Source organism: Homarus americanus, unplaced genomic scaffold, assembly GCF_018991925.1.
Source record: "Homarus americanus isolate GMGI-L3 unplaced genomic scaffold, GMGI_Hamer_2.0 scaffold45333, whole genome shotgun sequence".
Taxonomy (NCBI): domain Eukaryota; kingdom Metazoa; phylum Arthropoda; class Malacostraca; order Decapoda; family Nephropidae; genus Homarus; species Homarus americanus.
The window spans coordinates 151604-212551 of NW_024726972.1; the positions used below are offsets into that span (position 1 = coordinate 151604).

The 60948-nt window shown below is 37.5% G+C and overlaps 2 protein-coding genes across 4 annotated transcripts; both read left to right on the forward strand.

Annotated features, from left to right (window-relative positions):
* Positions 1-31788: 31788 nt before the first annotated feature.
* On the forward strand, positions 31789-39000 carry LOC121865742 (inactive ubiquitin carboxyl-terminal hydrolase MINDY-4B-like). The gene is made up of 8 exons (XM_042365281.1): positions 31789-32090; positions 33907-34108; positions 34268-34333; positions 34507-34577; positions 34873-35020; positions 35318-35520; positions 36090-36218; positions 36438-39000. Exons 1-8 carry the CDS (start codon positions 31789-31791, stop codon positions 36484-36486), a joined length of 1170 nt encoding a protein of 389 aa, XP_042221215.1. The 3' UTR covers positions 36487-39000.
* A 2991-nt stretch (positions 39001-41991) lies between these two features.
* On the forward strand, positions 41992-60675 carry LOC121865744. 3 transcript variants are annotated; one of them, XM_042365288.1, is made up of 11 exons: positions 41992-42114; positions 45296-45512; positions 46978-47110; positions 48179-48304; positions 50150-50323; positions 51173-51323; positions 51650-51726; positions 51985-52183; positions 52659-52890; positions 53460-53562; positions 53866-60675. In XM_042365288.1, exons 2-11 carry the CDS (start codon positions 45304-45306, stop codon positions 54073-54075), a joined length of 1614 nt encoding a protein of 537 aa, XP_042221222.1. In that variant the 5' UTR covers positions 41992-42114; positions 45296-45303; the 3' UTR covers positions 54076-60675. The 3 variants fall into 3 exon arrangements, with proteins under 3 accessions (XP_042221222.1, XP_042221223.1, XP_042221221.1); XM_042365289.1 differs by lacking the exon at positions 41992-42114 and adding an exon at positions 43104-43174 and having other exon boundaries at positions 50186-50323; XM_042365287.1 differs by lacking the exon at positions 41992-42114 and adding an exon at positions 43106-43174.
* The last annotated feature ends 273 nt before the right edge of the window (positions 60676-60948 follow it).

Sequence of the window (60948 nt, forward strand, 5' to 3'; positions counted from 1 at the left end):
CTAGTGTCATATATCTCATTCCGGTTTGGTACAGTTTCGAAATAGACTTTTGTTGGTGACATTACATACATACATACATACATACATACATACATACATTACATACATACATACATACATACATACATACATACATACATACAGTACATACATACATACATACATACATACATACATACATACATACATACATACATACATAGAGTGAAGCACTGTAGGTCAAGCTTGTATATTGCATCATGAAAGCAACAAAAGAATTGTTTGTTGGTTAATAGTTTTTTATATTGTTTGTACCAGTCATGAAACGAATGTAAATATGAAGGCACAGGAATCCCTTGTATACATATATAAAGCAGTTTTGTATATATAGAGAAATAACTTTATATATACCTGTTTATATATGTAAAAAACAGGAAATTCGTTTTTTCCGGATTATGAATATAATTTTGGTGGTCAGATCGTAAATAAAGATGTCAATAAGAACACCTTCTTCATCATTAACAACAACTATATTATAACCATTTAGAAAGAATTTTAATTATCTAACAATTTATAAATTGAAGATAAACTAAAAATATATACCAGAAATTTTACCTTTTTTCAATACAGAACTCAATGGAACTTTTTATTGTTTAGCTTTGATATAATAAAGTAGAAAGAGTGACCTAAGTTAGAGAGGTCAGAGGTCAGAGAGAGAGAGAAGAGTCTTACACCCTTGGAGCCATTTGTTATGAGACGACTAAACAAGCACGGGACAAACTTAAAAAATAAACCATCAGAAAATTCAGTTCAAATGTTATGTATCTAATATCGATATTCTTCTTCTGTTTCTATAATGGGTGAGTCAAAGGCACACACACACACACACACACACACACACACACACACACACACACACACACACACACACACACACACACACACACACACACACACACACACACACACACACACACACACACACACACACACACACACACACACACACACACACACACATTTGCTCATCACAATAGAGGGAAATAATCAATAACCTCTAAATAGTTTACAGAATATATAATATATATATATATATATATATATATATATATATATATATATATATATATATATATATATATATATATATATATATAAATATACATACATATACAGATAGTAGGTCAATAAACAATAACAATAATAAATTCAATAAACACTAAGAAGTTCTCTTTAACCTGTGTGTGTGTGTGTGTGTGTGTGTGTGTGTGTGTGTGTGTGTGTGTGCACTCAAAAATAACCCTCTTTAGCTATGACAACATGTGGGTGGCACGAGAGAGCAGAGCGTGATAAATGAGAGAGAGAGAGAGAGAATGAGAAAGGGGAGAGGGGAGAGGGGAGAGAAGGGTAATAAAAACTGGAATAGAGTCTATGATGTAGAAAGGATTAGAGGAGACAGAGAGAGAGAGAGAGAGAGAGAGTATGCGAAGGAAAGAGAGACAGAATAAGAGAAAGAGAGATAAAGAGAGTAAGAGAAAGAGAGAGAGAGGGAGATGAAGAAAGAAAGAGGGAGAGAAAAAATTAGGAAAAAAGGTAGAGTTAGACAAACAGAGACAGACAGACAGACAGATAGACGGGGGGGGGTTAAGACAGGCCAGCCTAGTGTCACCTAATCTGTCTACCCCAGGCTTAACTAGTCGGAACAAAAGCCTAGAAAATAATGAGCCTTAAAAAAAAAAGAGAGGAACTATGCTAAATTAATCACACGAATCATTAATTATAACCCGGACTGTGTGGCAGAGTAGATTACCGAATCATTAACTATATCCTTTAACTATATTCTTATCGTGGAAATTAATACAGTATTTCTATTTACTGGAATCGTCTTCTGAGCTATTATTCATAAGTTCCTTTACACATATTACAAGACTTTAACCACGTGTAAATAAAGAAAAACAAAATTTAAGTTCCTCGAGCAAAACAGAAACAATTTACTACACTTTTTCTTACGTATTTATAATTCCACACAGCGCTCTCTTGTTCCCAAAGTTGGTAAGCTCTTGTATATATGTTCAAGGGTGGAGAATAAACTCGAGTAAACTTTTCAATACGTTTATTCTGGACACGATTCTCTCCACACGGCGACCAAAAGTCACAAGTTGGACACAAATGTATTCAAGAATCACAAGTAGATTTTTATGTAGAATTTACACATTTATTCACTAGAAATATAAGAGATAAACCTTTTTTTGTTTTTCCTTGTTGATGTAATTAATTTATCAGTTACATTATGAGATAGTAAATACTTCATAGTCTTGCACTTTTACGACTACGCATGCGCACTGTACTCAAACCAGCACAAGATGATGGCTGCCTGAATGAAAATAATATCACGTCTTCCTGAAAATTTTACCCGTAAATAAATACACACAGCAGTAGTAGTAGTAGTAGTAGTAGTAAAAGTAGTAGTGGCGAAGGTGTGGTTGGCTGGGGAGGCTGGGGCCACGTAAAAAAAAAAGTAGTAGTAGTAGTAGTAGTAGTAGTAGTAGTAAAAGTAGTAGAAGTAGTAGTAGTATTTATATCATTATTAACATTATTACTATTATCTAAATTTTATTATTATCATTGTTCCTATTATTACATACCAGTGGATACCAGGAAGACTATCAGAGATGGAGAATCAGGTTAGGTTAGGTTAGGTTAGGTTAGGTTAGGTTAGGTTAGGTTAGGTTAGGTTAGGTTAGGTGAAGGCTGTAGATATCTTCCGAACCGCCAATATTCTGTTATCGATCACGTTATCTTCTGCCATACGAAGTAGATAACGGCGAGATATCTGAACCTTGTAGCAATAAGATTAATAACGGAATTTTGTCTCTAGTTATAATATTTTAACGTTTCATCATAACATTTATCAGTAAATGAACATAAATATAAAGCAAATGTTTATAAAGTTAACTGTATAATTTCATTCACTCCTTTTGTTTATAATTAAGTTCAATAAGGTAATTAAGGTCAATAAGGTAATTAAGGTCAATAAGGTAATTAAGGTCAATAAGGTAATTAAGGTCAATAAGGTAATTAAGGTCAATAAGGTAATTAAGTTCAATAAGGTAATTAATGTCAATAAGGTAATTAAGTCAATAAGGTAATTAAGGTCAATAAGGTAATTAAGGTCAATAAGGTAATTAAGGTCAATAAGGTAATTAAGGTCAATAAGGTAATTAAGTTCAATAAGGTAATTAATGTCAATAAGGTAATTAAGGTCAATAAGGTAATTAAGGTCAATAAGGTAATTAAGGTCAATAAGGTCAACACATAAACAACAGATAACTTAACAGATTATAGGACGATAATCAAGACACAAGGAACATTATAAATAGATGGGAAGCGACGATAAACACACACACACGCCTGGGAATTGATGATCCGTCAGCCGCCTCAACAGGGAAAACATATTTGGTATCAGGAATATTCAGTGAAGAGAGTGTGTGTGTGTGTGTGTGGGGGGGGGGGGCTGTAAGTGAGAGGCCCATTATAAGAGGTGGGGGTAAAGGCTGGCTGGAGGAGCTTTAGTATAGAGGGAGCACTAGGGTTGTGATGGCTTTTATCAGGGAGTGACGAACTGTGTTATGTCGACCTGAACAACGTGTTATGATAGGTAGTAGTTAGTTGAGATATCGGAGGTGTTATTTTATTCCTTAGTTTATATTACACACATTAGGTTTCTTACAGGTGATTGACGCTAATTTCTGCCGTAGTCAAATGGTTAACGTTACGAAGTTAAAATTAAAACACTTTATGCATCTTTTTCACTCGGGTACACCTGACCTCACCTCACCTGACCTACATACCTGCTTGTTATCTTGCATTATTAACTCCTGTCATATACTACACCCTCAGTTGCAACAGGTAGTGATAGTTTGCATTTTAAACCCAACAATATCATAGTTATTTTGGGGTTTTTTTATATTCAAGATCCAGATTACCAAATGTTAGAACGATGATTGATTTTCGTATCTGAAGATGGAAGAATGTGTTTAATTGGTTAGGTTAGGTTCGGTTAGGTTAGGTTAGGTTAGGTTAGGTTAGGTTAGGTTAGGTTAGGTTAGGTTAGGTTAAATAATAAAAAGGAAATAACAAACTTAAAGTCAAACAATGGCGTCAAGACTATACTGAGAATCTACCTTCGCTGGAAGTTCACTTAACATTATAGTTACGAAGGAAAATTAATGGAGAAAGTTAGTACGTTGGTATAATTTTCTTAAATTTTTGGGGGGGGTATAATATTTGTGCATTAACTTAAATAAACAAGGTAAATGCATTCAAACATCTTCAATTATAAGGAACATTCATCTTACGAGCCTTTGAGAAACCGACCAATGGTATGCAATCATCTTCAGAAATTTATGTCATCATTCAGTTCTAATCGTCAATCATAACCCCGGATGACTACCAAAGAGACAATCATTGGCTGGGAATTATGTATTAGTGTTCAAATATGGAGCCTTCTGGTCTGACATGTGTGGTCCTAGCCAATGATTGAGTCTTTGGTAGTCATCCTGGGTTATGATTGGCCAGTGCTGAGATAAACAAATTGTAGGTTTATGAGTTTTATGTAGTTCTTCAGTAGGTTTTAATTTCTCGTTAGAATGACATAAATATGTAGAGAAAACTACACAAAAACAGGTAAATACATGGACAAACATTTAAATTAGAGAGAAAATCATTCTTGTTATTCAATGAGAGAGAGAAAGAAAGTGAGAGAGAACTGGAATGATAAAAACAAAGAAAAGAAGAATATTAGAAAAATAAAAGGAAGAAAAAAAGAAAATACAAAACAGAAAGAGATACAAAAAATAAGAGGAAAGGAAAGAGGAAATAGAGAGAGACACCTAACCCCCAACCCACCCCCCCTTCCCAACCCACCCCACCCCAACCCACCCCAACCCACCCCACCACTCTACACACACACACAAACACACAGCAGGTTCGCCCACCTACACACAAGAAGCCTGAGCTATCCAATTCCATTGTCGGACCTTCTCCTTCCCCCGTCCCCCCACCCACTCTCCTTCCGTCTCTCTATCTGACCATCCCCCCCTCTCTCCCCCTCCCATCCCCCCTCCCCGCTTACCTACCATATTAATTCCAGGTTGAAGGGCAATTATCGCTCGTAGATTTTTTCAGGCTAGGTCAGGGTTTTCAGGTGTGGCTCGTGTTACCTGCCCAGAGTTACCTGTACCTGGTGGTCGGGAGGGATTATATACAACCAATTAAGGCCCTGAATCTGACGGAGACGTGTGTTTGGTTAAGTTAGGTTAACGTTTACCTGTAGAAGATATTGTTGTGTATGTGAGTTGTTTGTGTGTTTATTTTGTGTTGGAGACATGCACATACTCACTGAAATGATACATACACACACATGCACATAAATACACACACACACACACACACACACACACACACACACACACACACACACACACACACACAAGATGTTAGGTGAATTCTCATTATCACAGAGTCATGACCTCCCTAAATACCTGATAATTGACTCTGTAATGAAAGGACCATCCACCTCTACCTGTGTGTGTGTGTGTGTCTGTGTACGTGTAGTGTGTATGTATGTACCATAAACTATAGAGATAAACACTATGTTATCCCTATCTGGTCAAAACATCAGCTGCATTATATAAGCCCAGTATAATGCATCGTAAAATACAGTAGTGACATTGATATATTAATACGTCAGAATTTTATCAGATTTCACCATATATAGAACAGATTAATGCTGTCATATGTATATTAGAACACCACTGAAGATTAACTTTTTTCTCATATATACATGTAGTCACGTGTATCGCTACCCCCACACACCTGAGAGGAATTAACAGATATATTTAATTACCACATAAGATACAAAGTTCTTTCAATATGTGACAAAGGTTCAGAGGGAATTAGATGGAACATTTAATTTAGTCGTCTTGATGTTGTTTCTCCATTGAAACTAAAATATTTGGTACTTAAAAATAAATAATAATTTCCTAAAATAATACTTAAAGTTGCAAAATCCCTAAAATTTATTAATGAGTTTATAATTACTTAAAATTGATAGTTAACGTTTACATTCCCTAAAAGATTAAAGAAAATAAAATCCTGAAAATAATCTGTATTTCTCTACATAATCTGAGACTTTTAGGAGGAAACTGCACCATTAAAATGTTTATAAACTTTCTTCGGAGCAGTTGTTGTTGTTACGGGTTTACTTTGGTTATGTAGTTTGGTTTAGTTTTATAAAGTTTGTGTTAGTAAAAAATAAACACGAGGGAAACAATTCTTATGGTATATATATTTAGAGATTTAATGTTAGTACAATGCTTGCTACTTTTTGGAGCGTGTGTGTGTGTGTGTGTGTGTGTGTGTGTGTGTGTGTGTGTTCTTGGAGCCTCGTATGGCCAGTCATTGATAGGAGCAGTATTATCTATATACTTCTTACGTAACAACGATCTTCCTACTTCTACCGTATTAATCTTGTACACAATATTTTCCATAAAACAAAATATCCCGAAAAAAATATATTCTTTAGCTTTTCATTTATATAGAAACACTTGGTAGCTTCAGGGTATACGTATCTATAATTTAGCTGGTCTGGAATAGCTTCTCATTACTGTAGGGAAAAACGCAGGAGCCACAAGGAAATTGGTCTAGGTTAATCTACATATATAATACAACCATCAGTTTCCCCAGAGCCTCCAGTGCTGTAGGGGAAAGTAATCGTAGGTTTCCGATCTACTTTTAAAATATCTGAGGGAAATAGAGACTTTTTTTTTTTTTAACAACATGACTGGAGATTTTGTCTTTGATCCGCCCTAATTAGTAACATTCTCTTCAGGTATAAACATCATCAGTACCCTGCACCCACAGCACCCTACACCAGCAACACCCTCCACCCACACCACCCCACACCCACACGTTCTCTTCATCTGTTACTAATTCCTCATTTTATCTCATCTTATCCTTTCCTTTTATTATATGATTGTTACCTCTCTGGCCCTCGTTAATCAGGTGGACTCAAGGTAAAATTAACTGTGTCAGTGTACAAGAGGAAATGATCACGGATAAATGGTAGCAATTTGTCTGCGTCGTCACCCACCTGAAAGAAACCGCTAGACGTCTCCTGGAACACGTCTCAGATTTTAGGTCAAAATGTTCGTAAGTTAAGTCTGCTGGTAAAATTGATACGGTGTTATTTTATGTTTAAATTAGATCATTTGTTGATATGGTCGAGTATTTGTCTTGCCCTATGATGAATTAGTCTAGTCTATGGCTCTCTCTCTGATGGATTAGTGAAGTGATCAAGACTACCAGTTGGACTAGTCAGATGATGAAGTACCCTCGCATAACCTAACCTAACCTAACCTAACCTAACCTAACCCTCTCTGTGTGTTAAAGGCTCATCTGCCACATAACACACCATCACTGAAATGAACAATAATACCCCTCAAATGACTCGGTTTACTCAATAGACTAATACATACAGGTAACTGCTAAAACATCAATGTGGCTAAAATCCTCTTGTTTCTGGTATATTTTCATTTTATTCAAAGACCAAAAATATCTGAAGTAATGGTATTTTGTCTGAAAACTGTATATTGGTCTATTTCAAGCTTATCTTTTGGAACCCTTGGTATTTTTTTGTTATTTTACATACAACCTCTCTCACCTGAGCTGCTGTTTACAACTTTCAGACAAGCAAATTAGTCTCACGTGCACCCCCCTCCTTTCCCTCCTCCTTCCCCCCCTTCCACCATCCCCTTCCTCCCTTTCTCCCACTCCACCATCCCTCTCTCCCTTCCTTCCCATTGAGTGATATTGTATTTTCAAGACTACAAAAAACTGCCGTCACTATTTCCCTTTATTTATATACCTGAATTAAACGTATTAGAATTGGGGTGAGGAAAGTTTGTTGACGCCAAAGAATAGATGATTGAAAGTTTCTTATATCATATGCCACTAAAACTGAAGCGTTTATATTTAACTGAAACTTTATATCCCACTGAAATTACCATATTCCACTGAAACTCCAACATTCCACTGAAAACAAGTAAATTCTCACCATGGAAACGTGAATAGACTGCACCGTAAAAAAAAAAAATTAGATAAAAAAATAACAGAACCAGTAGCAACGGGATGACAACTTCACCAGGGAGGGAGATAAGAACACAAACAACGCTTCCTGAAGGTGACGTCAATGAAGGTCTTCTGGGGGTGTTGGGTGTGGGACGACGTGTCAGTGATAAAGCCAGTGTGAAGGAGGCACCGACGGAGAGAGAGAGAGAGAGAGAGAGAGAGAGAGAGAGAGAGAGAGAGAGAGAGAGAGAGAGAGAGAGAGAGAGAAAATGCCTCCAGATCATTGCAACCGCAGAGCAAAAAGAAAACCGTGAGAAAATGCCTTCTTCTTATCAACAAGGATCTTTGACATGGAGGAGCCCCGTCAACGTGTGTGTATGCGTGTATATATGTCGGTATACATGGCCCTCTTAAGTATGAGTATACAGACTTATCACTATATCATTAATTCCCAATATCGTCGCTTGTTCTTGAGTTAACCATAAAGATATTCACGGGTTATACTTTAATACCACATTATTAATCTAAGACTAAGATCCCTGTTGGAGATATAATATTTACCAGCTGCTGGCCTCTACATCCTTCAGCCGAGACTTTACATAGATATTAAACAGTAACTCTGGGTTAATATGCCGCGCAGAAGGGTGGTTGGTGGTCAAGCCTGATATAATAAACATTAATGTTGCCCAATATTACTAAGATTACTTGCTGGCCAGTCGTCCTTCCCCCGCTTCCCTCCTCCCCTCCTTCCTCCCCCTCCCTTACCCGGCCCCATCCCCCTCCCCTTCTCTCCCTCCTCTTCTATCCTCCTCTCCCTCTTCCTCCCCCTTCACCTTCCTCCTTCCTCTTCCTCCCACTTCCTTATCCGGCCCCATCCTCCCCTTCTCTCTCCCTCGTCTTCTATCCTCCTCCCCGTTCCCTTCCTCCTCCTCTCTTCCTCCCTTCCTCCCACTTCTCATCCGGGTTCCCATCCCTCCCTCCTCCCCCTCTCCACCTCCTTCCTCCTCCTGCCCCATGCCGTGCCTCCTAGATATTGCCATCATGTCGCCCTGGACTTGGTTTGGTTAGGTTTGGTTAGGTTAGGTTAGGTTTGGTTAGGTTAGGTCATATGATATTGGTTCATGTCATCTTTCACAAACAGTTTAATACCGTAGTTTCACAAGCCGACATAAAATTGATTCAGGATGACTAAATTCACCTCAAAATCATATATTCTCTATTATCCTCCACCTGTTTGTGCAATAACAGTGATTAATAATTCTTTGTAAAATTTGTAGTGAATTTTATCTAATGAATCCCCAAGAAAAATGGTAAAGTACTGGCCAATTTGAATGCAATATTTCTCTTTACAGACGAGATAAAAATAATTACATAAGGGATTAAAAGATACAGAAACTATGTAGTGTGATGAATCTATTCCAACATGTTACAGTTTTTTTATGTAAGTTGTGAATAAAATTAGAAAATATGAGTCAAACAACAACTTCTGGTAATAACAATAATTTTTACTTGAGACCAAACATAAGAGTTATTATGTCTTCCCACTATGTCTGCTATTACTTAGTTTCAATATATATTGGATTTATATTTATTTGAATGTATGTCTGTTGTATATTTATTTTATCTCTTATTTTCATGTATTTCTAAGCTTCAACGGGTAAAGTATTTCAGTACAGTACGTAACCTAAGCCATTGACACATTAAACAGCTTGTACAAAATAATAATAATACATTTTTCAACGCAGAAGATTTTATCAACTTTAAAATAATTATTTTTCTTTGTGAGTTTTTGTAACTTATAATCCGAAGTTTTTTTCATATAGCAATTTCAGCGTAAATCTGTAACGTAATTTTGGGTTTCCAGCCTTGATTTGATTAGCTTTCATCAACCTGTAGTGTAACCTTGATATTAAGATGGACTGACAACTTATTGATTCTTATGTTGAAAGTGATGTTACAGTATATGTATGTGTGCGCTTCATTAACTAAGGTCAGGTTAGGTTAGCTTAGCTTAGCTTAGCTTGGCTTCGCTTAGCTTAGCTTTCTTTCTTTATCTCATCTGCAATAATCATGTCACTAAGGGAAGCGTACGCTGCTCAGATATGAAACGTTGCCAAGACAAAATCATCGAACTTATAATACGAAATTTACTGTAAAAGTGTCCTAAAGATGTCTCTTTCCACGCATATGGAACGAAAATGTTTATGCCTTTAAAACACAAAGTTAACAAACGCTTTCGTTTAATTTAAATCTTCAGGAGTAAGTACACAGTGTAGTAGGGTTGTGTCATATCTCCCAAGACTGTTCATCTATGTCAGATTCTCGTGCATGTACTCTACCTAATCTTTACCTTTTAAACCTCAAGTGTTATTTATTAAACCTGGGATATCCTTTTAAATTTCTAGATTATTAACATTTTTATATACTGTACGTGGATAAACTGTAACTAAAATGGTAGCGTATATAGCTTAGTTATAGCTTCCATTCTCTGTCGTCAACATTATTAATATAGAAAACGTTCTAATCAGGCGGTGTAGCGGTAACTATGATATAAAAATTAATAGCGATGGCATCTGAATAAATAATTTCTGAGCTATTAGCCCTTAGAAATTTAGTGTGTCTTTGTAGTAGCTTTTATGTTTTATGGAATTATGCAGAAAAATTATGCACAACTAATAATGCCTCTTTGGAAAGCCGGTCAAAGGAAGTAATAATCTTTACCATTCTGTAATTAGAATTCCTCTTTTGGGGATTATTTTTCACTAAGCATCTAGGGGTATTTGTGTGTGTGTGTGTGTGATCTATGCCAACTAGTGTTCTCGTTTCTTCGTGGGTGTACAAAGGTTACTGTAGAAAGCGTGAACCGAATCTTCCACATTTCTTGGTGATCGAACACACACTTCGAGCTGTAATTCGGATATTTTTTCTTTATAATCTCCATTTTTGTGAATGTCTGTTCGTATGTTATTAGATAATAGCCATGGCAACTTGGGTAATAGTAAGAGCTAGTATCTTAAAGTCTTGGGATTGGTTATTAAAAGTTCACACAATGCATATTCTTCATAACTAAATAAATACTAATATACATAATTCGTTAAGTTATGCTAAAGCAATAATTAACATCCACGTTATTCTGAGGCCATTACCTTATTTACCTCTTTAGTTATTATTAGTTACGTTACATAATCTTCTCAACGTAACAGTGTACCATAAGTTTACGTTCTAATGTATTAAATGAAAACAATTAATTCAGATAAAAGATTTAGAGTAATTTCGATGTTATTTCTTATGATGTTTTAATGTTCTATTGTAAGTCAACAAGTTAGAATTGTTCTTAGGTCTTCAGTCACAAGGAGTATATACACAAGAGAGAAGGAAATGTAACTTAACTCAGAGTGTTTCCCTTGAGTGGCAGGCAGAGTTATCCAGGAGAACTTGTCACTGTCCAATAGGCTGAGAAATTTTCCCCTCACACATTTATCTACCTGAGAGTCTAAAGCCACAGAACATATTATTATTTTAGTACAGATTTTTCCCAGTGACTTTCCTTTACTTCAGAGAGAGGTTAAGTTAGGTTAGGTTAGGTTGGGTTAGATTAGGTTAGGTTGGGTTGGGTGATGTGAGGTGAGGTGACGTGACATGAGGTGATCCATCACACCTGCAGCCCACCTTGATAACCTCCTATTATCATTGCGCTAAGAGGTATAAGGTGAATCAACCTATGGCTCCTGTTCGCCCCCAAGCCTTCCGGGAAAGATCGATACAACTTCCATTACCAACACACTTCCCTCCTCCTCTGTGACCACCCCTCAACTTCCGTGTCCCGAATCATTATCTGGAGATTTTCTGAGAATTATGAAACTTTGTCTGGGGAATTATATAACCTTTGTTGTGATTGTCAAGTTTAATTGGTTGTTGGAAAGAAATTGTGTTGTTAGCTAATAGGAATATCTCTTAACTGCGAGGTGGTTACTAGGAAATAATGATGATGTAATGTATTTAAGTAATATGATATAATGATAATAATAATAATAATAATAATAATAATAATAATAATAATAATAATAATAATAATAATAATAATAATAATAATAATAATAATAATAATAATAATAATAATAATAACAATAATAACAATAACAATAACATTAATAACAATAATAACAACAATAATGACAGTAACAATGATAATGATAATAATCAAGAAAATTAGTTACTCTGTAGTTAGCTGTTGAATATATATGACCCTACATCATTAATTTGGCTACGAATTTATATTACAATTTGTGCTCAGTAGTCCCATGTGTTTGTCGCATATTTCCTACTTCCGTCTCTTACGTTATATATAAATAGTTTAAGAATTACCTCAAATTTCTGTAACTTCAGATACACTGGATAAGTTACCTTGAGACGTCCAGCTGAGGTAAATATTATATTAGTAATCATGTGACTGTGGTTATAACGAGGGATACAGAAGTAGTTTTAGCTACGTAGAGAAAAAAAACATTATTGAATTTCGAAGTTGTATAATAATGAGCATTACGATTATAAGAGCAGCGTTCATCATCATTATCATTATTATTATTATTATTACATCTAAAAAAAAATTATTTATACCTGTAGCATAATTTTAGTTAATGTTTACCAAAGAACAATTAAGTTACGTTAGTTCTTTTTATTCAGTTTTAGTTCGTGAAGCATTACTCTGATGGTCAACAAATACCTGTCATAATGTGTGTTTTATTTATTTACTTTATTTTATTATTGGCACAGAACGTTGGGAAGGGGGACTGGGCCTTGATCGAGCTTGAAGGGAGACCCGCCCGTACAACTTGACCCTCCTCACACGCCACCCCTCACACACGCACACACTCGCCCACATAACCTACATATTTATCGGGTTTTTTGACAGATCGAAGATTAAAACAGTCCCTCTCGTCAGTGAGTCTAGTGTTGACTGTGTCCCCGAGTGTATCTCTGTTATGTAACTGGGGACAAAAGTTTTTCCAGTAACGAGGTACAAGTTCTATCTAGGAATACATAGGGGAAATATTTACCTTCTTGTCTTCACACTTGCTGCAGGAATCGGTACTAATTAGAACCCAATTGTAAAGGAGTTGATCATAGAAAACGTGAGGCATTAGAGAAAACGGAAGTGAGTGTTGTGGTGGGCGGCGGCGGAGGGTTGAGGAGGAGGGTGAGTGAGGACAGACAGACAGTGGCAAGTAGTGGTCAGTCGGTGTTGGGATAGGAGCGCAGGAGCAACTCTTCACACATATCATAATACCCGTGACAGTGGCCGTACAAGAGATTACGTTTAGCTGGAGAGTCTTAGTCGCCATGAACTGTCTCACGCCGAACCGCTGACTCTCTCTCTCTCTCTCTCTCTCTCTCTCTCTCTCTCTCTCTCTCTCTCTCTCTCTCTCTCTCTCCTCATCTCTCAAGACTACAACATCATCACTACTGTTGAGGTTAGTAAGCAAACAAATCATTATACTTGCCTGTTAACTATGTTGTGAATGTGTTTAGCAGTTAATTATCATCCATGAGATAGTATTCCTTTGACTAGTTAACCATAAGGGTAAAATTGTGTCACATAATCATCCCAGGATATAAAGGTATAGATGATATGTCATTTGTATATAATTGTTATAGTATTTACATATGTACCCTTATAATGTATTATACCCTATACTTAATTCTTTCATTCAGGCTGTTCTTTCATTCAAGGCTGTTCTTTCATTCAAGGCTATTATTTCATTTTCTCATTTTGTATTATAATTTTCTTTCATTTTTGCATTTTTTCGCGTGGATTTGGCCTCAGAATACTGCCAATAACTTTCATTACACGAGCCGCTATGATTCCTTCAGGGTAAACTAGTGTAAATTGGCCTTCGTGTATCATCACATCTGAGGAAAATGGTTGATGGGAGTATAAAACTCTGTAATAACTGTTAACATATCATTCAGTAATTCTGGGAGACCTGGGAAATAGTTTTAACATCCTTTTTATGCTTCTATGTTGTGGTGTGTTGTGATGTGGTGTGGTGTTGTGATGTGGTGTGGTGTGGTGTGTTGTGTTGTGTTGTGTCGTGTGGTGTGTTGTGATGTGTCGTGTGTTGGACAATATTTATTTCCTTCTCGTGTATGATAGAGACTTGTGTTAGTGATCATTAAGCACCTTTTAGTCACCTTAATTACCATTCTGTCAGGATTATCTTATATGAAATTATATCGATCTTCACACGCTATAATTACATACAAATTCTTCTTTAATTAATCAAATTAATCACACTGAAATATTAATTATATATTGTCAGTGATTAATGATATTATAACCGAATAATTAATTACATCGTTCGTCTAAGCCAATTGACCCTGTGATCTTTGACCCATAAACAAAAGCATGATGATAAGACGAGGGTATTTTGACCTCTTCTCTTATACTGTACTATAGGTCCTTACTACATGACGAACACTAATGTGACCTATGACCTCTTGACCTCTTATACTGTACTATAGGTCCTTACTACATGACGAACACACTGTGACCTCTGACCTCTTGGCCTGTACAGAGTGTCATGACTACACTATGTTATATTGAGGCCGGCGGCTTTACAACACTTCACCCGGTTGAAATATACTCACGCATGCATACTGACACACACACACACACACACACACACACACACACACACACACACACACACACACACACACACACACACACGACCCTTGACTTGACAAAAATAACAAAGGATTTCAGAGACAATATAGAGCTATACGTGTGAGTGTTCCCACCACATGTACACACGACAGTGCGTGTGCGTCCGCGTGTGTGTGTTGTGCGTCCGCGAGTGTGTGTGCGTGTGTCCGCGAGTGTGTTTGTGTCCGCGCGTGTGTGTGTATGTGTGTGTGTGTGTGTGTGTAATGTTATTTCCTATAGATAATTACAACAGTTATGGTCCAGACACATAACCTAACCTAACCTAACCTAACCTCACCATAACATCTCAGACAAACAGAGACTCAACTTGGCTTTATACCCGAATGTATAATTATCGTCCCTTTATAATCGCTTGGCATGATAATTGGTCAGTTTCTCGTAAAAACAAAAAGTTCAAGAGGAAAGATTAAGAAGAAGACGCAAAGTTAATGAGAGTTGTACTGTACTAATACCATAATGGTCTTGAGATAGAGAAGGACATCACGATTAATCACTGGCTTCCATAAGATTAATTTTCAAAGTCTGTGTGGGTTAGTTTTTGAGAGAAATTATACGGTATTGGTTTTATTATCATATAGTCTAGCCCCGTTCTGCCCCGTTCTGTACCGTTCTGCCCCATCCTGCCCCGTCCTGCCCCATTCTGCCCCGTCCTACCCCATCCTGCCCCGTCCTGCCCCACCCATCTGAGGCTAATCACACAATCTCATTAACCCAAGAAATCGATCCCCGAGTCTCTGGGTCATGTCTCTACCCAAAACAATACTCAACGGGACACTGAAAATAAATACATAAAAGATAAAAAAATAGAATAAATATTAGTTGTTTACATTTCATTGATGGAATATAATTTTTACAAACCAAATTCTTGCGGTTATAATATTTCTGGTGGTAACTTGATTCACTGTCATGAAACCTCCAGAATTACGACACTAATTCAGGCTCTGGTCGCGTCCTTCTTACTACAATGTGTGTTTTATGAAGAACTGTTCCCCGTGTTGTCTTATTATCACACAACTCGCGAGCTTCGGGTATTCACATCAATTTCATTTCGATCCTAAAGTTATTTCTGCTATTTATATTTGATCAAGTACCCGTATGAGTCGATCAGATTCCCTGGAATGGTCGCCCTTGTTTTGGTCCGTGTAAGGAGAAAATCTCACCCCCACCCCCTCCTCGTCCTGTAAGTAAGAGAGAATAATCTACCTCGAAGGACTCTTACTCCTCCAGGATATCCTTAAAACACTGTAAGAACTAACATGGTTATCATCAGCTGTCAAGGACTTGGTGGACACAGGAGGTGGTAGTCTCAGTGGGCCAGTAGAGTAGAGATAACTCATGGAGGAGCTCGTCTCTAGGTATCCTGTAACTTCTTGTGTCTTCTGATATATAAAATTAAAAAAAAAAGTGTATTTATTCCCTGACGATATAACGCAATTTGTTGCTTTCAATTCTGGTGTCGTGGAACATTACATCATGATCGATAAAGTCAATTGATCACATGTTTATTGTGAAGTCAACCTCAGGATTATGTATAGCAGAAAGACTGGCAATCATGTTAATCGAGGTTGCAGATCTTCATGGCAGATTCTGTGTCCGTCGAGGCTGCCGACCTGTCAGTCATAAGAGGGAGAAAGGTTTACGTCTGCTGTGGACATTAGAGGGGTCAGCCAGTCGACGTAGAGCGAATTGAAGACCGTCAAAAAAAAATATCACATCGTGGAAACTGAAAGGAGAAAATGCTGATGGTTCTCTTTGGTTCTATGTATATAATTACCATGTTAATGTTCCTCCTTGACAAGCGAGTTACATTATGATCGAGGTGATGTTTTTAACGCATTCTGCAGCCCGTTAATGACAGGGAAGGTTATCTAATAATTACTACGTTTAAAGCATTTTGATTTTTTGTTACCCAGAAAGTGGTCCGTACATAGCTGACGTTGCCAATTGTTTTACTTCATCAAAAGGTCTTCATATATTACTCCATGACGACTGGAAAAAAAATACATTACTTCTCTTTTAATACTAACAAAGAGTTTCCATGAAAGATTAAATTATTTTGAGTCGATATTTTCTTATACTATGCATTACCCAATAATATTTAAGCTATATTACTCGAATATTTTAGGCTAGGACAACATAATTATTAACTCTGGCTTTCTAAATCCTTATGACCTCAAATACCAGATCTCAAAAGGCTGGCTGGTTCCTCCTCTTCGTAATAAAATATGATGTAAAGAAAAATTCACATCAATTTGTATATTCAAGAGATTTTTACGGGAAAATATTAAAATTAAACGAGAGACAGAGAGACAGACAGAGACAGAGAGACAGACAGAGACAGAGAGACAAAGAGAAAAGAGAAAAGAGAGAGTAGGCCAACGAACTCATTTCTCCTGCTTCCGTCAATAAAATCTACGACCCCCAAATCTTCCACTCGCCAGCAACAGACACAGTTCCTCGTCTCAGGCAAACATTACCTCCCTATCCTACACAACAAACTCCTAAGATCAAATCTTGAAACAAAATAATCATCTCTATCATAACTTCTATAATAATTTAACTCCAAAGATTATACCACACAAACATAATCTTGATCCATAATCTTAAAAAATCAATTGACTTAATATAATCTAAAATAATTATATAACTTAGATAATCATAATCTCAATTTTGTTTTCTCGGGAGATGAAAGAATCAGACTACATAGACCAATGGTATATGAATGTTTACCACAGAGTTATTGACTTGTTTGGGGTCACGGAAGATTTACCCCTACCAGACAGACAGACAGACAGACAGACAGGTCTTCATGTCTGCTCTTCAGAAATAAATCCTTAATCCACCCGTTTCTTGTAGTGCTGGTTAGGTTAGGTTAGGTTTGGGAAGAATGAGTTTGTTGGGAGATTATTCAGTGGATTCGTTTATTAGAATTTACGTTATGTTTTATGTTCTGGGAATTGTGGGGAACTTTAATAAGAACAACAACGACAAGGAGAAGAAGATGAACAAAAAGAACAAAAAAATACAAGAAGAACAAAATGAATAACAACAAGATAAACAAGGACAAGAACAACAGGTTGAACAAGAACATGATCAAGAATAATATAAACACGAACACGATGAACAAGAATAAAATCAACGACAAGAAGAACAAGAACAAGAACAAAAACAAGAACAAGATGGACAATAACAATATGAACAATAACAAAACAAGGACAAGAACATGAATAAGAACAAGATGAACAAGAACAACAACAGCAAGATGAACAAGAAGAAAAACAAAAACATGAAGAAAAAAATTCAAAACAAGAAAAACTTAGTATAGAAACACATTGTTTATGCACATTCCAGAAAAAACTCTTTAATCAACTCTCAAAATAACTCTTATACTTACTAATAATCTTCTACACTAATCAGTATATGACCCCCACTTAGACTACACTTCACTAGTATATGACCCCTACTTAGACTACACTCTGACAGCATACTCTTTACGTAAACTCTCAACCAATCATTATTCAACTTTATGTCTATAATACTTATGATATTATATAATTAACCTGACCTACTTGTTAGATTGTGGTATGTTAAGTATAAGTTGTTTACATTTTAACATTAACTTACAGCTGATATGAGAGATAAGGTCATTAACTTTACTGGATATTTTACAACTAATTCGTAACGTTATGGTGTGTCATAAGTGAGAGAGGGGGATGGTGGGGTGTGGAGGGGTAATTTCACATTAATATCTAAGAAAAAAAAGATAATGAATAATAACTGTTCTTTAATCCACGAGGGAAGTTAGATGATTACTGTGGGTTTTAGCTTCAGGCTCTCATGGTCATTATACAGTCGATGGTGTATAGAAATTAGTTATATGCATAATAGGATAAACAAGAAAGGAATTATGTAACGGGAATAATAGGATTTTTTTTGTTTTATCTTTTAATTAGTTTATGTATACCTGTTTATTATATAGATGGTAAGAAAATTATGGAAGTAGAAATATATTGGTAGGTGAGAGAAAGAGAGAGAGTGAGAGAGATATATATATAAAGCCAAAGACACATTAATGAAATACGTCCCTAAATCACCTGCGTTGAGCCTGCCAGTAATAATTAAGGGGTTCAGGTAAACACTCAGGTACCACCAGCACCGCGGTAACAAGGGGGAAGACCTGACTGTGCGTTATTAAACTAACGAGGAAGAACAAACAAGTGAAGTAAAAAAAAAAAGATATATTTCAGGAGCCATGTTGGAGTAAGTCGTGTTTATGGCTCCTTGTTTGGTGGTTCCAGGGAGTGATTTCAAACCTCAACATCAGTAACAAGAATTGGCTGATGTTTAGGTAACATTTTCATCTGAAAGTGTGTGTTTGTGATTATCCACTGTTATTTCTGATATCTTTAATCAAGACAACGTAAGAAGGAGAGAAAATTACAGAGTGAGTGAACAGATATTCATATAAACAGGTTGTGTTAGAGAGAGAGATGAACAACTTTACTATAATCTCTTCGCTGTTTGTTACATCAAAATTACTGAAGGTAATTTACGAACAATTGAAGTAAATTATGCAATCTTGCATGTGTGTGTGTGTGTGCGTGTGTATGTACATGTGTGTGTGTGTGTGTGTGTGTGTGTGTGTGTGTGTGTTATGACTCCTTCCGTGGGAGGTGCTCTGGTTAGTAGAATATTTAACTAAACATCAACGATTTTAAACATTATCAGATATAAATATTTAAGAGTGATAACATTCCTACCGTACTATATTGTCAGAATGTTAATAGAATGTTAATTAACGTACCATCACTCAGGTAAGAGGCTTGAAAATAGTGGATACTAACTACAGTGACACTCTGACATAACACTTGCTTTCACCGACCACATCTGACTACTGTACTACTGTTAATTAATACAATAAAAACGTAGGAATATCTGCCCACCCCCCTCCCAATCCCACCCCCCAAAAAAAAATAATTAATTCGTATCAGTTATGTCCGTATGATACAAAAGTTTACTCCCAAGTCCATCGATACATAAAGAATACAGTGGGCGGATACAGGAAATAAAATTGGCTCCTAGAATAAACTGTTTCGTGGAAGTGGCCAACATCACCACCACACAAAAAAAAAGTTTTCTACTAAGACCGTCGACGTTGGTGTTGTTTTTTCTGAATCGTGTTCGTGTGTAAAAATCAATAAATAACAACTAAAAAACCGAAAAAATACAAAAAACGGAAAAAAATACCCCAAAAAATTAATTCTTAAGGTTTTTATATAATTAGGAAACACATTGATAGCAAAAGTTATATATACAGTGTTTGTGTGTCGTGTGTCGTGTGCCCATGTTAACGCCTATATTGAGACACGGAAAATCTCGCGTTTAATACCACTGACAACACCCCACAAAAATATTATATGTGAAGGTCATCTCAGACACCATATATAATCATGATCACTTTTTATTTATTTTTCCTCAGTTAAAGGTCAACTTGAGTCTATTTCATGAGGTTGATAATTTCTCCCTTGGTGTTTTATGTCATTTGCATACGAAAATTACATCCTAATTATTTTGGTCATTAAAATAGAGGTTTTGTTTAGGGTAATTACTGGTTTTAGGGGGAGCCAGCGAGCGTCGCACTTAGGTCGCCTTTCCATTAATTACCTAGCTTGACCTAAACCAGTCTAATCTAACCTAGCTTGACCTAAACCAGTCTAATCTAAACTAGCTTGACCTAAAACAGTCTAATCAAAACTAGCTTGACCTAAACCAGTCTAATCTAACCTAGCTTGGCCTAAACCAGTTTAATCTAACCTAGCCTTATTTAATCTAACCTAGTTTGACCTAAACCTGTAATCTAACCTAGCCTGACCTAAACCAATCAAATCTAACCTAACCTAACCTAATCTAAACCAGTATTGACATTTTAGATTGTTAAATTTTTAATTACAGTCGTTAAAACTTGAAATGGCTGGCTATGGCTGTCAGATAGTTGCTCAGATTCCAAGAATATGTGTTGATAGTCATGGGTCACCGGTCATGGTCATGGGTCAAGATCAAGGGTTAAAATCATGGGTAAAGGTCATGGATCATGGTCAAGAATTGGGGTCATGGGTTAAGGTCATGGATCATGGTCATGGGTCAAGATCAAGGGTTAAAATCATGGGTAAAGGTCATGAATTAAGGTCAAGGATTGGGGTCATGGGTTAAGGTCATGGATCATGGTCATGGGTTAGGGTTATGGGTCAAGGTCATGGGTTAAGATCATTGTGTAAGTGGGAGGTTCACGGTTCACTCGTCATATTTTAGTCACTTAAATTATAGCAACTCATCACATTATCAGGAATCCAACTTTCATGTATATTTTCTTTGCGTGTGTGTGTGTGTGTGTGTGTGTGTGTGCAACATCCATAACATCCTTCACCTAACATGGCCTCCCTGTCACCTGACCTCAGATCATCCCTACACATAATTATAGACCAGGTTAGTAATCACCTGTTTTATCTACAAAATGGCTACAGAGTTTCTTATTTTACTAATCTACATAAAATGCAATATTATCCAGTGTGTCTTGTAGTGGTGGTGATCTAATGATGTGTTTGAAAGGTTAAGGAAAAATATCGAGTTTGGATGAAATTTTACATTGTGTTTTTTTTCGTTTCACACAACCAGTAAATAAATACAATAGGTGTTACATTTGGTGAGGGTTATACTGTAGATGAGATACATGTCTTTTTAGTATTTCCTTATTGTTGCTGTGGTATAAACGTGTAAGGAACCACACAGGAGTCTCCAGGACGTGTGGTGGTGCTACCTCTCTCTCACACCACCTGCAGTGTTGGGTGGTAAAACTCTACGGACTATGCTACCCACGTTTAAATATCACTGAACTCACACGCGTTATAGAAATGTTTATTATAGAATTATTTAATCTAGTTTGTTTATAGATATGTAAATTTTACTAGATATAAATGATTATGTAGATGGTATAAATATATATTAGTGTATAGTTTCATATAAAATCTAACCTAACCTACAACATGCTAGTCTGTTTATAGGGATGAACATTTACATAATTATTATTTAAACTATAAGTAATCAGTATCATTATTAACCTAACCTAACCTAGATAAACGAATAGTATTTTCGTTTTAGCTTTGATGATAAACGAATTTTCTCTTAATGGAAAAGCGTCAGACACGTTTGAAGGCTTAACCAGACAATTATCCTAATTTAGCTCATCACTACACATTTATTCAGCCTTACACGTCTCTCTCTTTCTCTTCCAGACAGCAGGAGTTACACGCCACTCAACACCTAAAAGTCTTCAGTCAATCTCCTCACGTCTCGTCTTCTCATATCCTGTTATCTTCTCTCCAATCAAGTTCTGTGAGTATTGACACAAGATCTAATAGTCTCCCAAATTCTGCAAAAAGACGATAAATGTCAACCCCATTGTCATTGTTCTTCTTCATAACAATCAACAAATTCCATCTCAGTGTTTACGTGTTTTTTTTTTCAGCGCCTGGACAAGTCATCAAGAGCTTCACTATGGCAAACTTTGGAGGATTTCAGGATTCTGTAAGGAAGGTGATGAACGCTCGGACACTGGGCACTAAGGATGGTAAGTTTTCATCTATACTGCTTGTGGTGGTGTTGTGAGTGTGAGACAGAGAGAGATAATGAGAGAGAGAGGGTTAAAGATAGTGAGATAGGGGTAAAGACAGCGAGATGGGAGTAAAGACAGCGAGATGGGGGTAAAGACATAGATGATTCACTTGATGAGAGAGATTTGGCTGGCTGGCTGGTTGACTGACTCCTGCCTAGACGGTCAGGGTTCCATAAAGTTAGGAATGAGCGCGTGACTTATTTTCCAACATATATTGAGTGAGTTTTTACACCCAGGAGACACATGTAGGTCAGAGGTAACTTATTATAACTAAAGATGGGGAAAATATGATGAGTCGGGATATGGATGAGAGAAGCGTAAAATTAGGAACTGAAAGGAAGGGAAAGTGAGAAGGAGAAAGAAATGTAGAGTAAATATTAGAAAAGAGAGATAGAAGGGAGAAGAAAAACGAATGAGTGAGAGAGTGAGAGAAAGAGAGAGAGAGAGAGAGAGATCTAAGAAACACGTGTACAAGTCACGAGTTATGTGTGTGTTGAGGGGAGGGGGGGAGGAGGAGGAGGGGTCTCGAGGTCAATGTCGCGTGTTTGGTCACTTGAAAATCTGGCTCAGGTGCTCGTGGGTCAGTTAGTATAGAGTCAGCTGATGGCTCGTGTTATTGGCGTGTCTCTTACTCACGCAAACTGTTCATATATCTTAAATCCTCTTCATCCCGTCTGTCCCATTCCTTCTTTATCGCGGTTTATTGTGTTTGTATTTATATAATTTCCTGTGTTTTTTGTTTTTTTCTCTCTCTCTCTCTCTCTCTCTCTCTCTCTCTCTCTCTCTCTCCAGGTAACAGTCACATGTTTTAGGTTACATAGTTACAGCTAATTAACACGACAGGAAGGTGATTAAGCCTCAGGTGTGTATTAAGGCAGGTATAAGTTGAAAGGCCACATGTGTATCAGAACACTTGTGGGGTGAGGGACCAGGTGTGTGGGGTGTAGGGTGAGGGTGTTCCAGGTGTGGAGTCAGGTATCTGTGGAGTGGAATTAGGTATGTGAGGTGTGGAGTCAGGTGTGGTGTCAGGTGTGTGGAGTGAGTTTCCAGATGTGTAGGTGTATGACATAGCGTGTGTAGTCTTCAGTATATAATGGTGATTGATGAGTAACATAAATCCTAAAACTCTTAGATCCTTTTACCGCTGCCTCACCTCATCCTCTTGTTTTGGTCCTACTTATTGACCTAACCTCACCTGACCTGACCTCAAAATACTAAGGTGACGTCCCTGGTTGATCTACTCTTACCTCCACCACAGTGAATGGCCTCTCCTCATCCTCAGGGAGTGGTTTTTGACCCTCATTCAGCGGTTACCTTAATAAAGTGGCCAGCTTAACTTACTGATCCAGGCCTCTTTCCCCTCCTTTCTCCTTGAATTGCCCTCCCCCGTCTTACCTCCTCGCACGAGAACTGAGTCTGATCACGAGAATACCCATGGTGAGGTGGTGCATGTGGCTCTCTCTCTAGCTAGGTGTATGATCGTCCCTATCTCTAGCTGGTCTCTTGTTCGTCCCTATCTCTAGCTGGTCTCTTGTTCGTCCCTATCTCTAGCTGGTCTCTTGTTCGTCCCTATCTCTAGCTGGTCTCTTGTTCGTCCCTATCTCTAGCTGGTCTCTTGTTCGTCCCTATCTCTAGCTGGTCTCTTGTTCGTCCCTATCTCTAGCTGGTCTCTTGTTCGTCCCTATCTCTAGCTGGTCTCTTGTTCGTCCCTATCTCTAGCTGGTCTCTTGTTCGTCCCTATCTCTAGCTGGTCTCTTGTTCGTCCCTATCTCTAGCTGGTCTCTTGTTCGTCCCTATCTCTAGCTGGTCTCTTGTTCGTCCCTATCTCTAGCTGGTCTCTTGTTCGTCCCTATCTCTAGCTGGTCTCTTGTTCGTTCCTATCTCTAGCTGGTCTCTTGTTCGTCCCTATCTCTAGCTGGTCTCTTGTTCGTTCCTATCTCTAGCTGGTCTCTTGTTCGTCCCTATCTCTAGCTGGTCTCTTGTTCGTTCCTATCTCTAGTTGGTGATATTGTCGTCTCGTCCCTATTTCTAGCTAGTCACATAATCGTCCCTATATCTTGGTCGTCACACGATGATCCGTGTCTCTGGTTTCTCATATGGTCAAGATCTAATGGACAGTTACATGATCATCTCGACGTGACTATCCGTGGCGTCTCCTTTGTAATCGCCTTGTGCTCGTTCGTGTACGATGGGGTCACGTGGCGTCCATTTCGAGGCAACATCGTGACGGTTCGTATCTCGCTGATCACGTAGAGTCTGTATTTGAAGAGATCACGTTATCACTGACTCGTGTCGGGGTGATCACGTTACATTATGGCTTATGGTCACCATCCTACCCTGTATCGTGTCTGAGTGATGACATGGCATGTAGTTGAGGCTATTTCCATGATAGCTTCGTAGTTGATGGATCCCGTGTAGTGAAAGATTCCATGTTAGACAATATGCTTTTAACATTTTAGGGAGAAGCCTGTATTTACCGAGAGGTCATCCACGTTGCAGTAGTTTCATTTCAATTGTGGATATCCCATTTCAGGCAAGGGAATGGGATTTTTACGACACACTTTTTTTTCTTCATCGTGGGATTTCTCTTTGACATGAAAGGATAAAGGATAACTATTTCTGGACCGCAGGGGTTGTATCTGATCCATGGGTATTATAACTCAAACATGGGCTATAATGTTGAGTCATGGGAGTTATATTTCGATATTGGAATCATATCTCAGCCGTGGGAATTAAATCATAACCGTGGGAACTTTATCTGATGCGTGGGAATTATAACTTAACCATGGGAATTATCTTATAACTAAGGGCACCAAATCTAACCTATGCAACCAAGAACAATAAAAAGTTAAAGAAAATGGCAATGATATTATTATTATTATTATTATTATTATTATTATTATTATTATTATTATTATTATTATTATTATTATTATTATTATTATTATTATTATTATTACAAAGGCTTACAGTATAGGAGTAAATTCTTTCAGTGAGATATTGGATCATATTCCCATGTTACATCAAGTTTTATTACTCATTGGAGCTTAGTTTACCGCCTGAGCTATGTATAATTCGCCTGAGCTATGTATGATTCGCCTGAGCTATGTATAACATATAATTCAAGGAAGAACTTCACCTCATGTGTAAGTCAATAAGGCGAACACACACGATAGATAAACACACACACATGAACACACAATACACACAGACACACATACATACATATACACACACACACGCAACTACGCACACACATATACACATACGAAAACACAGGCACACACAAACATACAGTATACTTCAAACACACACACACACACACACACACACACACACACACACACACACACACCTGATCTTTGTGCTAGACTTTCCGTATACCTTCACACGAGAGCCATGTCACGACCACATCATCACACCGTCACAGCGATGTTACGGTCGTCACAAGCGTTACACTCCGGCACACTTGTATAACACTCCTAGGATCGTTAGAGTGTAATTACCCTAAATATAGTCTGGGGTGCCTTAATCTGACACGCTCGTCCGGTAGTTTATAAATATTTCAGATTGTGGAGGTGTTGTTGAGGAGGGTATGTGACGTGTGTTGTGCTGTTGAGGAGGGTATGTGACGTGTGTTGTGTTGTTGAGGAGGGTATGTGACGTGTGTTGTGTTGTTGAGGAGGGTATGTGACGTGTGTTGTGTTGTTGAGGAGGGTATGTGACGTGTGTTGTGTGTTGAGGAGGATATGTGACGTGTGTTGTGCTGTTGAGGTATATGACGTGTGTTGTGCTGTTGAGGAGGAATGTGACGTGTGTTGTGCTTTTGAGGAGGGTATGTGACGTGTGTTGTGTTGTTGAGGAGGGAATGTGACTGTGTGTTGTGCTGTTGAGGAGGGTATGTGACGTGTGTTGTGTCGTTGAGGAGGGTATGTGACGTGTGTTGTGTTGTTGAGAAGGGTATGTGACGTTGTGTTTTGTTGTTGAGGAGGGAATGTGACGTTGTGTTTTGTTACTTATTGATCACTCTAAAATAGTCTTTGTAACACTACCTACAAATGATGGTAGAATGTACATGACTAACATTCATAGATTATAATGTGTTTACCTACCACCAATGCTTGTTTAGAATGTTCTTGAATATTTTAAAATGTTCTTACCTATCGTTCATATTATAGAATGGTCTCACTTTTCAGTATTAATTTAGAATGTCCTTACCCTGAATATTTTAGAATGTTCTCACTTACCAGTATTAATTTAGAAGGTCCTTACCTAACAATGACAATGATCATTTCTACTCAACACTAACCTTTTTTTTTTTTACCTGGGGGTTAATTAGACCCGGATCCGCTAGAGGAGGAGGAGGACCAGGTGAAGCCAGGTCGTCGCAGAAGCTTCCACAAATTGGTTAAGAAAGTCGTCCTTACTCAAGCCATCGGGAACGTCGACTATCGTACTATCTCCTACAACAGTCAGTGCATGTGCTTAACCTATGTTACACCTGTGGTACACCTATGTTACACCTGTACTACACCTATGTTACACCTGTACTACACCTGTGGTAGCTCATATACTGCACCTCTACACTTTTTCTATGTTATAATTATTCTCTCTCATTAATACACCTGTACTAATTATTTTATACACCTGTTATGCCCGTGCTCTACCTGTCTTATACATCTGTAGGAGTCATACACCTCCACTATCATACTTGTACACCTGTCTGTCTGTCTGTCTGTCTGCTGTGTGTCTGTCTGCTGTGTGTCTGTCTGCTGTCTGTCTGTCTGTCTGTCTGTCTGTCTGTCTGTCTGTCTGTCTGTCTGTCTGCTGTCTGTCTGTCTGTCTGTCTGTTATAACCTTCTTGGCCATCTTCACTATATCTCTCTAAATTTGTGGTATTTTCTCCTTAAACAAAAAAGTAATAATGAAACAAAATCAATTGAGAGATTTTGATCAAACTAATAAAGTAGGAAGATTATTGAACAAGAAATAGTTAGATTTAGGTTTTAATTAGACCTATGTTGAAGATTATTTTTTTTTAATTCATTATAATTCACCGTTAGTTTATATTATTACTATTTAATTCTCGACTTATGACACCTTCACCTCACCTGGCTGCCTAAATCCTGGACTAACGTCATCTGGTATAAACATAAATAATATTCTCAACCCTGGAGGCAGATCAAAGAGCTTCTGATGGCTGCCTTTTCAGGATATAACTCCCTCGTTTCAGTAGACTAGACGTTGCTGTGTTAATTTAGCTGCATCAACAACTATAGTTCTTTAAGATAACTATCAAAATAACAACTATAGTCTTTAAGATAACTATCAAAATAACAACTATAGTCTTTAAAATAACTATCAAAAATTTATTATATGTTTCAGGTGTTAGCTTAGGACCGGTTATTATTTCATGAGTATAGAGAAATTTCCCTCACAATATACTCGTCAGTTTAATCAACATTTCGTATAATCGAGAGATGATGTTTTTACCCTGGCCGAGAATCCCTGAGAAAATATCATGACTGTAAATAACACGAAGATATTTTTGGAATATTGTTGACAAGATTACTAACTGCATATTGTTTATTATTTTTTACCAAACAAAGTAAAACAAAAAAAATCACTCGGCCCCGCTACCACCACCCCCCCCTCCCCTCTCCTCCCTCCCCCCCCTTCTCCCTGTGCCCATTCCTTCCCTTTCTCCATCTGCCAGTCTATTTCCTTTCCTTCCTTCTCCTCCTCTTCCTTTTCCATCCTCCTCCTTCCTTCTAAACGCACCTCCTTATCAACTTTCTTTCTCACTAGCTTTCCTCCTTATCCTATCCCTCCCTCTTCCCCTATTCCATCCCTCCTCCCTCACTCCCTTCCATTACAATCTCCCTATCCTCCTTCCCCTCTGTCCTTCCCTCCCCTGCATTCTAGCATTATTGTTAATTCAGTTTTAGTAGTTGGTAACTCGAACTACCTCCTTCCTTCCCTCCTTCCTTCCCTCCTTCCTTCCCTCCTACCCTCCCCCTCCCGCCCTCCATTCTTCCCTCCCTCCTGCCCTCCCCCTCCCTCCCTTCCTTTGCAACGTTCCGCCATAATTGTCTTTATACACAGGAACATAATTGTCTTTATACACAGGAACACAAGGATCATTTTAGCGTTGTCATGTGAGCGTGAGTCCCAGTCATCTGCCATGTTGCAAAGCATCATAAACTGAGTCAATATGAATCACTGAGGGCGATTGCTAGTTGCGTTTGCATCCCCAGGCTTGAGTCAACACCAGTTGCAATTGCATCAGCAAATTTATTGTTTACCGAAGAGTAATTGCTCAGCCAGTTGTTTCTTATTTTTGTAAATTTTCCTCGTCGTAATTATTTGTCAAATTAATTTCAGCTTTGAAGTGGAGCAAAAATATTGTGCGTTTATGTGGATAATACAAGCAAGCACGAGGGTACACTGTTATTTATATACTCTCTCTCTCTCTCTCTCTCTCTCTCTCTCTCTCTCTCTCTCTCTCTCTCTCTCTCTCTCTCTCTCTCTCTCTCTCTCTCACCTTACGGCACTAACATACCTCACACAACACTAAGCCTTGGAGTGGACCTACAGTAAACCACTACGGTCGTCCAGGGTAAACCAGAGGTGCTCACTATACCCTCGGTCACTCACCACTGGGAGCTGCTCTCGGGGCCACACAAGAAGTATTATTAACGCAAGTCCGTCTGTTGTTCCCTGCCTATAGCACCGTGTTACCTATTGTTATCTGCCTATAGAATCGTGTTACATGGTGTTATCTGCCTATAGCATCGTGTTAGATGGTGTTATCTGCCTATAGCATCGTGTTAGATGGTTTTCTTTGCCTATACCATCGTATTACATGGTGTTATCTGCCTATAGCATTGCGTTACCTATTATCTGCCTTTAGTTTTGACATTTCATTGTGCACTACCTATTACTTCATTTTACCTATTGCCATCTGCCTATAGCATCATGTTACCTATTGTTACCTGCCTATAGCATCGTGTTACATGATGTTATCTGCCTATATCATCGCGTTACCTATAGTTATCTGCCTATAGTTTTAACATTTTATTGTGCTATACCTATTACTTCATGTTACCTATTGTTATCTGCCCATAGCATAGTGTTACCTTTTTTCTCTATATAAAGCTTCCAGTTATTTATTGTTATATGCCTATAGCTTCATATCACCTATTGTTCTCTGCCTATAGCTTAGTGGTTTTTATTGTTCTCTACATACTCCTTCGTGTTACCTATTGTTCTTCATCTATAGCATCGTGTTACCTATTTTTCTTCACCTATAACTTCGTGTTAACTATTGTTATCTGCCTATAGCTTCTCATAGTTAATAAAATATCTCATCTAACCCTGATTAACTTCATCTTGCCCTCTCCCATCACACCACATCCTGCCCCCACCACATCCTGCCCCCACCACATCCTGCCCACACCACACCCTACCCCAACTTAACCCAAACATTCTTTAACTTTACCCTGCTGCCACCCCTACAGAACACGTGCTGTACCCCAGTAGGAGCAGGTCTTGTATTCGGCGAGTTCCAATAGTAGGTGGAGAGCCCATCACCTCTGACACGGCCGTGGTAAGTAAGTTCTTCTGCATCGTCGCCTACTGCTTGCTTTCCCTGTTGCTGCATGTGCTTCTTCTCTTGCTGCTGCTATCGTTGCTTACATTATTACTGGGGGGTGTTGTTTATTGCTGCTGTGGCTGCTGTTCTCTCTGCTGTTGCTGCTGTTGTGTCCCTCCGTCTTTTACTGTAGGTTGGTTGGTCGGCTCAAAGGCACCTACCTGTTCCACAAAGTACATTGGAATCGATCTAATGGTTATTGTTGTAGGTGGTGGGTGTTATAGGTTGTGGGTAGGGGTTGTGGGTGCACAGGTAGGTGGTGTTGTAGGTGGTGGTGTGTTGTAGGTGGTGGGTGTTGTAGGTTGTAGTGTTGTAGGTGGTTGTTGTAGGTGGTGGGTGTTGTAGGTGGTGGGTGTTGTAGGTTGGTGGGTGTTGTAGGTGATGAGTGTTGTAGGTGGTGGGTGTTGTAGGTTGTATGTTGTAGGTGGTGCGTGTTGTAGGTGGTGGGTGTTGTAGGTGGTGCGTGTTGTAGGTTGTATGTTGTAGGTGACATCTCTGGGATCTGCCACATTATGTAAGTAGTTTATTTGGGACACTTGTCTAAACTGTAGGTGGAGTAGACCTCTTGTATCAGTGGTAGTTCATGATCCTTGTAATGTGTGGATTAGCTTTTGTGCTGTAGGTGGAGAGTCATATTACTGCATGAACTTTATATTGTTGCCTTTGTAATATTTTGGTGGAGCACCGTAGTGTACTGTTGGTGGAGCACTTTAGTGTTGGTGGAGCACTTTAGTGTACTGTTGGTGGAGCCACTTTAGTGTACTGTTTGTGGAGCACATTAGTGTATTGTTGGTGGAGCACTTTAGTGTACTGTTGGTGGAGCACTTTAGTGTATTGTTGGTGGAGCACTTTAGTGTACTGTTGGTGGAGCCACTTTAGTGTACTGTTTGTGGAGCACATTAGTGTATTGTTGGTGGAGCACTTTAGTGTACTGTTGGTGGAGCACTTTACTGTTGTAGCACTTGTTGGTGGAGCACTTTAGTGTACTGTTGGTGGAGCACTTTAGTGTACTGTGTACTGTTGGTGAGCACTTTAGTGTACTGTTGGTGAAGCACTTTAGTGTACTGTTGTGGAGCACTTTAGTGTACTGTTGGTGGAGCACTTAGTGTACTGTTGGTGAAGCACTTTAGTGTACTGTTGGTGGAGCACTTTAGTGTACTGTTGGTGGAGCACTTTAGTGTACTGTTGGTGGAGCACTTTAGTGTACTGTTGGTGGAGCACTTTAGTGTACTGTTGGTGGAGCACACTTTAGTGTACTGTTGGTGGAGCACTTTAGTGTACTGTTGGTGGAGCACTTTAGTGTACTGTTGGTGGAGCACTTTAGTGTACTGTTGGTGGCGCACTTTAGTGTATTGTTGTTGGAGCACTTTAGTGTACTGTTGGTGGAGCACTTTAGTGTACTGTTGGTGGAGCACTTTAGTGTACTGTTGGTGGAGCACTTTAGTGTACTGTTGGTGGAGCACTTTAGTGTGAACAACTTCCATATGTTGTAAGAGGATTATTTCTCCTGTAGATGGACAACTTCTGTAGTAGCGAGCGTAAAGCACTTGCCTTATAAGGGCCGTACATCTCTCGTAGAGTAGGCACAGTACTCTATATATGCTGTAGGTAGAGTGCTACTGTTGTGACATGTGGAGTACCTCTGTAGCACCTCCGGGTGGTGGAAGCACCCTGAAGGACCTACGTCACATGGTTCCTCCCCTACAGGAGCTCCGGACACAGGTCTTCGGGGCAGCGGACTTGCTCACTTTTTCGTTGACTGAGTGGCTGGGTCAGCCCTTTTCCTTCCACGAGGCAGGGACAGCCTTAGCCTACGGCCTCAAGGCCCACAACTCCAGTACGAAGGGCCTTGTCATGTGCGTCCAGGCTTACATTCTCAAACACCTTCTCTTCACCTCACACAAATCAGGAGCCGTGGGAGATGTGCTCAGGTGAGTTGGTCGCTTACCTTGATTAAGTTTATATAAAATGAAAGCTTCACTTTATTAACCCAGAAACAGCAGCAGAGGAACAGGTAAAGTGGTGCAAATGATCAAAGTCTTGAATGCATTGAAGTAAAAGTACCTATTCATTCACTCAAACCATAGAAAATCAACTGTTTATGATGAAGGATGAATCTCTGAAAAGCTGGAATCATGTTCACTCTTGTTGACTCACCAAGACTATTGATCCCATACAGCCAACGTGTTTACTTTGCTGCTGTTTTTGTTGTTACTTTATATTATTAATTCCAATTTGTGTTGCTGCTCCTACAGATTCTTTTCAAATGCCATTATAGGCAACAGGAATACGAGTATTATTTGTCACAATCTGTTTATAGATTACTTTTATATTTAATTATTTGTTAGGCATAGAAACCTTGGGTTTTAACTATTTCACCCCTTGTTCTCAATAAGCATCATGATTTACAAAATCTGTAATAATGTGACTACAGAAAGAACTGCCACCTAAGTTAGTGAAGGTGTTTGTTGACTTACATGGGTATTTAGATTTAAGCACACGTCACCCCTCTAACCAGCCACTCTAAGTGACCACACTCCCTCCCACTCTCTGCCTACATCAACAACAGTTTCACATGATAGCTGATTTTCCACAACAGCTATAGTTTTAATATTTATAAAACTGTTGTGTTTCAGGAAAATTAAACGACTTTCCAGAAAACGATATATATGTGTGTGTGTGTGTGTGTGTGTGTGTGTGTGTGTGTGTGTGTGTGTGTGTGCTATTCATCTTAAATCGATAAATCATTCACATTGCCAGTCACACCTCGACCACCTATTTTGACAGTCAAAACACCGCACCAGATCAAGGCCTCAGCCGGGCGTCGCCCACACGTCAGAATATGAATCCTAGTCTAAACATCCGGATGTTATTTCCAAAACAGTCAAAAACAAATTATTACAATATTCCTCACACATATCACCCTGTCCGTCCTCAATAAGTGGAGAACATATAGACGGATCCTGTCTCTATCGTACTCTTCAAACACAACTGTATAAACATTAATAGTCTATGACTGAAACACACTGTGAGAAAACATCCAAGGAAAACTATTCTTTATACTGTGCAAATTGAGTCAAGAAAGAGAAATACTAATTTATAGTGATTAACAACTATTATATTTACAATAAAACAAAAGTACAGACATTAACACTGCATGACCTTGTGGCCCAACTGATATAGTAATTTTCTGACAATCTCACAACATGGCTCTTCCTCCATTCACAGAAGTATCACTTAGTATTCACCCTAAATGCTGGTGAATAAAATAATAACAAATTGCAGGATATACAATGGATGAAACAAGATTACAATCACTCTCCTGATCTCACATCCACACCCTGTATTCACTCTTGGAGGAAGAGAACGTTTCCCATGTAAACAAACAATGCATCTTTTAAAATCAGAGCATTAACTCAAAACTTCTTTGTATAAGTACATAGTATCATATGACTACAAAATATTAGAAATTACATTGAACCAATATAATTCACATTAAATACAAAAATAAAATATTATCAAAGGACATACATATTTTATATCTTTCATAGAAAACCAAACCGCTTTTACATCCATGACTGATATAAAAAAAACATACAGCACACATCTTAGTATATTAACGGTGTGTAAATACATAGCCATATGTAACATATTATCATCCTCCTCTATACCAAAACCCTGAACAGACTCGCTTGGCATAAACAACCTACATGACAAATTAAAGAACCGTGGGACTCTCTTCTACAGGCTGCTACGGACGTCCAGGAGGGCTCAGATGGACTCTCTCGTGGCAGCGTTGAGCGACATCCTCTGGAAAGCCGGAGAGCGACAACACGCCGTCCTCTGCCTCACCCAGGAGGAGAACTACGTTAACGACAATCCCTCCTACATATACGACGGCTGCACTGAGAAGGTACGACTCATGCCAGCAGGTGGGCACGACCAGAGAGTGAGACCCACCCAACTGAGATGTTTTGTTTATTTTCAACATACTTCAACAGACAACTAAAGTCTCTCTCTCTCTCTCTCTCTCTCTCTCTCATCTGATGACTCAATCATCTCTTAGTAGTACTCCTGCTGTCCTCTACTGAAGGTTTTATTGTTGCAGATCGTTATCTTCGAGTTCGCGAGATATGACGAATTGAAGTTCACCATTAAGAAGCATCTTTATGAGGTGGGTCTTCAGATGATACACACACACACACACACACACACACACACACACACACACACACAAACTCTTCCCAAATGATTTTACTTTCTCAATGATATTATGAGCTGTAAAAGTTCTCATCTACCACAAAGTTACTACAGAAGGCGTGTAGCTCATAGTGTTTCTCTCTGCAGCTGGTGTCAGAGAATGGCAACGGACTTCTGCTGTTCCTGTACAGTCTTATTCTCTCTCGCACCTTCCCCAGGTAGGTCTTCCGTCATCACAAGTCGTGTTATTGGTGATTTTTTTATTCTCATGTTCTACTTTATGTTGCTGATCGTGTACTTAACAATGAAAAAGATTATCAATGGGTCACTATCATCCATGTGGTCGGGGGAGGGGATAGAGATATTTCCTATGTACTTGATAAGGACATTTCTCTAGAGTCTGAGTCAGGTACTTATCAAGGACCATGAGAGCAATTTGACCTGGCCTCACAAGGTTGATTAGGTCAGGTACTTGTCCAGGACCATTAAATTAACCAGATGATTCCTCGGCAGGGTGACTGAGGACTTAGGAGGGGAAACTGTGACATTCTTGTTCACCAACGGGGCGATCCACCCGAGTTTGGCCACTCTGATGCTGACGGGCCGCGCCACACTCTTCCTCCATAACGGCATCATCTACGAGGGCAGCGAGGATACCATGGTCAGTAAGCCACCCTCAGACCTATGAGTTTCTGGTTAATACCGAGCAGCTCTATATGGTTCTCTGTGGGTTTTCATTGTATAGGCAAAATTCTTCATCCTAAGAGATTATTTATTTTGTCTAACTATTTCCAGATGTATCACGTATAAGACATACTTTGGAAAAGGGGAATTACATAAAATAGTCTCGCTGAATAAACTTAACGACATTTATACGAGCTAATTAACATTTATTCATTTTAAGATAGACACGAGTGTTGTCTTGATGCGATCCATTCATATCATTGACTTGTTTCAGGCCAAACCTAAAACAGGCATCGTGACCCGGGCGGAGCTGGGACTCTTGGCGTGGAAGCGAGAGGAAGGTTGTGATCAGATCAAGATAGGTTCACGGATGAAGACTCCTACTCTCCCTATATGGATCTCTCGCTGTAATGACTCCTACGGTCTCCTCTTCAACCCTAATAAGGACCTCTTACGAGACTATCACGCCGAGAACAGGTGTGTGTCTGAGGGGATGTGTACTGATAGGGGCGTGTGTTGTACCGTAGGACCAACACTGAGAGAGGCTTAAGTATTGAGTCTCCCTTCTGACATTTGGGTTATTTCCTCACGTGATCTACCTCCACACAGTGAAACTTTCTTGGGTCTGAGGTCAAGGTTTTGAATTCATCCGTAAATAATAATCGTCCATAAATAATGATTCGTCCGTAGATATTGACCCCCCATAGATAGTAATCGTACTTAGACTTCGAATCATTTATGACATCATAACATCACCAACAATGTTAGAGTTTAGTGAATAAAAAGTCATAAAAAACTCCCAAACATTTTCAGTTTTCCCTTGAGAGTTAGACCAAGTGTGGCAGGAACATTCAACTGATCCCTATAAGATTTTACTATATTTACTTAATGTTAATCAATGGTTGAGATTGTTTAGACTGATTTCATTACGAAGTTATCAAAATATCTTAATATGAATAAGAAAAAAGGTTTTGTGTGTGTGTGTGTGTGTGTGTGTGTGTGTGTGTGTGTGTCCTAGTTGAAACGAGTGGTCTTGTCTTCTGCAGGTTTGATCTTTACTACTACTCCTGCAACTCCAGCCAGACAGCGGCCACCGTCCTCACTATCGACACCCGCGCCCACGCCTCCAAGGACGAACACCAGTCTCCGTCCCTTGAGAACCTCATACACACTAAGTAAGTGGCTGTCATTCCTTATTGGTGGAAATTTCATCCTCCCAGTGACTTCAACCACACAAAATAAGAGCCATTTCCTTCCTTAATTATGTCAGATAATGGTAGGAAATAATAGTACTAGTCTTACCTACACTAGTACGACCCCAGGTCTCCATAAACCTTCTTCTGCGCCAATAGTCTGTGTGTTATAAGGTAAATAACAAGTGTTGTGTGTGACAGGTGGCAAGATGCGGAAGTTAGCTGGAATGGCACCGCACCATATGTGTAGCAGACGTGTCCGGATTCTCTGGTCACCTCCGGCTAACAAGTTGGGCCTCTAACCCATCCTGTATAGTAGTCTCGCCGCCTGCGTCTACTACATACTTCTTCCAAATTCTTCTTCTTTGGTCTACTACTACACCGTCTGCGTCTCTTACTTCGTCTTAGCCGCCAAGATCTTCCTCTACCAGCTCCTGCACCGCATATCTACTAACTCTGCTGTAGTGTTTGTCTGGACTTTGACTGAGCTACATACAATCGTGCAGCATCTTCACACCACACTGTTCCGGTACACCTCAGCCGTCTTGTTACCTTCCACCACGAAACATTGTGATGGCGTATACTTTCCTCTCGCTGTAACAATCATAATGAGACGTGAAGAACAGTTTACGATAGAAAATAATCATCCCCAATGTAAAAGGAACAGTAACTTAAATCCTTGTAGGATATTTCCTTAAGGATGTCGTTTAGGATTAAGATTTAGGTGGCCGTGTAACTGTCAACCCCTCAACAGTGAAGGAGAGAGTTCAGCGGACTGGGGTAACCTGTATGGTGTTTACTGTTATTATTTCCCACAGGTGTACTCTGGGCTTTCCTCAGGTACAATTATGTATGAACTTAAACTGAGAGTACAGGAGAGCCAAAGCAAGATAACAATAAACACGTGTAATTAATAGCTCCTGGATTGATAAGACCATTAATGCAACAGTACAGAGACGTCTTATATCCTCATAACTTACTATATAGGAAGTGTCATATTACACACACACACACACACACACACACACACACACACACACACACACACACACGGCATGACTCCTAGGAATATTGACCTAACCTTCATGGTGGCTGTGATAGCATTTGTTTAGTCAAGCACACTTAAGGTATTTATTGGTGTGTGTGTGTGTGTGTGTGAGTGTATGTGTGAGTAATGAGCGCTGCAGTCATTTGGTATTTAACAAACAAACAATAAATTATAATGCACGTTTAGGTAAGATAAGAAAAGGTTTAATAGCATGCTTAATAGGATATCGCTGGCAAGGTAAGATTCCACTATTCAGGTAAATCTAATAAGGCTCGGCTATCAGGGTAGAGCTTTATAATGCTCGTTTATGGAGGCGGTGCTCGGTTAGGTTCGCCTTTTAGATTACTTCCATAATTCTTGGCTGTCAAGGTAGGATTCCATAAGGCTCGGCTATCAGGGTAGAGCGTAATAATGCTCGATCATAGTATTATAAAGCTTAGCTATCAGGGTAGAGTTTAATAAGGTTCGATTATAGTATTATAAGGCTTAGCTATCAGGATAGAGTTTAATAAGGTTCGATTGCTATGGTGGAGCATTATAAGTATCAGTTATCAAATTAATTCCATAATACTTGGTAGAAACAAAATAAAGCTTCATAATGTGTCGGCTGTCAAGGTTGATTTCTATAAGTCTTGGCTATCAGGTCATACTTTCATAAGACTTTAACTATGCTGTGTAGATATTAATCTTAAGGAGGACAACTCTCAGGGTAGAGTTTTTAAGGTTCCATCAAAGTAGAGTTATTTTATATAGAATAGTTTTAAAAAGTAGAGTTATTTTATATAGAATAGTTTTAAAAAGTAGAGTTTTCTATTTTGCAAATTTGAATAAAGAGCTTTTTTATTTTAGTTGAAAGAGCATAGTTTTCTAGAAGTCAGCTGTGTTAAGTAGAGTTATCGAAATGAATATTAGGAAATATTTACGAAGAAATATATCCAATTTAGTCACACAGAAAAAAAAATGAGAATAAAATCAATATAAATTACCTTATGATTTTCTTCAATATCAAGTAGTGGTGGATGATTTATATAATTTTAGATGATATTTAATCTAGTATATACAGGTATATTAGCAGCAAGTCACCAGGTGTATCAAAAGAGTTGTGATCTATATCAGGCATGGGCAACCTTTCCTCAGTCATGGGCCGCATTACGATTTAGGTATTTTTCAGCAGGCCAACCCACTAACATTTATATCCCACCGAACCCAAAAGTATTGCTATTATTGTATTAGCATGGACAGTGAAGCAGTTTATTCTCACGTCTACCTAAGGATATTTTCAATTTACAATCAGACTTTTTTCCCATTAATGAAACAAATCCATCATGATAATTTTTAAAGTGCTATGTTAATGTTTCTTGGCATTTAACAGAAGATAAGTGAAGCAGTCTGTGAACACGTTGATTTTTCCTACAGTTACAGTATTTGTCTTACTTATGAAACACACCCACCAGAATAATGCCAATGTTAATCTTGGCATATGAGGAACTACAATGAAACAACCTGTAGGCACGTCTCTCTCCGAAACTATGGTCCATGATTCGATTGTGGGGTAATTATTGGTCGTAATGACGCTTACTAAATTTAACTACATTATTTCAATGCTAATTACTCGCCAACTATGTGTTTCCATGGTGCGGTTTGGGTTTTTGTGTTGTTCTGGAAGTACTTAATTAGTTAACTCATACTAGTTTAAAAAAAAATTCTAGTGTTGACTGTATATACTTGTTTCTTTATTACATTTTCGTAGTTACTTACTCTTAGGTGAAGAAACAGTAACGAATTGTGTGTGAAGATTATTCTTTTAATAAATATTCTTTACTCACTATAAACTGGCTGCATCTACCTGAACCGCGGGCCACATTAGATAGAATTTCTCGGTCATTCCGCGGGCCGCACAGACACATGGTCCAGGTCACGGGTTGCCCATGTCTGGTCTATGTAACAGTTGAGTCTGATCATTTTTAACAGTTACCCAGGAGAGAAAGTTTAATGTGTCAACAGTACATTGATTTAGGTATATATTACAGGTATATTAAAGAGTAAAATTATATCTAAGGTATGAATATAATACCTATGGTCCCTTTGGTATTAATTCGTAGCTATTAGCCTAAAAAAGTATGTGTCTGTCTGTCTGTGATCAAAGTAATAGAGTGAAATTGAAAATATGATTAGTAAAGGGAATCTGAACGGCTGGGGACTAGTGAAGGGAATAAAGTCACGAGAGGGGAAGACTGAAGGAAAGTGTGGCAGAATTATTCAGTGACGGAATGTGGAGATGTGTTATACAACTAAGAGGTCAATCTCAGAATATGTTGGATCAGATTAAGATTAGAGGGGATGAGTTGTAGTGAGTGTTATGTGTAAAGAAGGAATCTGGAAAGTGAGGAGGAAAGAAAGAAGTTCTGTGGAGAGCTGAATAACTTTACGAGAGGTATTAGCGTGAGAGTGAGACTAATGGGGAACTAGAGACGTGGAAGGGTTAAGTAGTGACTGTGGATACAAGAGATTAGAGCAAATTGTAAGTAATGGAAAAACATGATAAAATTATGTAGGATAAAGATATTGTAGAGAATAATAAGTGTATAAGGAGATGTGGCAGTGAAAGAAATCTGTTTAGGCGGGGGAAGGGAGTTTACAATCTAAAATGAATGGCAGGAGAAGAAATATACCAAGAAAGGTGGTTGAAGTGGGGGATATGTAGGAAGCAGCAAGTGGGCAAATAAGAACGGTGAACATGGTGTCTGGTGAAAATTTGGGGAAAATCGTGTAGATGAAGAAACATAATACTATAAATCCAGTAATGCATAATTATATCTGTAACATGTAGATCATAAACTATAAGGTAATATATTCCCTAACAATCTCCTGTTTTTACCTGTACCTGGTGATGATGGAGCTTGATAAATACACCCTCGTGATAGAGACATCGAGGTGGGTGCTCGTGACATATTAGTGGTGAGTATCTTGGTAGTGTCACCCCTATATATATATTGCCTCCAGTACAGCCATTGTATAATAAAGACATGCGCTTCATAAGACATTCCTATCATACATAGTGTATATTTTTAGACAGATTAAATTATGTTGAATAAAGGTAATTCATCAAAGACTATTATTTCTTAACCTTAGTTGTTTTTTACCTCTGTGTGTGTTGCGTTCTTTCAAAAAAAAAATAAGATCCCATTTTATTATGCGCTCGCTGCTGGGGTAACTAACCCTACAGTAGGTGTACTCTGAGCGATGATGAATTATATTGTAATGGATACTCTCCCCTACAACTGCTGATTGTTCACTTGCCGTCCGCTTACCAGCCAACCAGCAGCGAGTTACACAAATCAGCCCTTGATCCGGCAGAATGATATAAATACCCCATGCCTCGCCGTGAAAGTCAGACAACGCCACGGCCATGGTCTTAAGCAGAGAAGACTTCCTCTAAAGAAGCTCCTCCACACACACACACACACACACACACACACACACACATCCTTGACCACCGAAGGGTCAAGACGTACCTGGCGCTCCTTTCGGAGCAGCCAGGTCAACTGTTAAGTTGGCCCATACCAACTCCCTCCCCTGAACCCTCCTCCCCACCGGAATATCAACAAGTTCACAGAAGTTACTATTTCATTTAGGAAAGGAATGGAACCAGTGTTAAACAGAGGTGAACAGTGGTGAACAGTGCTTAAGTCAGTGAGAACAACTCAACAGTAACAGTGGTACCCAAGTTGACCTTCACACAGTGAGGTCCCAGGTACCCAGTGATAACGGCCCGACCCAACAACCAGCGATGTGTTAATCCGTCTAAGATAGGAAGGCCTGGGACCACACCTCACTCATAGAACACCGTCTGTGAGGGAACTACTACACCACGTGAGGCCCCTCATAACATCATCTGTGAGGGAATTACTACACCACGTGAGACCCCTCATAACACCATCTGTGAGGGAATTACTACACCACGTGAGGCCCCTCATAACATCATCTGTGAGGGAATTACTACACCACGTGAGGCCCCTCATAACACCAACTGTGAGGGAGTTACTACACCACGTGAGACCCCTCATAACACCATCTGTGAGGGAATTACTACACCACGTGAGGCCCCTCATAACACCATCTGTGAGGGAATTACTACACCACGTGAGGCCCCTCATAACACCATCTGTGAGGGAACTACTACACCACGTGAGGTCCCTCCTAACACCACCTGGGAAGGAGTTACTACACTACGTGTTTGCTGTTCAACACCTACATTAATCTGTATGTTCACTGTATGTTCCTTCACCTTTCTCTAATGAAGGCTTTTGTTAAACCACCAATGTATGTAATAAGTCATTTATGTCCAATGTATATTTTCAGCCTTCGGGCTGCAGAACTTTTTCAATAAGCCGTTAATTATTATTATTATTATTATTATTATTACACACACACACACACACACACACACACATGCACACTATTATACTTTGAGGTACAAATAAACTTTTATTAAATCAAATTATTAGCTGGTTAGTTATGGACATCATCATTACTCTATATTTTATCCTAGGTAAAAAAAAAATATTTATACATAAACTATACAAATTTTCACTTTATATATTCACAATTAAATTAAATCATTAACTTGGGTTGGTCGCTGGTAAGTGTTCGCTGACTGAGGTGTTCGCTGACTGAGGTGTTCGCCAGGCGTGTTCGTTACCCTCACACATCAGGTCCTCGGTATACAGGAACTACACGACTACACAAGTACACATTATTAACTACTGATTTATTAACGATAGTGTGTGGTCATTAAAGGGACCACATGTTAAAAATGACGCAGATGAGGTAAGGCTGTTAACCATCTCTTATAAACTACCATAATTATTAATATAAGACTATAATTAAAATATAACCAATGGGGTGGGTACAGTTTTGGTACACTTGTGATTCATTTAAACAAAGGTAATGAAACAATATGAATATCTTAACTATTATCATTTTTTAGTTAATTATTTATTGATATTAGTTAGTGAGGGAAAATTGGGTGGTAATAGGTTAAAGGTAGCCATAACTTATTGTGTGGAGGTTAATAATAGGTAGATTTCACTTGGTCTTTATCTCAAGGGCGTAATAAACTATAGTTATTATTACATAGAAGACAAATATAGTAAGAAATAAGGAGAAAATAAGGTAAATTTTAAAAAGATGTGATAATTAGTGTGAATAATTAAAGGCTTAACTGTATCCAAAGTAAAAAGTTAGGTTAGGATGACTGAAAATTTAATCCATTTTAAACCTTTATAGTATACCGTACTTTAATATATCATAACACCACTTTAACTTAATAGTTTGTTCTGGCTCGTGATAATGTGAGGATCCACCGTATGAAGTTCATGGAAAAGATTAGGTTAAGGGGGAATTACTGTATATATAGACTTGTTTGTTTGTGTACTGCTCGTTGGAGTCGTTAACCTTATTGCCAAGAAATTGAAGTTTATGTTAAGTCGAGAATAAGAAAGATGTAGCTATGGTCTTTCCCTGTAGAGATGTTTGTAGAAGAATAATGATGCTTTTTTGTAGTCATAGTGTTTGAAGATAGGATAATTAAGCACAGTAGTTATCTAGACTGCTTTGTGGAGTGTCTTATAATTAATAATATACAGTACAGCACCCAGTATTTAATATGTGTAGTTTACGAGAAATTTTAAAGCCTTGTTTTTACTATACGGTACAGCATCAGGTATGGTATGATGTTTTGAATGGAGTTATCTGTGCAGTATGTTATCTGAGCTTAATCAGTGATGGAGTTTATCAGTGTTGGCTTGTCCACTGTACAGCACAGTAGTTGTAGGTGGTGGCTAGTGATACCTTTGCTTTCTGTTACATTAGCTTACAATGTATACAGGTACAGTAGTGTATTCTGATACCTTGAACAATTAACAGCACAGCAACATTGTTCACATGATTTGAACATTAGAGTTTGTTTGTGTAGTTAACATTGATATGTGTGTTATTTGTGTCTTTAAGGGTGAAAGTGAGGAAATATACGATGTCTCTCTGACCTGATTGTGGTACCTCTGCTGGGGCTGAAGAAAGGATGATAAAATGAGGTGGTTTAAAGACTCCCAAACTTAAGTAGACATTTTAGAGAAAAACTAATTTAAGTTTTATAAAATATAAACTACAGAAACATCAGTGTTTTATTCACACAGTTTGTAACGATATGTAGTAAAAGGTCAGAAAATTGATGGTAAAGATTTAATTGTTAGAATTCATTTTTTTTTTTTACTACTGTATAGGATTATATAGGTTTATAATTTGCATTCATGTGTTCTCTTAAAAATCCCCTTTCTAGTTGTATTAGGCCTACAATATATACAAGAGTACTGTACACAATATATAAAAATGAGATACATTACTGTATGTTACGGGTGATTTTCCAGTAATCGTGGATCTGTACAGTCTACATACCACACTGTATATGTACAACATTTCATTAATTTCTATCACTAAATGCAAGAATACTGTAGATAGTAATAGGGGCTTTGAAGATGAGCAAAAACTATCTTTGATTTCCTGAAGATGGTATTTAACAGGTACTGCCAAGAACAACCAACTGCTACTTTTGTTATATGGTAATGCCAGCACAAACAGGTGACTCAGATATATTACATTTGTATGTGAAATTTGTACTGTTCTGTATTATAAATTATCAACTGTGTTCCTGTATAACCTAAATCAAATAATACTTGTCAAGCCTTTCCTAATTTGACTTGGGTGATGCACCAGTTTATGACCAAGTACAGTACTGTAGATAAGATAAAGGTTTGGTGTAATCCACATTATTAGAACAACCATAATTTTAATGGTGGATGAACAGATGATTCTTGTGAGTTTGGAGTTGGTTTATCAGTACTGTACCCTTAAAAATTTCTATGTATCTGTACTGCATCTTCACTGTATAATAAAACATTACCATGTTAACTGTGGGGATGGCTATACTGTACAGCATATACAGCTTTTCAAATACCTGAAGTCCAGTAAAATACTTTTATATTGGAAATAAAGACGTGTGTGACGCAATTGTGCCATATATGACAACGTATGTACATAATTAGACCTCGTAGAGTAGATAGTTAGAAAATTATGATATATGTAGCAGGCTGTATGTACAGAATCTATGAAAATTGCTTTATCATATGAAAATGACAAGAAAAAATTATATTAATGTACCTGTATACTGTGTAGAGTACTGTTTAGACAAGGTCCTGTTCCTGTTTATTTTTTCAGAGCAAAACCAAATGAGATAAAATACTGTTCTATTTTTTATTATTATTATTATTTTTTTTTTGCATTGTTCTGTAAATATAAGTTTATACGTAGTTCACTGCACCTCAACATCTGCACCTTTAGTGGACAGTAACACATCCAATTGATATTCTACTTCTGTCCTCACATTAGCCAACTTGTGCTTTGTCGCTCCTCTGATGCTTGCTATTGGTTTTCCTTTTACCAAGTGTTTTAATGCCAACAACTGGAGTCTGGAAAACATAATCCTCTACATACCCCAACAAGGAGTCTTAAGGGCATAATATTGGAAGACCGTGGGGCGGGCTAGGAGACAGGCCCATCACGCCCAGTGTATCTGCCATGGAAGTTTTTGTCAATTTTTACTTTCTACATCAGCCAATCTGTAGTTGATTTCATTGCATATTGTAACATTTGCTGGCACACCCATTCTGAGGTACTGTAATTAATACACCTTGCTTCCTCATCATTCAAATTGGTATTCATTATGGTATTATTATTATTATTTTCATTGTTCATTATGTTTTCGTAACTCCTTCACTGCAGCGATGCTAATTTTAATATTTGTATGGCTAATGCAAGATGATTTAATTCAGCTCAAGAGGCCACCATGAACACAAAGGGTCAATTTTGTTATTTAAGTACAGTAGTTTAGATATCTAGAATGAATAATTAAAATCTATGGTAAAGTATAACATACTGTACATCCTTATTGCAGCTGTAATTATGGCTGAGCCCGTGGAGGATGATGTGAGCATTCTGGGAATACACGAGGCCACAGGACATATATCACCCAGCTCTGACAATCAATTACCCAGCACCGAGTGTCACGCGGGTGGCACAGACTTTCGGGTGCCTGAGCATCGTCCAACTGGGGCACTCAGAGCACCAGTTGTCCCTTTTCAGCCACGGCAGGAGAGGAAACATTCAGCAGGGTAAATATTGTAATGGAATAGACTCTGATACCCTTTTTTTTTTTTGTTAATCTGATGTGAATTTGAGCTGGATCATCCAAATAATGCAGTGGAAATTGTTTCAACCAGCTAGAGTGAGTTACTTACAGTTATATACCAGCCCAGTCTCCTTCCAGATACATACTGTAAAATTGAAAAGTCCATGATCTTATAACAGCTTTAGGCGACTCATAATTATGCTGCAAAATGGGAATTTCTTCTACAAGGGATTGTTTCTTATACTTCCTCGGGTCATATCATTGCCATGTGTATTGTAAACACTTATTAATTGTGAATACTGTACAGTGCTGTATGACATTTACCCAAACAATAATTAATATTTGTTCAGCTCAGCTGCTCAACCAGTAACAAGGGTGGAACTGTGGAGGTATGGCTCACATTTTACACATTTATTTACTATACTTGAATATTTTTGGCCATTCTTATTCATATCTAGTTCGGTAGTACTATAGTGTAGACTTAATTGGTTACAAACAGTGTAAGTAATTTGTGTTATTAGTATTTCCCAGCAATTGCATTTACTGTACAGTACCCTGTATTACATATGGTTCTTAGAAATGAATCATGATTGTCAATCCTAATGCAAGGCATTTTGTTAAGCATGTAAGCATGTCTTTACCCTAAATTAGTTGCATTAGGACTTCTGTTTAGTATTGTTGCATAAAATAAGATACAGTACTGTGTTAGACAAAAATATGGAAATGAAAGAAGTGGTGGACAAAGAACTGACTGGGGTATGCGGTGGTGGCAAGAAGAGTACGGTACATAACTGAGGTAGGTGAGAGATGGGAAAAATCAAGGAGATGGAAGGATGAGGTGAGGAAAATGCTGCAAGTGAGGGGAGTTGACATTGAGTAACCAATAGTACACATTAGTGATAGGAGAGCAATGCATCAGATGGTTTAAAAACTATTTATTCCTGTTAAGAGTGAATTTTTGAAGGCAAGGGATTGAGGTCTCTATTCTCACTGTACAGGGACACAAAGAAGATGTAGATTAGAAGCTGTAGAAAGGATGGGAATTAGATATACAGGTTTGGGGAGACAATGTAGAAATGAAGGAACTGTTAACAAGCTCACTTGGGTTTGCTTAAGTGGTATAGATATATTAAGAAAATGAGAAGTGAAGGATTGATCAAGAGATAATTCAGAGGTGTAGAGAGAGAGAGAGAGAGGAGGGAAGGGAAATTGCATTAGAAACAAGGGGGTGGATGATCATTAAAGATAGTGAGGAATACATGACAGATAGGAGAGCATAGTGCTTAGTGCTGTATAGGAGATGATGCAACAGAAGGAATGGTGAATGGATAACAGCAGATAAACAGTGTGTGTGTCTGTCTCTGTCACACCTGCAGTATAGTGGGAAAAGGTTCTAAAAGACATACAAAAACAGGTGGGGGAAATAAGTATAAGCTATTGACTTTCAGACGAGTGTTGCCCGGTAGTGGTTCAGACCGAGGTAGTCCCTATTCATCCGCCAGTCCTACAACCAGTCCACGAACTCCAGATAGAAGTCCTAACTATAACATTGATGCGTCGGGCTCCACATACGCTCTGCAGGTAAGAGAAATATATTTAATTTTTATCTTTATCATTTATTCCACACAAAATGACTAATGAAAAGTCACTCGTGCTATTGTTTTCTGATTTGGTTTTCATTTAGTAATATTTTGTGTCCTTGATTTTTTTTATGATTTCATGAGTTCCGTAAATGCTTATGTTATCTCTATGTTTGTCTTTTCTGCATGTCAGTTTTCTCTAACTCTAATCCCACTTGAACTGTGGGTATTTTCTTCTGCTTCAACCCTTAAATGATGGCTGTCGTAAATCTGTATTGAGTGTCTTTTGCCCCATAGTTACGGTGATTAATTTTTATCGGGTTTTATCCATGCTGTAATTTTATATTTGGCACCTGATTTCTCCACCAGTGAAATGTTTGACTCGTCTCAACTTTTCCCTCTCTGCACCAGTAAAGTTCTCTGTCATCATGGAGAAAGTATCTGTTAGATCCAGTGATGTGTCCCTCAGAAAGACACCTCGAGGGTGAGAGTAAAATTGAAGAACTGGTATATTTATGAGTGAATTCACAAATGATATAGGTCATGTGATACTGACGAAATAGTTATCAGTGTAGGAGAAGTGCTTAGATACTTGGAGGAAAGTGAGGTAGAAGTTCTTCTCTGCATATTGCACGTGTACTGGGTAGGAGTGCATCACCAGTATGTGCATTTACCTTGTTGATGCTCCTGCCCCTGTATAATAGTAAAAAGATAATAAAACAGTTCCAAAGCTGAAGTGCACAGTGTCACATATACAGTATCTTCCTTGGCTTTCAATAGGTGTACAGGAAATCTGATGACACCACTGTATGTAATGATCAAGTCTTGTCTTTTACAATGAAAGATTTACAATTTTACCCAGTTTCTTTCCCATCAGAGCAACTAGTCTACACAAAAAGTTCACCATCATTTAAGGGTTAATAGACAGTTTTACATGTTTACATAATATAATGTAATCAGTATTGCAGTAGTCTTACGTATAATATAAGCATTACATATTTTTCATTAACGAAGAGTGCATGATATTTCTCTATCTAACCACTCCCATGCTTATGTCAACGTGCTTCAGGTTGCTCTCAGAAACATGAAGGAGAGATATCACAAACTGCAGAAGAAAATGGCACTAATAGAAGATGATAACCAGAGGCTTATTTGTGGAAAGTCGGAATTATTCGGAGAAATTGGAAAACTACAGGTATTTAGAAACGTCTTGATCAACTATGTATTCTGTATAACTGGTGTGTGATTTCCCTACCATAAGTTACCTTTTTAGATTCTTATGCAGACATGATCCTTGTATGTCCCTCTGAATAATATAAAGATTTATATATGTTTCACCTCTTGGTTTCCCTCTTCTTATTTTTGGATACTCTTTCAGATATTTAGAGCTTTCACAATCTTTTTTTTTATGCTATTCCACATCAGATCTCCTTATACGAAATTGAACACTCCTCTCTTATTACCCAATGACCTTTGAACAGGTGTGCACATTCCTCCACTAGACGTGTGTGACTGTGACTCGTCGTCTTTCATTTCATATTTCCCTCAAGCCTTTGGTCTCTTACTGTACATTGTTTATTAGATCTAGCATATCTCACTCAGGTAGTCAATTTTAGTCATTATTTTCATATATTTCTCTACTTTCTCTCATCAATTGAGTACTCTCGTCTATCATCAGATCTTGTGATTAAAGTATATATATCATTCTTCAGTTATACTTCCTCATGTTTATCTATGTCAACTAGTTGTACTGTACTATCTTATCTCGTCTCCTGATACAGATACACTTGGCATTGACAGACTTAAATGTGGGTTACAGCACATATGGCAGCCTTATTTATTCTCTAGTTTGTGGAGAATTTATTTATGAATTAGCAAGGAAGAAAATAATGGATGTACAGTAGTCATGGTATTAAAGTGAATTTCAAGTTAAGGAAGGTTATGGGATTTATTGGAGTCATTTAGATTTGGGTAAGATAAGTAGGTGAAATTTTTTTTCTCCGATTTATGCAGTGAAAGGGTAAAAAAAAGATTACCTTAAATTCATCTCTAAGGTGAATGTATCTAGTTAGGTAGAGTTTTAGTATTTTGTTATTCTTATTCTTTTTTTTTATATCAATGTTTTGGGTAGAATCAGGCAGTTAAGTGTATTCATGCATCTTAATTTTTTAGGAAAACTCGTCATAAGACGTTCTGTTAATCTGGAGTCTTAGGGACCAGGTTTTCATATTCTGTCTGACTGTTTAGAGTTCAGTTCCAAATATTTCCTCTAAAAGTTATAACCATTTATACAATAATAGTGTAAAAAAAATTAACCTCATACTGTAATATTTTGGAAAATGTGAAAGAGGATATGAAAAGAATATAAAAGTTAATCTTTTATTTGGGCGGAGAAACTGGTACTGTACTATAAGATTTGGGTCATTAGCATCCACCCACACCATATTGCGCTTACGTTAATTACATGCTCATGCACGATGCTTGAAATGATTTTACTTTTAATTGATCTAAGCACAGTGTTTTTTGTGTACTGTATGATATTCGAGTGCTGACTCTTACGCTTTGTTGCTAGTTCACTTCTTAGGACCTGGTGTAACCTACGCTTATTTTAAAACATCCATTTGGTTATTCCATGCAAGCCAAGAGCATAGAGAGTTACTGTACACACACACACAGAGGAAAATAAAGAAAGATTGCTGGTGGTTAAATTAATGATAATCAGGATTGATATGTAAAAAGTTGTAATTTTACTCAGATATTTGTCATGAGAGTAATGTTAGAGACAGTGAGCTTAAGTACAACATATCTTGACTTGGAAATTGCAGACAGAATAGAGTTGGCAGATGTGGACTGTATTAAGAGAATATTACGTGGGAAGTGTGTTGATGACATTGGGTGACTTTGACAGAGAATGAAGATTATATGTTAGAACAGTCCATATTAGAAGTGAATGTTCTTAGGGTTGATTTAGGCTATCGTTTTCCTTTTATCCAGGTGTTCTTAGACTTTTTATTATCATTATATGGTTTTAAATTTTCAGGAAAATAGTATTAAACTCAGAGAAAAAAACTTACAGTTGAACCAAGAGATACACACGAAACACCAGGAATGCTGCTCGCTTAAGGAGAAGTTTTCTTCCATAACTACAGAAAATATGAATCTCACAAGACAGCTGGCCAGAGCTTCACAGGAGAACAGAAAACTGACCAAGCAGGTATGTATTTAGGTCACTTATTACACTTTCTGTTCATATGTTTAGAGGTGGGAATGTTAAGTTTGTTGGGATTAGTATTAGGAGGTTAGTGTCATAGGTACTGTTTTCAGCTAATCCATGCAAATGTGGTAAATAAATGACTGTAAAAGATGATGATTGATAGATACTTTGTCATCTTTTCATGTAGTCACACTCACTACAGAATAACAGTTACACAAATTTTTTCCCTTTATTTAGAATGTTTCCTCTTACTCTACCAAGTGAGGGAGCTGTACCATACTTCAGTATTTAAATTTTCTGAAACTTTATACTGTATGTTAGCATGACTTATATAGGCAGAGCTGTTGCTGTGTGCTTACTGTGACAAAATTTAAGGTATGGGAAAATGAAGTTTCCCTCTGGAAGCATTCCAACTGGAAAAGTAGGAAAGTAGAAAGCAGGAAAACATGCACAATTGGCTTCATTTCCGCCTTTAACAGTGAAACTGGTCTCCCGAGCAATGAGGCAATGCTGCTAAAGATTCCCAGCCGAGCAAAGGTTATCAATAACAATGAGTCAGCAAACCTGGGAATCTTTCACAGTGGTGCCACATTATACAGGTGGAGAAGCTCAAGAGACCAGAAAGTGACTCTGTATTTATCAAAGGAAATGTCTGTAACTTTGCTTCAGTAATTTTGATTGTTGCTAATTTAGAACCTTATTTATCTTCATTTCCCACATGTTAAATGAATAATAATTTCATATGTACCATAACTGGCTACCAAGAGTGGGAGTATTTATTATACATGCATTTAAGTTCTTCAGGTTATTGTTTTACTTCAAATAATAAAAAAAAAAATTGGTCATCAGGTAAATAACTTGAACGATGAGAACAGAAGATTGAGAGAGAAGCTGAGCCTAATAACAACACAAGTTAAAGCTTTACCTGGAGGGGCAGGCCTGGCAGTTTCAGCAGCAGAGATGCCAACACCACCGAGGACTAAGATTGTTCCTCTCTCAGGTTATTTATGACTACGTACTGTGTTTGGTGGCTACTTTTTTGTCTCATATTTTCTACAGCTCCATCTTTAATCTTTCTCGCATGCATTTTTTTTTGTGCTCCTGGCTTGTAAATTTTGCTTTTTACCAGGATGGCCTAGACAATAACATATGTTTTGTTTAGTTATATGTCACATAGACGAATCAATACCATTATTTGTGTTTACTGCAGGACTGTAACAGATTATTCAAGGAATTCTGATAGAAAAAAAATGCCTTCTGTTAATATAAGTTGATTGTACTAATCACTATGCAATACAGTATTCTTATATGTGTATATGATTGCAGAGGAACTTGATAGCTTCGATGATCCTCCATCTAGGTTCACAACATCATGTAAAGATACTCTAGATGACTATGAACAGGTAAGCATGCATATAGTAGGTAATTTTGGTTACAGTATAATATTTGCCTTTATGGGGGCAACACTTCCTAGTCCATCTCATTGTCAAAAAAAGTAGGAAAAGCATTTACAGGACTCATATAATATTTGGAAACTGCTGATCATGTGATCATGTCTTTCTTAATTTGCTTTTAACATGATATAACACACATTCAAGTGTTTAAAGTTGTATATAATTAAGTATTAATAACCCTTATTGGATTTATTTGTCTCATTATAGATAAGCAGTAATGAAATGGGTGATTTGACTTCAACGTGGGGCATGTCAGATGAAGAGGACGAACAGCTGATGATGTCATTACAGTCTGCCACAAGACGCATGAAAGATCTTCTCACCAATTTACAGAAACAGAACCATAGTCTGCTACTGCTGTCTCCCATACTGGATTCTCTGCCTTCCTCTCATGGTTCTCAAACAGGTATGTACAAATCTTAAGTATGTTTATTTAAGGTAATATAACTTCACTTCCAGAGGTGGATGGTAACGAAGTAAAGCTACTCAACTTTGTTACTGAGCTCAAATTATATTTTCAAATTAATAAAATACCTAAAAGTAACTATCTCGGTACTTTTACTTTTAATTATGTAATATTTTAGACAATTATCAATACTTTTACTATCCATATCTGTCAAACCCCAACACATTTTACCTGCTCACTCCATCTCCACAACCCAAGTAACCCTTTTACATCATACTCTATCCTTATTACTATTCAAGATCAGACACCACCATAATGCAGTTAGTCATTGTTCAAAGCCTGTGGACAGACTTTATGTTCCTACAAGAAATAGTCAGAAAAAATTAAAGAGTGGATGTAAGAGATTTTTGTTTTCTTGAGAGAATTTATGTTACCTTTTCAAATTGATAAAAGAATTATATTTTTTACGATTTAGGTTCTCGATTTGATGCCAACAATGAACACAGTCCTCGGACCATGTCAAAAAATGGAACTCTTGGTCAGCGAGACCGTGATCTGTCAACTTTAACACTCACTCCTTCCACACCAAGCCATCTTGATGAGACAAGAAGTGAAGCAGCAGATGATGAGGGAGGCTGTCAAAGTCGACTGGCAACGTGTGGATCGGTTGTCAACTCTAATTTTATTTGTGAAGGAGGTTTAAATAGGTAAGGATAGAATTACAGTGAACTTTTCTGCCACATTGAATAGTGAACGATCATTTAACATCTACAGACATATTAACCTTAACCTGCCTTGTAATCCCTGGTGTTTTAACCTTCCTGCTCTCTCACTATGTTTTATCAAGTCCTTGTTTTTCCTTTCTGCAGTGATAGTTCATGAAATAGTTTTAAAGTGGTAACTAGGAAAGGATTTCAGGGGTTTTCTATTTAACTTAAAGGGAGACTTTACAACTAATGGTTTGAAATTGTAACCTCGTGTGCCTCTTGCACCTGGACAGTTGGGTAGTGGCATATGATTGTGGTATGGGTTCTGTAGTAGTGGAGGGAGGTGGTGTGGGTACTGTGCATGATTTATATAGAAGATTAATAGTACAGTATAGTATTGTACAAGCACACTTATGACCTAATGACCAATTTTTGTCAATTATGCAAGTTATAGCAGCCTTTACTATATACAGTACTGTATATAAATATGTTTGTATAACCATTTAGTTCTTCCTTTATGCAAAATGAAAATGGATACCTGTACTAATAGTTAAATCTCTTCTTTAAAGCCCTCCAATAGAAGATAGCGGTGGTAGCAACAACATTCTCATGGATGCCAATAACGCTGCAGAGGATCGACCACATAGTCCGTTTGATTGGAGACAAGTTCAGGTGAATTTCTGCTACAGTTTCATGTTGTGTTTATTAGAGTTATAGTACTGTATATACCATAGTACTGTATTCTGAGAGTGATTATGACAGATGAATACCAAAACTACAGCCTTTTCACCCTAGATCATAATCAGCTTGTTTGACTGAAAGAGAGTTGAGAGCTGGAATGTGTATTTATATATATATATATATATATATATATATATATATATATATATATATATATATAATATATATGATGCTTTGTCAACCCATGAATGATGAGGTAATTTGAATGACTTGAATTTCTTATTCTATTCCCAGATGAGTGATGACGAAGGTCGTGAGAATGACTCGTCAAGGCCTTATACACGGACAGTGAGTACCTCACCAGTCCCAGCGCTGCAGGGTGAGGTGGACCGTATATGTCCAATGTGCAATGCCGTGTTTCCTCATGTTATCCCACAGGAGTCATTTGAATCCCATGTTGTTAGTCATTTTGAAGTCGAAAACGGCTTTGAGGTGATCACATGAGTATTGTGTTATACTAGGTAAGTCTGTGATCAAGAAAATTTTTATATTGACTGTAGAGTTTATGACTTATTAGAAACTGATGGGGTGTTTTTCATATCCCTTTCAGTAATACAGTTGTGGTTCGTCAAGTACACCAAAACATTTACTGAATTTAAGGTGCTTAGTGTTGATGGATATTTAAAGGCCTGTTAAGCCTGTATGTCTACATGACAAAAATAGACATCTAAGTGTATCAGTACCATGGTGTATGACAAGTGTTTTAAGTGATATAGAACAAACTGAGGCATGTTTGTTGAAGTAGCAAGAATATGACATTAAAAGCATATCTTAAACTTATGCCAAGCTTGTGTTTAGAGTATACTGTGCTTGAAATATAAACGTGAATCATCTTCCATTTCAAAGTCAGTGAATTTAACTTTGACTCAAGAAAATGGTGGAATATATATGTACAGAAAAAGAAATTCAAAACTTCTTAAAGTACTGTACTGTGTAAACTTCTTTTTCTCTATTTGACATGTAGGAAATGATCCAGGCTAGAGCATATGTACCAGTGGCTGCCCTTGATCTTGTCATTGGTAAATACTGTCTTTGACTTAATCATAAAGTAAAATTATTACTCTATGATGGACTGATGTAATGTACCAAATCCACTTAATATGACATTTTTCTCACTCACTCACTCACTCAAAGATGGGGGACAATGGATTTCTATGCTGGTGTGATGCAGGACTGTGTTGTATAAGTTTCCCTGTTCAGGCTGCCCTCATTGGTACCAGGGGTTGTGTTAGTAGAAAAGATTATAAAAGATGGGTTATGTTTTGAGCCATAACCATGAGTACAGTAAGGTATGAATTAGGGACAAAACATTTCCAGGGATGAAGTTTGTCAAGTTTATTTCACACAAGGTACCAAATGGATGGGTACAGATGTGCTGCACTGTAATTTATCAGTCGAGTTATTTTATAGGGAGCAGAGTAGTCACTATAAGTATCTGAAACATATGGAACCGCCAAGAACGTGAACTAAGTAGGTTGAGAGAGAGAGAGAGTACTGGAAGGAATAACCTAACACTAGCTCTCTTCCTCTCCACATTTAGACTTGCACTACTCTTGATGTAGTTGGTCTCCTCTATTCATACCACATGCCCAAACCGTCTCGGCCTACTTCTATGTATGCTTTTACGACATCAGATCATTATAAGATTGAATAGATCGGATTGTTGTCTTTGGGAAGGAGATTAAGGTATTTACTGATGTTCTGATTGAGAATTGAGTTCAGAAAATAATTTGAGTTTTAGTCATAACCTCACATGTCAAGATCTTATTCACATTATACTTACAGACTAACCAATATGGATCAGTCAGTGCCTTGTAACTAGCACTTGTAGTAAACGTATATGATTTCTTTATATGTATCGAAAGAAATAACGACGTGAAAAGGACATGTGGAAATTATATGGTGAATTATATGCCAAAGGTACAATATAAGAATGTATAAGTAAGGAAACATGTATGAAGTGAGAGAAGATAGAGTTGGAAACGTCATAAACAGAGTCACTTGAGTATAAAACATTGAAACACTGAGGAAATTCTAATGCAGGTTGTTTCATTCAAGCGTCAGGATGAATGAGTTGGTTGTAGCATTTGTAAAATTTTGTACAATTGTTTCATGTGATGTAGTTAAGAATGGCGAGAGATGTGTACATGTCCCTATGGAGTAATAAATGGTGATGTGGAGTCATGTGCTGTGTGAGTATTATGTGTTAAAGAGTTCTTATGTTGGCCAATATCCTTCACGACTGGGAGGTGGCATATTGGCATCTGTAAACTAGAAGTGAGTATTTCTAATTGGAAAAATTTGTTATCCATTTAAGAAATACACAGATTCTAGGTGATTTTTTTTTCCCCAGTTATAGTATTTGCAATTGCATATGTTGTATTGTCAGGTTCAGTTTCCTTGTTTTATGCTGGAAATATACTGAAACCTGTACTGCTCTGTGTTAAGAAGTGCTTCATTATTAAAGCTAACAAAACTCGATATTAAATACTGTACATGACAAAAATATAAATTAAATACAACTTCTTCCCCATTGTGATTATATACTGTACTGTCCAATATACAGTATGATTTAACAGTCGGTTATCAGTAATCATGAACTAGACTATTCCAAACTAAGCATTTAAACATTTACTTATTCTTAACTTAACCCTATTTAAGTTTATTCTTGTCATTATCTATAACTATTCCAAGTCATCTCAACACAGGTACTAGTTTCTGTCAAGTCACCTGGTATGTGTAAAGGTCATAGGATTAAGTTCTAGTATGAATATATAAAGGAATGTAATTTGAGCATGTATAATAAATTAATTACTAGATGATATATATATGTAGAGAAAGAGAGAGCTTTGAATATATAGTTTTAATATTTTTTTTTTTTTTTGCATTTTGCATGTCGTTTCCCTGCAATAATGGACGGTGGCTGGAATCAAGAGTAAATACACACACATATTTTCTCTTCTTTCATTGTTATTTCTGTAGTAATTGTCTTTGATACTCCTCTTGTGCATTCAACAAGGTCCTTAATATTCATCTGATGATACCCCCTGTCGCTTCACACAACCCAGCGTCACCCATCAACACACACGCATGAATGCACACACGCATGCACATTTTGTTACTTCCTGAAGATTCATCCCCCTTAACACCACTCCTCCCATCTTCGTTGTCTTCCCCTCTCCTTCCTACCATCCACTTCTGAATTATTTTGTACCTTTTATCAGTCTCTCTCCCCATTCTCTTAACACATCCAGACCATCTAATATAACTCTGCCTCTCTGCCTCACACTACTTCTACTTCCTTGCCTCTTTATTCCTGTATTGTTTTTAATATCCTCTAGACCCATGATATTTCTCTCATGCTCATTATTTCCGTTGGTTCTTTTATTTGGCTTATTTCTCATGCCTCCAGAGCCCTTACTTCACACATCCATATATTAATGTAGAGTCATTTCCCTATACATTACTTACACAGTTGTTTTTCTGCGTACATTTCTTATAGCTTCTACCAGGTACCTAAATTTCTCTCTCTTGCTACATTTTGGTTCAGTTTATCTCGTCATTCCATTTTCTGACATCTACGTATTCTCAGATATTTGTTACACTCCACTAATTGATCTCCATTCAAGTAAACATTGATGTGTGTTTGTTTTGTCTGTCGTACTCTCTTAATTTTGTACCGTGATGTACATAAATTCCGTCCACTGTGTTAGAAAATGTACGCTTGCTTATATTTTTTACATTAGTTGCCATTCTATCACCTTATTGTTTGAAGAAAATGATAATTCTTCAGTAATGTTTATGGATGCTGTTTCATGAGAATAATGAAGCTTTAATAGTCGGGTGTATATCCTCTGTGAGCAACATTCCTGATACAGCATAGATTACTAGTATATGCTTCAAATTACAGTATGGTTCTTTACACAGTATTATTATGGGCATTGGATATTACACCTTTTATTTATATATATATATGCATTTAGTTATCAAGGAGTTTTTTTTAGATTTTCATCATTATAGCTGTGTGGGATGAAATTAATTGACAGGCAATTAATCAGGTTGAATTTTGTGATGCCATCACATGTACAGTATGTTCTCTTAATATTGGACTGGTCTGTTTGAGGTGTTCAGGTCTTACGGAATTTGGATGTATTTCTGAATCTCTTGGATTGTCCGGCAGCCACAGAAGACACAACATTCTCTTGGGAAATAAGTTTGCCTAGCGGCATGTAAGTCAGAGAACTTATTTGTTATTATTATGAATGTACAGTGTTTCTTAAAAGGTTTTTCATCTGAGAGGAATTTTTTTTATAAAATTCCAGTTATTGAGGATCTGGTACTGTACTTAGAAATAATTTAGTCCACCTTGTTTAAATATATATTAGTGCAGTATGTATGTATGTCAAGCTTAATGCAAATAGAACATTAGTGCAAATATACCTAACCTAACCTATCCTAACCTAACCTAAAATAAGGAAACAAGATTATTTTATGTAAATAATTCTGTTGTTGAGCAGTGCCCTCAGTTTATCATTATATATTACACTACAACTTCACTAAGCTAACTAATAATCCAAACCAACATAACATTACCCAACTCAAACTTACCTAACATAATTTTTTTTGTCATAGTTATGTTATGATGGTAAATTATATCTTAAATTGAAAAAAAATTACAATGTATGAACTAATTTCTGTTAGTTGTGGCAATTAAAACATAATGTTATCCTCATGTATCAGAACCATCAGTTGCTTTTCAAGGTTTAATATGATGATTATCCTGAAAAACGTGATATATACTTGTATGAAAACCTTTCTCAAATAAATTTTTTATAAAGCAGATCACCTTTCACAAAGACTCATTATAAAAGCTGAAATACATTCCTATGAAAAAAAATCCTTCCCAACAATGACTTACAATACTACAAGACATGTTTTAATGAGAAATTTTGGTGTGCATAATGATTTTAAGCCAATAATAAACATTGTAAGTGATGGACTGTACTTGTGGTGGAGGACATGAATGTTAATGAGAAACTGCATCATTGATTGTGATGCAGTGTGAGAGAGTGAGGCCCAGCCAAGACAGATGGTTTTAATTTTGTAGTGATGTACCAACGGGGAAGGTTACTGCACTACATATATACAGTAGTATACATATTGAGTTATTTTGCTCTCACAGGATTTGATTTTTGATGTGGTTTTAGCTGAAGAAGAAATGGTAAACTTATCCATTAAACATTTTATTCTTTCCATTAACATCAAATTAAACTCTGGGGTACTAAACACATCACTGCTCCCACAGTTGAAATATCTTTTGACAGTGTCTTGCCACTGCTCTGCATAGTAATCTTGTGAATCATGCAGGGGCAGATCTAGGAATATCAAAAGGGGCGTGGGGGTCCAAGACGTTTTGGGTGGGGGAACGTGGACTAGTAAAACGAGTCCAACCAGAAAGTGTTTAGAAATGTGACCAATATCATGGGCATTTTGAGTCCATGTACACTTGATATTGGGAGAGATTCTGAGGTCACTTGTAATTACTTTTTACTCTTCAAAAATGCCTAAGTACAATACTGCATTATAGAAAAAGTACTGTATTGGAATTTTCTGATGAAACGGGGGACTGGACCTCCAGGACCCCCTCTGGATGTGCCCTTGTCATGATAACTATAACACTATACTGTATGTATTTTATTTCTAGTTTAGTTAACCATTTTTAATACATACAGTACTGTATGTTGGTTATAGTTTGAAAGTAATTGTCTTCATAAGCTGACCAGCTCCTTTATGGGAAGCCCTAAAATGCCTGTGACAGCATATCAACATCTTCAGATACTGCCCAAAAAATTTTAAATTTTTTTTTAAATATTTTTTGTATGTATATTGAGACATGGGACAATTTTTTTCTTATCCTCAGATTTCTGTAAACTGGATATTCAACTGTCTCTATATGCATCCACACTCACAGGTACTGTACTGGCATAAATATACAGTGGCACATTTGTAATCAGGTCTCTCAAAGGACTGTGGCTAAGTGTCTACTTTAGTAAGGTGTTTACAGTGGTGGACAAAGTACTGGAAAACATCTCTATACTTGAATAAATGTTTGTACTGTTAGTCTGAGAAAACTTACTCAAGTAAAAGTACTCTTTCTTTGTGTTACTTAAAGTGCTGAGTTATGATAAACTGGAAGCATGTGTACTCACTGAGTTCTGTTTGTCAGGGAAAATATCACACACTGACTGCTGTGATGCCCAGAATAGAGTACCTACTGTACTGTAAAGAGAGACCTGAAAAAACGTGAAGTTAGAACACCTCTGCCAACTAGTTTCTGAAATATTACTCCAGTAAAATTACAGAGAAGACAAGTTACTTTTGAGAAACTTATTTTTTTTAAATTAGTCATTTGAACTTGAAAATCAAATATTGTAACTTTATTTTGTAACCGAACTCCTCAGAGTGTTTGTTGTGGTGAATATGGAAAAAAAAAAGTTGTACAGCAGTTTAGAAAATTTGTCAACTATTAAAGCTGTTAAAAAATCATGGCTTCTATTCATACTTTATATAACCGAACATTGGTTTAGTCACCATTCTTGATGCGGATTCCCCCCTTTAAAAGTACTAAGTATAACCTGACACTCAAGTGCCTGCTAAGCTACAGCACCGCACTGTGCCTTAAACTAACATGCAACCGGCCACCCTGGTAAGGATTCATTTCCTCCCAGCTTTTCAGAATCCTGATTACTGAAACATTTGTGATCTAAAAACATTATTACAGTACAGTAACCGATTATTATGAACTGAAATGTTTATTAAAATATTCAGGACTTGAGTGAACTCCACCTGAAATGTTTATTAAAATATTCAGGACTGAGTGAACTCCACATTACTGAGGTTTCATAATTATCAAGTGCTTTGATTGTAGGGCTCCACAATTGTCATGTTTTATTACTGTAAATATAGGTGTTGACTTGTACATTTTAAGGTTATATAAATTGTTTAAAATGATTATATATACTGTAATACACATCAAAATAAAGATCAATTACTATTATTATCCATCTAAACTGTAAAGAGATAATCTGAGAATTGGTGGTACAATATTTATTTGTGTCAGGAACTTTTTTAAGTTTTACGCGTTGGTCATATTTAAAAATGGGCAAACTGTATATATAAAAAGGGCAAATGGAACATACAACTATTTATTGTGGTTCATTTGCAACAAAATTGATAAATACTGTATCCCATGTAATAGAAACGAAAGAAACATTTTATTGAAGATGTTTAAATCTTGAACATTTTTATACTATGGAG

Coding starts and splice junctions, on each gene's coding strand:
- LOC121865742 (XM_042365281.1), top strand. CDS start 31,789: ATGTGGAGTACCTCTGTAGCACCTCCGGGTGGTGGAAGCACCCTGAAG. Junction 35,021..35,317: donor AGGGCAGCGAGGATACCATG/GTCAGTAAGCCA, acceptor GACTTGTTTCAG/GCCAAACCTAAAACAGGCAT. Junction 35,521..36,089: donor GACTATCACGCCGAGAACAG/GTGTGTGTCTGA, acceptor TGTCTTCTGCAG/GTTTGATCTTTACTACTACT.
- LOC121865744 (XM_042365287.1), top strand. Junction 45,513..46,977: donor GAGAGGAAACATTCAGCAGG/GTAAATATTGTA, acceptor ATTGACTTTCAG/ACGAGTGTTGCCCGGTAGTG. Junction 50,324..51,172: donor ACAGAAAACTGACCAAGCAG/GTATGTATTTAG, acceptor ATTGGTCATCAG/GTAAATAACTTGAACGATGA.